The following is a 70,357-nucleotide window of genomic DNA, read 5'->3' on the forward strand; positions in this document are numbered from 1 at the left end:
GTGACAGGGTTTAAGAGGACTGACTTCAATTTTTAAATAAATTCTACTGTGGGTAAAATGCTATCAAACAGCATTACATGCTATACAGAAATGTTTCATGAAAGGAAGAGTCAATCAATGCAGGAAACTTCACTGTTGTCTTATGTTAAGAAATTGCCACAGCCACCCCAACCTTCAGCAACCACCATCCTGATCAGTTAGCAGCCATCAACAACGAGGCAAGGCCCTCCACTAGCAAAAATATTATGACTCACTGAAGGTTCAGATGATTGCTAGCATTTTTTAGTAATAAAGTATTTTTAAATTAAGGCATGATCATTGTTTTTTTCAGACATAATGCTATTGCACCCTTAATAGACTATAGTATAGTGTAAATATAACTTTTACATGTACTGGGAAACCAAAAAATTTATAATTGCAATTTTTTGCTTTATTGTGGTGATCTGAAATTGAACGAAGGTCACTTTGGTAAAGTTCTCCTGGGCATTTTTCTACTAAAGGTTTGGCCAACTTTCTCAAAACATAATAAACAGACATCACTGCACTTTGGCCCTCCAGAAAGTCAACGAGCAAAATGTCTTGGCATCCCAAAACACTGTTGCCATAACCTTTGCTCTTGACTGGTCCACTTTTGCCTTAATGGGACCACTTTGGCCCCTTGGTAGCCATTGCTTTGATTGTGCTTGGTCTTCAGTATTGTACTGGTGAAGCCATGGTTTATCTCCTGTTACAATTCTTTGAAGAAATGCTTCAGGATCTTAACCCCACTTGTTTAAAATTTCCATTGAAACCTCTGCTCTTGTCTGCAGCTGATCTGGGCATGATGGTTTTGACACTCATCAAGTGGAAAGTTTGCTCAACTTGAAATTTCAGTCAGAATTGGGTAAGCTGAACCAGTTGAGATGTCTATGATGTTGGCTATTGTTTGTGCTGTTGTCAGTCCTCTTCAGTTAGGGCATGAACAGAATGAATTTTTTCCTCATAAATTGATGTGGATGGTCTGTCACTGCTTTGTATTCAAATTAATCTTGTCCCTTCTGAAAACAGGTTACATGCATTTTTTAACTGCTGATTCCTTTGAGGGCACTGTCCTTACAAGTGTCTTGTAAAGTATCAATGATTTCACCATTCTTGCAGCCAAACATCAGCATAAATTTGATGTTTGTTTTTGCTTCATTTTTTTTTCCTTCTTGCTTTCAAGTCATGTTGCTCTGACAGGGACTCTATTCAAATTGATGTCTTATCCTTCTTAATGCCTCAAACTTGAACGTGTTCAGACATGTTATAAAAAGTTAGTACAGGTTTATTTTGGTGCAAAAACGCTTAAAATTCATGCATAGCTTTTTCATAATACATATTTCCCATTAACTTTTGGATACCTCTCATATACATATATATATGTGCATTAGACTATTTATTGCAATATTGTGTTTATCGAAAAATATTAGAAACAATCTAAGTAGTCATTGAGAAAACTACAGAACAATGCAGTATTATGCTGCTGTGCCAAAAAAGGGGGAAAATCTCTGAAAACTGATATGAACTGATTTCCAGGGTACACTGTTAAATGAAAAAAGCAAAATGAAAAGAATATAATATACTATCCTTCACGTAAGAAAGAAGGGAGATGTAGGAAAGCATGCATGTATCAGCTCTCTTGTGCGGAAGAAACAAAGGAAGTAGAAACCAGAAATTAATGAGATTATTTACCTACAGAGGATGGGTGGGAATGGGGTGGAAAGAATGAGGAGAGAATGAGAAGAGACAAGGGGAAACTGATATATCTGGGTGTAGCTTTTAATATAGTTAGGCTCTTAGAACAATGCTTTTCCATACTAGCCCAACAAATTAATATTTAAAATAAACTGGGATGGGGGAGCCCAAAATAGAATGGTCATTTTGTGTTAATCACTCATTGTAGACACTTAGGAGGGAGGCCGTTGGCCTTCAACCAGAGATAACCTTCAGTGTTTATGCCAGCCCTGTGGGATGGTGGGATGGGCTTCTCCCCATAGGATCAGATCCTTCAGTTCAGACACCACTTCTTTTCCATTCTCTCTCTCTCCCCCACCCCCCCCGCCCCAACACACACACATTCTTTGCATGAACCAATGGGCAAAGTGTTGTAATTCCAGAAGTTCACTAGAGATTATCTCATCTTTCCCTCTTCTTTTTTAAAAATAAGGAACCAAAGGTCCAAGGACTTTCTTGAAAGTGACTTTCTTGCAGTTTTATAGCTGGTTAGGAGCTGAGCAAATGGCAATGAATTAACAAACCCTTTATGACCAGAACCCTCCTCCTCTTCTCTATGGACACGGAAGGGAGAGAGTTGAGGACATTCCCAAGCACCCTTTTGTGACATCAAGAGTCCCCTCTCACTACCCACATTTCCCATCTAGGCCTGTTCATGGAGGCAGAAGGCGGTTAAGGGGTAGATTTTCTTTCTTTGCATCGAGGCCATTTGTTAATCACTTGCAGAAGGATTGTTACAAACAAAAAATGGAAGCTTTATACTTTTTCCAGTCTATGGAAAAAGACTTACCTAGCCCAGACACTACATCTGAGGAGTTGAGATTCACCAACATTTGGGAAGTTTTTGTCCTAGTGTTTTCTGTACATTTTAGTAGATAAAGGGATGTTCCAATAAGGAGAAGGTATGTGTTTTGGAAAGTACTTTTCTATTCCTAACAACAAACGCCTCAGAATCTGAATTTTGTGATGTCACAAGGTGGCAAAATTTTGCCACAAATAGTCTCAGACCTCAGGAAAAATCACATGACGTTGACATCATAAATGTATTGAGTCCAGCGGAGGCTGGGAAGAAGAGCAGATGTTCGGAGTTCCCAGGCTCTTGCTGCAGTGCTCCCTGCTCCTGGGCGTACGTAGGAGTCTTTTCTACCACAGCCCAATTACCATGTCCCTAAGTCACCTCAACCCACAGATGGGAAGAGCAGTCAGCCCTGCAGATATTTCAATGACATAGGAGATTTGATTAAGTTTATTTTATTGCACACTCAAAGTATTTAATCAGTTGCTAAAGCTGACAGCTACAAGCCAACACATTTCTTCTCGTCTTTTTTTTTTAAACGTCTATCCAGGAGCCTGCATCTCCATTGCTGCTTTTGTAGTTGGCCTTGCAATGCTGTCTACAGCCCAATGCACAGATGCAGATGTCAAAAGGAAAAAGCACACAGCCTCTGGGGGACCACGCCCAGGGAGCCACTTTGTGCCGCAGGCTTTCTGGAAGGACATGTTCTCACTCAGGTTGTTTCATCTGAGATGTGTTAGGAAAAGTCCAAGGAATGAGCTGAAAATCAGGTAAATCAAGACAAACATTTTACCTAGAGTGGCGATTTGTAATAAAAATGTCGTAACTTGCTGTCTTAGAGGAAGATTCAGCTGCTGAAATTCAACAAAACGATCACCGGAAGCTGTTATTTACGGCATTCCTTAGTGGTTAGGTGAGTGAATTCTGGTCTTGAAGAGCTGGGTTCAAATTTTGAACTTACCTTACTGTGTGATCAACCTCAGACAAGTTATTTAACCTCTTTGTAGTCTATCTGTAAAAGGGAAATGTGGTGGTGTGCAAAGTGCCTAGAATATCTTATGTGTATAATATACACTAGCTATTATAAAGTCATAATTTTTATAGTACTCATCTTTGTCTCTGTAATGTCTCCTTTCCAAATCATTTTATTTATTTATTTTTATTTTTGAGACGGAGTCTTGCTGTTGCCCAGGCTGGAGTGCAGTGGCGCAATCTCAACAGACTGCAATCTCTGTCTCCCAGATTCTCGCGATTTTCCTGCCTCAGCCTCCCAAGTAGTTGGGATTACAAGCTCGGGCAGTCCTCTGCCTCCCTGACCAGGGCTCTCATCTCTGAATGTCTCCTTGCCTCCCACGTGTATGCTTCTCTGCAGGTGAGGTAAAGGGAAGGAGCTTGGTGGGCTGACATCAGATGTGGAGACCATGATCCGTTCCTGTCCTCCCCTTGGCAGGCCTGGAGGAAAGCAGAATGGGAGAAACAAGATTTGTCTCTCTCCACTCGGAGCCTCCTTTTATTCTGTGTTGGGAAAAAGCTGAGTGTTGGGAGGGAAACTGAGGCAGGACTTGCATAATATCCTCTGGAATGTGTCTAGACTTGCTGGCTCCTTGCTTCTAGCCTTCTTGGGCTCCTATTCCCATTATCTCAAGTAGCAGAACATGTTCCATATAAATGCTAAACTGTCACAGCTGTAGATCACGAGCTTAATACAGCATGTCCTTTTGACCTCCACATTCTCACCACCAGTTTCTTAGTTGGATTACCAATAAATACCGTGGGCTTCTAGAGCTCGGGGTCTTTGCAGCCTCCGCGATAGCCCTCTGGTGTCTCACCTTTCTCTCTCAAACTGTCTTTTTCTCAATCCTTTGACTCGGCTGGACTTTGTCACCCCCATGACCTGGTGTTGGATCTGATCACCCCAACATTCCTGGCCGCCCAATGTGGGGTGACAAAGACCCTGGTGAAGGTAACGCTAGAGCAGAGGATACATCGTCAAAGGACACCAGAGGACATCTAAAAGAAGCTTGGCGGGAAAGCTGAGCACTCAGAAGAACCAGAGTAACATGGGACAAAGTGAAAGCAGACATTCTGCTTATACTAAATTTCTTAAAGCATTTATTTTGAAGAGGGGCAATGAAAATTAGTACTCAAAATTTGTTATCACTCACTCTAGCCCATGGTTCCTGGAAGAAGGGTCTATGGAGTTGGATGAATGGGAGAGAACTGGCAGATTTTTTAAAAAGCATATAAACATAGAGCAAAAATTCCAGTTTGGTTTGGTCTATGTAGGTGCTAATAAAAGCTCTTGAGCAGTTTCAAACAGAAGAAGATTCAGATGAGGAAGAGGAGGACGAGTGTAAGAAACTTCAGATTCTGAATGTGAGGAACAGGAAACGTAGGAAATCAAAGGGAAACTGGAGAAAGTATATTTTACCAGCCCATGGGCTCTACCTGCTGAACTTGAAACTAGGCCTCATAAAACTTAGAAACTAGGCCTCACATAGAAAAAAGTTAACACCAGGTGGCTCTGGATAGGGTCCCACCCTGCCTCGATAGGGTCCCACCCTGATAGGATCCCACCCTGCCAATTCCGGGAAACAACCCCATGGGGTCCCACCCCGCCAATTCCAGGGGTCCCACCCTGCCTCGAAGTTCCCGGAATCAGCAACTCCAAGAAAAAAACCTCATAAGGTCCTGCTCTAACCAATTAGAACAAAACACCTTGCTCAGGCCATAGCTAGACCCAATTACCACGCGCCTAAAGCTTTGTTTGAATTTCGCGCCTTAAGCTGTGTTTGAACTTGTGTTTGCCTATATAAACAACCTGAAACAAGCACTCTGGGTCCCAGGGCCAACTTAGAGCTTGGGACCCTAGCGCGCTAGTAATAAATAACTCTCTGCTGTGAATCTTGTGTCGGTGGTCCTTCGCGGCGACCCCTGCCCAGGAGGGAATCAACAGTTCGGTTCCAACATTTGGTGCGTTGGCCGGGAAGTGGGGTCGTCCGAGGACCCCCGACCCATCCGGCGGAGACCCATCTGGCCCGGGCCACGGACTGCTGACTGAACGGACCTACCAGGTACTTTCGTTTTGTTCTGTCTGTCTTGCCGGCTAACTCTGAACTCTGGGGAGTACTCCTTCTGAATTAAGTGGGGAAGGGGGACAGACGTGTCCCGCACCTTCCCACTTGCACCCTGGGGGACGCCCTGGCGGTAGTCTGGGAGAAGGCTAACGACTCAGTTAGCCTCTTCAAATCTGTAGGCAGGCCGCCCCTGCCGTCTGAATATTTTGTGATCTTGTGGCGCCACTCTCTGGCCGCGCGGCTTCTCCTTACTTGTCTGGTCTTTGTTTTTGTTTCTTTTGTTTTGTCCTTGTTATCCGTGGACGAAATGGGACAGACGTTGACGACTCCTTTGTCTCTAACCCTGACTCACTTCCCTGACGTCCGGGCTCGAGCCCACCACCTCTCTGTAGAAGTCCGTAAGGGACGATGGAAAACATTCTGCTCGTCCGAATGGCCAACCCTCCATGGGGAATGGCCCCGGGACGGAACATTTAACCTCTCAATTATCTTGCAGGTTAAAGCAAAAGTGATGGATCCTGGGCCACTCGGACACCCGGACCAGGTGGCCTACATAATTATTTGGGAGGATCTGGTCCGAAATCCTCCCTCTTGGGTGAAACCCTTCCTCCATCCCCCTTCCCCATCCCAATCTACCCTCCTTGCCTTAGAAGCCCCAAAGAATCGGAATCCAGACCCGCCTAAGCCAGTCCTCCCAGATGAACCCCAGAGGGATCTCCTCCTTCTTGACCCCCTGCCTCCTCCACCTCAGAACCCCCTTCTGGGACCTCCACCTTACGCTTCACCCTTGCCCCCTGTCTTGTCCCCAGCTCTTTCCTCTACCACCTCGGCCCCTACCCTTTCTCCAACTTCTCCCTCGGCCCCTCCCTCCACCCCGTCTCCTTCTCCAGCCCCGCCCAAACTCACTCCTCGGACGCCGCCGCCGACACCTCCTCGTCTCCGCTTGCGGCGGACTGAGGACCCAGAGGGCCCTTCTACTTGGCAATCCTCCCTTTTTCCCCTCCGTACTGTCAATCGCACGGTCCAGTACTGGCCCTTCTCTGCCTCTGACCTCTACAACTGGAAAACCCATAACCCTTCCTTTTCCCAAGACCCCCAGGCCCTAACCTCGTTAATAGAATCCATTCTCCTCACTCACCAGCCCACTTGGGATGATTGCCAGCAACTTTTGCAGGTCCTCCTAACCACTGAAGAAAGGCAGCGAGTCCTCCTGGAGGCCCGGAAAAATGTGCCAGGACCAGGAGGCCTCCCAACCCAACTTCCCAATGAAATAGACGAGGGATTTCCCCTCACCCGCCCAGACTGGGACTATGAAACGGCACCAGGTAGGGAGAGTCTCCGAATCTATCGCCAGGCTCTGTTGGCGGGTCTCAAAGGGGCAGGAAAGCGCCCCACAAATTTGGCCAAGGTAAGGACCATAACTCAGGAAAGGGATGAAAGCCCGGCAGCTTTCATGGAAAGGCTTCTGGAAGGATTCCGAATGTATACTCCATTCGATCCAGAGGCCCTAGAACATAAGGCTACCGTAGCTATGGCATTCATAGACCAAGCTGCATTAGATATAAAAGGAAAACTCCAAAGGCTAGATGGAATCCAAACCTATGGATTACAGGAATTGGTTAGGGAGGCAGAAAAAGTATATAATAAGAGAGAAACCCCTGAGGAAAGGGAAGCCAGGTTAGCAAAGGAACAGATGGAGCGAGAGGATCGTAGGGACCGAGTGAGAAATAAGCATTTAACAAAAATCCTGGCGGCAGTTGTAAAAGAGAAAGGACCAGGGAGAGAGGGAGAAAAGCGAAGGCGGCCAAAAGTGGAAAAAGACCAGTGTGCCTACTGCAAAGAACGGGGACATTGGATTAAAGATTGCCCCAAGCGTCCTAAAGACCAAAAGAAACCTGCCGCTGTCCTCACCCTAGGTGAAGATAGCGAATAGGGGTGTCAAGGCTCTGGAGCCCCCCCCGAGCCCCGGCTAACTCTCTCTGTAGGGGGGCAACCCACCACCTTCTTGGTGGACACAGGCGCCCAACATTCAGTTTTGACAAGGGCAGACGGGCCCCTGTCTTCCCGCACATCCTGGGTCCAGGGGGCAACAGGGGGAAAATTGCACAAGTGGACTAACCACCGGACAGTTAATCTTGGACAAGGAATGGTGACACATTCCTTCTTGGTGGTACCTGAATGCCCCTACCCCCTCCTAGGGCGAGATCTTCTGACCAAGCTCGGAGCCCAAATCCATTTCTCCGAGACAGGGGCCCAGGTATTAAATCGGGACGGTCAGCCCATCCAAATCTTAACTGTGTCTTTGCAAGATGAGCATCGGCTTTTCGACGCTCCGGTTATCACTAGCCTCCCTGATATTTGGTTGCAAGATTTTCCCCAAGCTTGGGCGGAAACGGGAGGACTCGGGCTAGCTAAGTATCAAGCCCCAATCATAATTGATCTAAAGTCCACGGCGGTGCCCGTGTCTATCAAGCAATATCCCATGAGCCGAGAGGCTCATATAGGAATTCGGCAGCACATCAACAAATTTCTAGAACTCGGAGTGTTGCGACCTTGTCACTCGCCCTGGAACACTCCTCTTTTGCCAGTAAAAAAGCCTGGTACTCAGGATTACAGGCCTGTCCAAGACTTGAGAGAAATCAACAAAAGAACCATAGACATCCATCCCACGGTCCCTAATCCTTACAACTTACTCAGCACCTTAAAACCAGGCTATGACTGGTATACAGTATTAGATTTAAAAGATGCTTTCTTCTGTTTACCTCTGGCCCCCCAAAGCCAAGAACTCTTTGCCTTTGAGTGGAAGGATCCTGAGAAAGGAATTTCAGGCCAATTGACCTGGACCCGGCTTCCCCAAGGATTCAAGAACTCTCCCACTCTCTTCGATGAGGCTCTTCATCGAGACCTGACTGACTTCCGGACCCAAAATCCAGACGTGACTCTACTCCAGTATGTGGATGACCTCCTCTTGGCTGCTCCTACAAAGGAAATCTGTATACAAGGTACCAGGCATCTACTCCAGGCACTGGGTGAAAAAGGATACCGGGCATCCGCCAAGAAGGCACAGCTCTGTCAGACCAAGGTAACATATCTGGGGTATATCCTGAGTGAAGGGAAAAGGTGGCTCACCCCTGGGCGCATAGAGACAGTGGCTCGCCTTCCACCACCACGAAATCCCAGGGAGGTACGTGAATTCTTGGGAACTGCTGGGTTCTGTCGCTTGTGGATACCCGGTTTTGCTGAACTGGCCGCCCCCCTTTATGCACTCACCAAGGAGAGCACCCCTTTCACCTGGCAGACAGAGCATCAATTGGCTTTTGAGGCACTAAAACAAGCACTCTTGTCTGCCCCGGCCCTTGGGTTACCGGACACCTCAAAGCCCTTTACCCTCTTCCTGGACGAGAGGCAAGGAATTGCCAAAGGGGTCTTGACCCAAAAATTAGGGCCTTGGAAAAGACCGGTAGCATACCTGTCTAAGAAGCTAGACCCTGTAGCGGCTGGCTGGCCCCCGTGTCTCCGTATCATGGCAGCCACCGCTATGCTGGTCAAGGACTCTGCTAAGTTAACCCTTGGGCAGCGACTGACTATTATTACCCCACATGCTCTAGAGGCCATAGTGCGGCAGCCCCCGGACCGGTGGATAACCAACGCACGCCTAACCCACTACCAGGCCCTCCTACTGGACACGGACCGCGTCCAGTTTGGCCCTCCGGTCACCCTAAACCCTGCTACGCTGCTGCCGGTACCGGAAGACCAACCAAGCCCACACGATTGTCGGCAAGTACTGGCTGAGACCCATGGAACACGGGAAGACCTTAAAGACCAAGAACTCCCAGACGCGGATCACACCTGGTACACAGACGGCAGCAGTTACCTTGACTCAGGTACCCGGAGGGCGGGAGCGGCGGTAGTAGATGGCCACAACACCATTTGGGCACAATCACTACCTCCTGGCACGTCTGCACAGAAGGCTGAGTTAATAGCACTAACCAAGGCCCTAGAGCTGTCCAAGGGAAAGAAAGCTAACATTTATACTGATAGCCGGTATGCCTTTGCAACGGCTCATACTCATGGAAGTATCTATGAAAGAAGAGGTCTCCTAACCTCAGAAGGAAAGGAAATCAAGAACAAAGCTGAAATAATTGCCTTATTGAAAGCCCTTTTTCTTCCTCAAGAAGTGGCTATAATTCACTGCCCCGGGCATCAGAAAGGACAGGATCCAGTCGCAGTAGGAAACAGACAGGCTGACCAAGTAGCCAGGCAAGCCGCCATGGCGGAAGTACTGACCCTAGCCACAGAACCTGACGAAACCAGCCACATAACTATTGAACATACTTATACCCCAGAAGACCAGGAAGAAGCAAAGGCCATAGGGGCTATAGAAAACAAAGACACTAAAAACTGGGAAAAAGGAGGGAAAATAGTCCTTCCCCAAAAGGAGGCCCTGGCAATGATCCAGCAGATGCATGCCTGGACACACTTGAGTAATCGAAAGCTAAGATTACTGATTGAAAAAACTGACTTTCTAATCCCAAAGGCAAGTACCCTCGTAGAACGAGTGACATCTGCCTGTAAGGTCTGTCAGCAGGTAAACGCTGGGGCTACCCGAGTGTCAGAAGGAAAACGAACTCGTGGTAACCGCCCAGGAGTCTATTGGGAAATAGACTTCACTGAAGTAAAACCTCACTATGCTGGATATAAGTACTTACTAGTGTTTGTAGATACCTTTTCAGGATGGGTAGAAGCCTACCCCACCCGGCAAGAAACGGCACACATAGTAGCCAAGAAAATTTTGGAAGAAATCTTTCCTAGATTCGGACTTCCCAAGGTAATTGGGTCAGATAACGGGCCGGCCTTCATTTCTCAGGTAAGTCAGGGGCTCGCCAGGATATTGGGGATTAATTGGAAATTACATTGTGCCTATAGACCCCAGAGCTCAGGGCAGGTAGAAAGAATGAATAGAACAATAAAAGAGACCCTTACTAAATTGACCTTAGAGACTGGTTTAAAAGATTGGAGACGCCTCCTATCCTTAGCTCTGTTAAGGGCCCGGAATACACCTAACCGTTTTGGGCTCACTCCATATGAAATCCTCTACGGAGGACCCCCCCCTTTGTCAACCTTGCTTAATTCCTTCTCCCCCTCCGATCCTAAGACTGACCTGCAGGCCCGGCTAAAAGGACTCCAAGCAGTACAGGCCCAAATCTGGGCCCCCTTGGCAGAACTGTACCAACCAGGACATCCACAGACCAGTCACCCCTTCCAGGTGGGAGACTCTGTCTACGTTAGACGGCATCGCACTCAAGGACTAGAGCCTCGGTGGAAAGGACCCTACATTGTTCTCCTGACCACACCCACAGCCATAAAGGTGGACGGAATCTCCACTTGGATCCACGCATCCCACGCCAAGGCTGCTCCAGGGACGCCCGGACCAACACCACCTGAGACATGGAAACTCCGACGCTCCGAAGACCCGCTCAAGATAAGACTCTCTCGTATCTAGCCCCTTGCTTGTTACTAGCCCTCCTTCCCTGCGTCGCTGGCAGTAATAACCCCCACCGGCCATATAACCTGACCTGGCAGGTGATTGATTTTAGTACTCATGAAGTCTTAGATAAAACCTCAAAAATTGCTCCTATGGGGACTTGGTTCCCTGACCTCTATTTCAACCTAGACAAAATAGCAAAGATAGATGACATGGAAGGGGGAGAATGGAGAAAACAGGCTAGAAGGGTGTCCGTAAGCCGGAACGGGTTCTATGCCTGTCCCGGATTCAGGACAGGAGAAATGAAAAAAACTTGTGGAGAAATAGATGCCCTGTTTTGCGCTAGTTGGTCCTGTATAACTACTAATGATGGAGAATGGAAATGGGCCACGAAACCCTGGTACATAACCATGTCCTTTGTCCAGCGCTGCACCAGAACCCGATATTCAAAAACTTGCAATCTGGTCCGCATCAAGTTTGAAGATGCAGCAAAATCTGATAACCGTTGGATATCCGGGTTAATATGGGGCCTATATTTATACCAAAAGCCACTGTATGGAATCCCTATCCAAATCAAATTAATAGTCAACCCTATCACAGCCCCTGTCGCAGTAGGACCAAACCAAGTTTTATCAGAAACAAGGAAGCCCCTGGTTCCTGCACCAAGAGAGCCCCAACCAAGAGCTCCTAAAAGCACTTCCCCGCCTCTACTCTCCACCTCCTCTAAATACACACCTTCAGCCCAAACCGTCACCCGCGGGCCCCTTAACCTGGGAATAGGTGACAGGCTCCTAAATCTCATAAAGGGCTCCTACTTCGCTTTAAACCAGACAAAGCCAGAATTTACATCCTCTTGCTGGCTATGTCTGGCAACAGGCCCCCCTTACTATGAAGGCATTGCCTCCACTAATAATTTCACTAACTCCGCCAATCCTACTGGATGCGCATGGGAACAACAAAGAAAACTAACCCTGGCTGAAGTTTCTGGGTCAGGAACCTGCATAGGCCAGGTGCCCCCTAGTCATCAGCATCTTTGTAATGTAACCTTGACAGTACCCAGCTCCAATCACTATCTGGTCCCCTCCGAGACGGACTGGTGGGCTTGCAACACTGGGCTCACCCCCTGTATATCCACAGCCGTTTTTAACAGTGGCACCCACTATTGCGTGTTGGTACAAGTTGTTCCCCGAGTATACTATCACTCTGGAGACTCCTTTGATCTCCGATATGAGCAAAAAACTCATACTAGACCAAAGAGAGAACCTATCTCCCTCACCCTCGCCGTAATGTTAGGAATTGGGGTAGCGGCTGGAGTTGGGACCGGGACAGCAGCCCTAGTGCATGGTAACCATCATCTGCAACAACTTAGAGTAGCCATAGATGAAGACCTTAGAGCCATAGAACAATCTATCACAAAACTTGAAGAGTCCTTGACTTCTCTGTCTGAAGTTGTATTACAAAACCGACGAGGACTAGAAATTGTCTTTCTGAAAGAGGGTGGGCTCTGTGCAGCCCTGAAAGAGCAATGTTGTTTTTATGCAGATCATTCAGGAGTAGTTAAAGATTCTATGGCAAAACTGAGAGAAAGATTAGACAAGAGAAAAAAAGAGAGAGAATCTCAGCAAAATTGGTTTGAAAATTGGTACAACCAATCCCCTTGGCTTAGCACCCTAATCTCCACCATCTTAGGACCCCTCATCCTGCTTATGCTCATCCTGACTTTCGGGCCATGCATACTCAACCGCTTACTCACCCTTATTAAAAATAGATTAAACATAGTACATGCTATGGTTCTGACCCAACAATACCAGACCCTCAGGACTGAAGAAGAGGCTCAAGATTGAGCCTCTGACACAAAAAGAGGAGGGAATGAAACTAGGCCTCATAAAACTTAGAAACTAGGCCTCACATAGAAAAAAGTTAACACCAGGTGGCTCTGGATAGGGTCCCACCCTGCCTCGATAGGGTCCCACCCTGATAGGATCCCACCCTGCCAATTCCGGGAAACAACCCCATGGGGTCCCACCCCGCCAATTCCAGGGGTCCCACCCTGCCTCGAAGTTCCCGGAATCAGCAACTCCAAGAAAAAAACCTCATAAGGTCCTGCTCTAACCAATTAGAACAAAACACCTTGCTCAGGCCATAGCTAGACCCAATTACCACGCGCCTAAAGCTTTGTTTGAATTTCGCGCCTTAAGCTGTGTTTGAACTTGTGTTTGCCTATATAAACAACCTGAAACAAGCACTCTGGGTCCCAGGGCCAACTTAGAGCTTGGGACCCTAGCGCGCTAGTAATAAATAACTCTCTGCTGTGAATCTTGTGTCGGTGGTCCTTCGCGGCGACCCCTGCCCAGGAGGGAATCAACAGTTCGGTTCCAACAAACTAAGTGAAAGGTCACCTCCTCTTTCACCTCTTAATGGGCAAGATTAATTAGCTACAAAACTTCTCCTGTAGTTGCAACGTTAAAACCTGGAGCAATTGGTGGTGCTGTACAAAATTCTATTCAAAAGGCTAGAGCTGAGGGAGACCTTGAAGCAGGGCAATTTCCCCTAACTACAATCCAGCAGGGAGGACGGCAAACGCCCCTCTGCTGTTTCCAAAATCCATCTACAAAGGATAAAGACATACAAGTAGTTAAAAAGTGTACCCTATTCCTTTAAAAGCCAGGGTAAATTTAAAAACCTATAATTGATAATTGAAGGTCTTCTGACCCTATAATACTCCAATGCTACCTTTTTGTCAGTATAAGCAAGGGCGTAGCCCGAAAGCACTGAGACCACTGACAACCACTAGCCTTCCTATCAAAAATCCTTAACCCAGTAACCCGTGGATGGCCCACATACATTCCATTAGCAGCAACTGCTTTGCTGGCAGAAGAAAGTAGAAAAACAACTTTTAGAGGAAACCTCATTGTAAGCACACCTCACCAGTTCAGCGCTATCCTAAGTAAAACAAAAAGCAAAAAGGTAGCTTCCTAACTCAAAAATCTAAAAGTATAGGGCTATTCTGTAAGGAAAAGGTGATTTAACATTAACCACTAAAAATTCCCTTAACCAAGCAGGTTTCCTAACAAGGAATTTAAATCTTAATTACCATACAAAGGTCCGACCAGATCTAGGAGGAACTCCCTTCAGGACAGGACCATAGATGGTTCCTCCCAGCGATTGAGGGGAAAAAAAAAGCCCACGATAGGTACTCAGTAATTTATAGGGAAACTCTTGTAGAAGCAGTTACGAAAACTGCCTAATAATTGGTCTGCTCAAACGTGGGAGCTCTTTGCTCTCAGTCAAGCCTTAAAGTACTCACAGAATCAAAAATCTGTATCTCAATCCTGACTCAAAAGGTTACCTACACCCTCTCTGAATTTGCCAAGAACTTTTGTTTTTGGGAGTGCATCTTGATGGGGCGGCGGGGTTGTTATGAAATACTCAGGAACCCAGCCCAGCTCTAGAACTCACCCCTGAGCGCAAAGGCAATGTTGGTCATGCTGGTAAAGGACCACTAGAATCCAGCAGCCCGGACCCCTTTCTTTGTAGTCAAGAAAGGCGGAAAAAGGTGCAGGACTGTGACATTGGTAAGCGTAACGAATCCGATAGGCAGAGGTCCATGGGCGGTTACTTACCCTGAAAAGGAATAAGCATTAGGACCATAGAGGACGCTCTAGGACTAACGCTCATCGTTAAATTACTAGGGGTGCTGGCATCCCTATTTTTTTTTTTGAGATGGGAAACGTTCCCCTCAGGGCAAAAACACCCCTAAGATGTATTCTGGAGAATTCGGCCCAGTCAGAGTATATGTACCTTTTTCCTTCTCAGACTTGAAACAAATTAAAATAGACCTAGGTAAATTCTCAGATAACCCTGATGGCTATATTGATGTTTCACGAGGGTTAGGACAATCCTTTGATCTGACATGGAGAGATATATCAGATGCTAACCCCAAATGAGAGAAGTGCCGCCATAACTGCAGCCCGAGAGCTTGGCGATCTCTGGTATCTCAGTCAGGTCAATGACAGGATGACAACAGAGGAAAGAGAACGATTCCCCGCAGGCCAGCAGGCAGTTCCCAGTGTAGACCCTCATTGGGACGCAGAATCAGAACATGGAGATTGGTGCTGCAGACATTTGCTAACTTGTGTGCTAGAAGGACAAAGGAAAACCAGGAAGAAGCCTATGAATTATTCAGTGATGTCCACTATAACACAGGGAAAGGAAGAAAATCCTACTGCCTTTCTGGAGAGACAAAGGGAGGCATTGAGGAAGCACACCTCTGTCACCTGACTCTATTGAAGGTCAACTAATCCTAAAGGATAGGTCTGTCACTCAGTCAGCTGCAGACATTAGAAAAAACTTCAAAAGCCTGCCTTAGGCCCGGAGCAAAACTTAAAAACGCTATTGAACTTCGCAACCTTGGTTTTTTTATACTAGAGATCAGGAAGAGCAGGTGGAACGGGACAAACAGGATTAAAAAAAAAAGCCACCGCTTTAGTCATGGCCCTCAGGCAAGCGGACTTTGGATGCTCTGGAAAAGGGAAAGGCTGGGAAAATCAAATGCCTAATAGGGCTTACTTCTAGTGCGTTCTACAAGGACACTTTCAAAAGATTGTCCAAATAGAAATTAGCCACCCGCTCGTCCATGCCCCTTATGTCAAGGGAATCACTGGAAGGCCCACTGCCCTGGGGGACAAAGGTCCTCTGAGTCAGAAGCCACTAACCAGATGATCCAGCAGCAGAATTGAGGGAGCCTGGGGCAAGCGCCAGCCCATGCCAGCACCCTCACAGAGCCCCGAGTATGCTTGACCATTGAGGGCCAGGAGGTTAACTGTCTCCTGGACACTGGCACAGCCTTCTCAGTCTTACTGTCCTGACCTGGACAACTGTCCTCCAGATCTGTCGCTCTCTGAGGGGTCCTAGGACAGGTGGTCACTAGATACTTCTCCCAGCCACTAAGTTGTGACTGGGGAACTTGACTCTTCTCACATGCCTTTCTAATTATGCCCGAAAGCCCCACTCCTTTGTTAGGCACAGACATCCTAGCAAAAGCAGGGGCCATTGTACACTAGAATTAGAAGGAAAAAAGGTAAATATATATACAGACTCTAAGTATACTTACCTAGTCGTCCATGCCCACACAGCAATACGGAGAGAAGGGGAATTCCTAACTTCTGAGGGAACATGAATCAAACATCAGGAAGCCAATAGGCCCCCCAAATTCTCCTTACCTCTGAATCTACTTCCTCCGATCCCTGCCTAAAGATAATTTTATGGGGAAGACGATTTACTTGTGTCTGTCCAGCTGACAATCAGATGCCTATGTGGGTGCCCACCAAACATCTAAAGATCTATCAGCCATAGCATCTAGTGGACACCCCCTGTACAGCGAGAACTGAAGGTTTGAAAAGCCTCGATTTGATTTCTCTATGCCTTCTGTTAATCAGAAAAGGCCTGTTTCTCATTATCGGTGGCCTGCCGGCTACAGCCACAAAAGTTTTTGCTTCTGTTTCAGTAGATTTACTAACGAGGGGGTGAGGTATGCTTCTGATTTTGCAGATGAACGAACCGTGTGGATGCCCTCAAGATGTGTACGGCCATGGAACGGGAGACTGGAGGGACCCATGGATTTCCCAGTACAAGCCATGAGCCAGTTGAATTTGAATGCGAAGATGGAACGAGGACCGACCGAGTTACGATGCTTAAAGGACTAATGCTTTCTGACTCAGCTACTCTCTACCCTGAATACAAGAGACCCTAATAGTTAAGGCAGGAGTATCATCACCCCTATTCAGCATGAAGAAGTTACAGAAGATGGACCTTCATCCTTCTGCTACCTCTAGGATTAAGGGTCCTCTTGTAAAAGGGAAAGGGGAGATATGTTGGAAGCGTTCAAACCAGAGTGACTCTAGTAATAATGACAGCTAGCAATAATGATACCTTCTCTTTTACAATAAAGAGAAGGGGGAGCATGTTGGGAAAAAGCAGTGTTTTGGGAGGGAAACCGAGGCAGGACTTGCATGATGTCCGTTGGAATGTGTCTAGCTTTCCTAGGCTCCTAGTCCCCTATTCCCATTATCTCAAGTAGCAGAACATGTTCCATATAAAAGGTAACCCATCACAGCTGTAAATCAGGTGCTTAATGCAACGTGTCCTTTTGCCCGCCACATTCTCACCACCTGTTTCTTTATTGGATTACCAATAAATACTGTGGGTTCCTAGCGCCTCGGGGGTCTTCGCAGCCTCCACGGTAGTGATGGTCCCCATCGTCCCACATTTCTCTCTCAAACTTTTTCTCAGTCCTTTGACTCCACCGGACTTTGTCACCCCCACGACCTTGTGTTGGGTCTGATCACCCCAACAATTTTGTGCCTGGGCTGCCTTGTGTTCAGGAGAGTCATTGGCTCTTGAAAAAACTGTGGCCAGGAAGCAGGAAAAGCTAGGAAGTAAGGTTTTTTGTTTTTGTTTTTGTTTTTTTTTTTTTTTTTTGAGACGGAGTCTCGCTGTGTCGCCCAGGCTGGAGTGCAGTGGCCGGATCTCAGCTCACTGCAAGCTCTGCCTCCCGGGTTTTTACGCCATTCTCCTGCCTCAGCCTCCCGAGTAGCTGGGACTATAGGCGCCCGCCACCACAACCATCTAATTTTTGTATTTTTGGTGGAGGTGGGGTTTCACCATATTGGCCAGGCTGGTCTCAAACTCCTGACCTTGTGATCCACCCATCTTTGCCTCCCAAAGTGCTGGGATTACAGGAATGAGCCATCGTCCCCGGCCTATACTTGAAAATCTTGAAAGCAGTTATGTCAGACGTGCTAACCAGAGCACCCCATCCTGAATAGCGGCTGGGTAAAATGAGGTTGAGACCTACTGAGCTGCATTCCCAGACAGTTAAGGCATTCTAAGACACAGGATAAGACAGGAGGTCAGCACAAGATACAGCTCATAAAGACCTTGCTGATGAAAGAGGTTGCAGTAAAGAAACCAGCCAAACCCCACCAAAACCAAGATAACGAGAGAGACCTCTAGTCGAGTTCTCACTGCTACACGCCCACTAGCGCCATGGCAGTTAACAAATGCCATGGCAACATCAAGAAGTTACCCTACATGGTCTAAAAAGGGGAGGCATGAATAATCTGCCCCTTGTTTAGCATATCATCAAGAAATAACCATAAAAATAGGCAACCAGCAGCCCTGGTAATAGACAGCCTTGCTCTGCCTGTGGAGTAGCTATTTTGTTCCTCCACTTTTTTTTTTTTTGAGACAGAGTCTCACTCTGTCTCCCGGTTGGAGTGCAGTGGCGCGATCTGGGTTCACTGCAAGCTCTGCCTCCCGGGTTCAAGCAATTCTCTGCCTCAGCCTTCCGATGTTCCTCTACTTTCTTAATAAACTTGCTTTCACTTGCCCTGAATATTTTCTTGCTTAAGATCCAAGAACTCTCTTTTGGGGTATGGATCCGGACCCCTTTCCTGTAACAGATACACTCTATGACTTATTCAGTAGAAGCATAGAGTTTTCTATAGATCTTACAATCTACTTTCTGACCTTTTAAAATTAAGGACATAAGGATAAGACTTGACATGTTAGTATGAATAGGCCACATAGAAGTATCTTCTGCCTAAAGGATAAGGATGCTGAGCATTAAGACTTTTATCACAAGAAGGCGCGACTTGCTTTCCTAAGGTTCCTGTGGTATTTGTTTTCATCTAAATGAGTTTAGATAAAATTTCTACTGAGGCAGTAGGATGGACAATAAACCTTTCTGAGGATCCACCTTTTAGTTGAAAGATTTTAGGGAGGAAGTAGAGTGGCCAAAGTAGTTAAACAAAATAGACATTCTCATTACCATCTTACCAAGCCTAGAAGCAAACAGAGCAAAACTTATCACTTAATGACTTCTGGAGCCCATATTAGGCAGCCCTGATTTTTAATCTCTTAGCATGGTGGAAAATGAGAGAAAAAAATGCCACTTCCCCCTCTGTTAGTGTTTGTTCATCCAGCACGAGCCGGAGAACAGTGAACGCTTGTTCAACGGTCTGTTTACGCAAAACTAGAAAAATGGGTTGCATTAGCTATTCCTTTTATAAGATTTCACTCTTTCAAACTCCTAGCTGACCAGGGAACTGAGTAAAGAAACAGCTCTCACAAGGGCAAAGGAGTGAGGCAGCCTCCTGCTACTTCTCCTGAGACGGTCTGAAATACAGTTCCTCGCTTTAATCCTGAGGCAGGCGTTTGTGTCTCCGGATGAGGAGACCCAGCTGGGAGGGCTGGCGACGCCCCCAGAGCCCCCTCGTGGGTGGCGGGGTGCTCGTCGGAGCACGGCCACCTGCCCCCAGAAGCCCTCCGCTCCCCGATTCCCGGCGAGGAAAGGCGCATTCGGGGCCGCGGACCCGCCCAGCAGGGCCCCTCGCGGGGTCCGGAGGACGCCGGGTCTGCAGGGTTCACTGGTCGTGCCCCGGTCAGGTCTACCTTCATGGCTGTGCGCCAGCTGTGGGCAGGGGGCCCATACCCACGCTGTGTCCCCGCGCGTTGCCACCCCGCACCTCGCGGACAGTGGGAAGGGACAGCCCCACCATCACCTGCCACTACGCAGACTTGAAGGACCACGTCCAGGCCAGAAGGACACGCTGGTGAGCATGCGCGCATTGCTACGGCGGCCGCCCTGGCAGCGCTGACGAGCCGGAAGTGTGCAGGACCGGACTTCCGGCTGCTCTGTGGGATTCGGGTTCGGGGTTTCCTGGTGGGCGTCAGCGGCCGGCAACAGAGTGCCGGGCGCTACGGCCCTGGAACGGGGCCATGGAGAAGCTGCGGCGGGTCCTGAGCGGCCAGGACGACGAGGAGCAGGGCCTGACCACGCAGGTAGAAAACCCGCGCCCTCGTCCAGTCCCGGGGCTGCCCGCCGGCCCCGGCCGCAGTGAGGACCGGCCGAGCGGGTAGGGTGGGTGCAAGGCCGGGGGTCTGGGCTTCCTCTGCTCGGCCGGTTGATTTAGGAGGGCTCCGTCTGCTTCCTGGGGAGAATTTGAGAACCTTCCTGTTTTCCATGGGGTCTACATAAACCCCCTTTGAGACCCACCCTCCAACTCTTCCATCTGGTCTCTGACTCTCAAGAACCCACCAACGCCTGCCCTCGCTCTCCCAAATAATCCATCGCTCCCACACCCTATTTGGTTTTCTGAGCCTAGTGCGGGGTTTGGCCTCGGGCTATGCAGCGTAAGTAGCTATGCAGGGCATTTATCCTGCGAGCTGCAGTGAGCCGAGACCCTAAAGCTTGTTGCATCTGTTTGTCTCTGGAGGTAAAGGAGGTACTATGTGTGTGTGTGTGTAGGAGGTTGGTCTTTTGGAAATAGGGAGACTGGAGGAAAAATAAACAGGACATTGATAAGTGAAATTATATTGAATTAAACATTTTCTGTTAAGGCAGTGAGTCCTGGTAAGAATTTTTTTTCCTTTCTTAATAAAAGCCCTTGTGTCTGCGCCTTACCAGCGAGAAGGTAAGAAGGTTCAAAGTAGCAGTGGAGCAGGAACTGCGGTATAGGTATTTTTGTTATTGCTTGAGATTATATTGCGTATTATTGTGCGCTGTCACAGAAGTTGGACATTTAAAATTGTATTTCATAAGGCTCTTCTGTTTGTCTCTTCCTGACTTCCTTGTCATTATACTTACTCAGCACTTCTTGTGGGCAGAGTTCTGGGCTACAGTTTTGGGTTCAGAGAGTGTAAGACAAGTATCTGTTCTCATTGCGCTCTGTAACTCTGTACATTACCACAGCCACATGTGGCCAATTAATTTTTTTTTTTTTTTTTTTTTTTTTGAGATAGAGTCTTGCTTTGTCGCCCAGGCTGGAGTGCATCTCGACTCACTGCAACCTCTATCTCCCAGATTCAAGCAATTCTCCTCCCTCAGCCTCCTGAGTAGCTGGGATTACAGGCACCTGCCGCCACACCCTGCTAATTATTTTGTATTTTTAGTAGAGATGGGGCTTTCACCATGTTGGTCCGGCTGGTCTCGAACTCCTGACCTCAAGTGATCCGCCCACCTTGACCTCCCAAAGTGTTGGAATGACAGGCTTGAGCCACAGTGCCTGGAGCAATTAAATTTAAATTAATTAAAATTAAATAAAATTTAACATTCAGTTCCTTAGTCACAGCAACCACATTTCACATGTTCTGTAGACACATGTGGTTAAAGGCTAGTGTACTGAACAGTGAAGATATAGAACATTTGCATTGCAGAAAATTCTATTGGACAGTGCTACTCTAAACTTTGGAGATGCGAAGGTAATATCACTTATCTTGAGCCCACTGTCTAGAGGGGAGAAAAGATACGTGGAGAAGTAATCAAAGATTAGAGTGACTGGCTGTATAGACAAGTGCTGCGAGTTCAGAGGAGGTGATCATTCATTAACAAATATTCAAGTTCCTGCATATGTTTGACATTGTTCAAGATGCACGTGTTAATAACAAGTGACCAGTGCAAATACCTCCTTCACATGGAACTTAAATTTTAATTGGAGGAAACAATGAATAAACAAGTAAGTGTATAATGTGTCAGACAGCCATAGAAAAAGTCAGAGCAGATTGAGGAGGTTGAGGTTGCCGTATTAGATAAGGCCTTCGTGCCAGGGAGCCATGTGTGCACAGCTCAGAAGAGCTGCTGGGATGTCTGAGCGTCCTGTGAATAAGGGCCTCCAAGGCAGAGGGCCCTGCAGATACAGAGTCCCGAGTGGAGTGTGGTCAGCATGTTCAGGGCCAGTAAGGAGGCCAGAGGGGCTCTAGCAGCGGGGCAGAGAAGAGGGACAATTGTAGGAGAGAAGGTGAGGCAGGAAGGGGGATTTTCAATTGTGGGGGTTCTCATAGGCCATGGAAAGGATTTTAGCTTTACTCTTGAGTGTGATAGGAAGCCTTTGGGTTTTGAGTAGAGTGGTGGTGTGACCGACTTGGATTTTAAAGGATCACTCTGGCTGCTCTGTGGAGAACAAACTGTAGAGGCAAGGTTAGAAGCCCAGAGACTGGGCTGGAGACAAGTACAGTTGTCCTGGCAAGAGATGACTGTGGCTCAAATCAGTGATACAAGTGGTTTAAAAAGCGAAAAAGCCTGTTTAAAAAACAAAAGAGTGATCAGATTCTGTAAATGGTCTGAGTGTGCAGCCAGCAGGCCTCACTGTTGACGGATTGGATGTGTGAGTGAGAGGAGGCAAGGATGCCTCATGCGTTCGACCTAAGCATCTTGAGAAGTGGAGTTGCCATTAAATGAATGTGGGAGGAGCAGGTTCAGGGAGGAAAATCATTTCAGTGTGGATGTGAGGTCTGAGATCCAGGTAGCATCCAAGTGGAGATGTCAGGAAAGCAGTTGGACATAAGACTGTAGAGTTTGTGGGAGGAAATAGGAGAGAGATGAGATCGTCAAGTAGAAAACAGATGGGATCCAAGGTTTGACCTCTGGTTTTCTCTGGTGTGTAGAGGTTTAGAGGATGAGTAGCAGCCAGCAAAGACAGCTGAGAGGATCGGCAAGAGGAGGAGGAGGAGAACCCAGAGAGAAGGATGCCCCAGAAAGTGAGGGAAGAGAGTGCTTTAGGAAGGGGAGGGGACCCAGTATTGTTAATGGGTTTCAGAAGTTAAGAGCAGGTTACCTGTGGAGGTTATCAGTTGTCACTTCCACGAGAGCAGTCTTGGTGGCTGGATGGGGACAGAGGCCTGATTGAAGTCAGGGGAGAATAGAAAGAAGATGGAATCAGTATGGGCATCTCAGTGATTTTTCCTGTGGAGCAAAGAAGTGGGTGGTAGTTGAAGTATGCAGTGAGGTTGGGGAACATGTCATTTTCCCAAGGAAAATACTGGATGTTTCTGTGCTTTGGGAATGGTCCGGGAAAGGGGAAAATGATGGTGCAGGCAAGAGGGGATTGTTGCTAGGGGGCTATTGAGGAGTGACTTGGAAAGCAAGTGTCTCTAGGGAGGAGGAAGGGGCAGGAGGTGGCAGTGAGGAGGGAAGACACCTGGCTCACTGCTGTCCAAGTGGTGCAGAATTCGCAGGGGAGAGCCCTGGCCCTGGAGACTAAATTTCAAACCTAGCAGGAAGGTGAGAGGATCCTCAGAGAAGAGGGTGAGGACATAGGGAGGTTTGCTGTTAGTTTTTGGAGATGGGTAGGAGACGAGATGGGATTAAAGGTGCACAGACCTGAATGGGGTGAGGGATGACCTGAGAGTGTTGCCCTTCTTGTGCAGCAAGATGTAACCAGGATAGTGGGCACGTTGGAATTGGGTCTTGACAGGGATGGTTCTCGGCCAGTTGAGGAGTTGGGCGAGGCAGTGAAGGTCATAGGGGAGCATGCTGACATCCAGGCTGTGTCGCCCTCCTGTGGAGGTGCTTTGAGCCCAGGGGAGAGGCACGGTAGCCAGAGTTCTGGGACACCTCTTTTGAGATGTCTGGGAAGAAGTCAAGGAGGGAGAGATGTTGAGCCAGATCTTAGAGTTGATCATATTCCTCCCTTGATCACATCCTTCGGTGACTTCCTGCAGCACCTGAATAAAATCCAGATCCCTCCCTTGGCCTCTCAGCCCTTCACTGCTTGTTGGCCTGCCTCCCTACCCTCTCCCCAGTGCTTGCATTGCCCGGCCCTCTTTCTCCTCCTCAGTTGGAGCATTTTCTTCTGCCCGGGAGACTTGGCATTGCATTTCTTTTTTCTGGAATGCCCCTTCCTGGCTCTTTTCAGAGTTGGATTGGTCACTTCCTGATGTCTTTATTTGGTCACCTCTTTAGAGAGGCCCTTCCTGACCCAGTTACGCTGCCCCTATTTATGTCCTTAGTAGAACCTGCCTTATTAGTTTATTGCCCATTTTCCGCCATCTGAATGTAAGTGCACTACGTTCTGTCTTATTCCCTTCTGTGTATGTAGAACCTACCAAGTACCTGACGTCTAATAGCTGTTCATAACTACTTGTTGAACAAACAGAGGAGTGAGTTGTTTGGATTTGGGTAACTACCAAGGAGAGGTGAGGGCATTGGCATAAGGTACTTGTTGGGAGTTAGATGACAAGAATGGCAGGAACATTCTACAGAGTTCTCTTGTGAGAGCCCCTACTAACCCCTGCTGACACTTTGTGAGATGTCTTAGTCCATTCAGCCTGCTGTAACAAAATACCTTAGACTTGGTGATTTGTAAGCAACAGAAATTTATTTCTTACGGGTTTGGAGGCCGGAAGTCAGAGATCAAGGTGTGCTCATGGGTTCTTGGTGAGCCCCTCCCCGCTTCCTGGTGTCACACTGTTGCCTTTGTTTACATCTTGACATGGCAGAGAACAGACAGCTTTAGTCTCTTTCTCGTCTTATTAGGGCATGGATCCCATTGATGAGGACTCCACCCCCATGACCTGATCATCTCCTGAAGGGCCATCTTCCAGTACCATCACCATGGGGCTGAGGATTTCAGCAGACACTCAGACTATAGCACTCGGGTTGAGACAAGTCCATTTGCTTGTTGACTGAGTATTTCATATTTACAAATGGCATTAATTTATCATGTTTCACTTCAAACATCACCGCGTGGAGGATGATAATAAGAGAAAATTGCCTAATATACAATTTAAGCTCTCTCTGCCTCTCCCACTTAGAAGATTGTAAATATACCTACCTTATCTACTTCCCTCACTGTTCCCGTAGTGGGTGTGGGTGAGGTGGGTAGTGGGAGAGTGTAGAGAAACACAAGGAGGAAACTGTCTTTCCAGGTAGAGGGAGCTCAGGTGGCAGAGGAGACCCCCAGCAGGAGCAGCCAGTGAGGCGGGAGGACAGTCAGGAGAGCCTGTGGGATGTGGGAGTTGAAGAGAACATTGCAAGCAGGAAGGAGTGCCAAAGTGTCCTGTGCTGTTGAGTTGGAAAGGATACTGATGTCTCGAAAATGTCCCTTGGAATTAAGGACAGGGAAGTGACTTGTGTCTGCAGGGTTTCAGCCAGGTGAGGCATGTGAAGCTAGAATGGTCAAGGTGAACTTCCCAACCACTGCCAGGCGTGTGCCAGCCGGGGGTCCTGTCCACTCCCACGACATCAGAGATTCCTGGGAAAGAAGGCACTGGGCTAGGAAGGGAACTACATGAAAAAGTGTGGGGGCCGAAAGGCCTGGGACCTTGACTGCACCTCCCCAGGGGCTGCACTGCCCCAAGTCTGCACTGTGTTCCGAGTATGGCGTGCAGAGGGAGCTTTCCCTGGGAGGTCTGCCAGGTAAAGCCTGTGTAATTGCCTGTGGCCAGCCCCAGAATCACTCACAGTGCTGTGGTCTGAATGTCTGTGTCCCCCTTAATCCCCAGTGTGATGGTATGAAGAGGAGGGGCCTTTGGGGTGTGATTAGGAATGGGTTTCATGCCCTAATAGAGGTCCCAGGCCACATGCAGTGGCTCATGACTATAATCCCAGCACTTTGGAAGCCTGAGGCAGGAGGATTGCTTGGGCCAAGGAGTTCAAGACCAGTCTGGGCATCATGGCGAGACCCCATCTCTACAAAAAATTTAAAAATTAGTTGAGCGTGATGGTGTGTGCCTGTGGTCCCAGCTACATGGGAGGCTGCGGTGGGAGGATTGCTTGAGCCTGGGAAGTTGAGGAAATAAAGGACGCATTGCCCTTTCCGCTGTGTGAGGACTCAGAAGGTGTCATCTGTGAACCAGAGATGCCTCACCAGACGCCGAATCTGCTTGATCATGGACTTCCAGTCTCTAGAACTGTGAGAAATAAGTGTCTGTTTATAAGCTCCCCAGTCCACAGTGTTTTTTTTTTAAGAGAATTAAATAGTTTTATTAGCTACATACAATTATGGATGATATACAAGCTTCATTCCCATCTATAATGTTATCTAGTACCATTATTCAGTTTAGATATATTGCATGGGATGTGCCAACAATCTTTTTTTTTTCTGAGACCAAGTCTCGCTCTGTTGCCCAGGCTGGAGCACAGTGGTGTGATCTCAGCTCACTGCAAGCTCTGCCCCCCAGGTTTACGCCATTCTCCTGCCTCAGCCTCCCGAGTAGCTGGGACCACAGTCGCCCGCCACTGCGCCCGGCTAATTTTTTTGTTTTTTGTTTTTGGAGAGACGGGGTTTCACCGTGTTAGCCAGGATGGTCTCGATCTCATGACCTCATGATGCACATGCCTCGGCCTCCCAAAGTGCTGGGATTACAGGCGTGAGCCACTGCGCCCGGCCAACAATCGTTTTTATAACTGATAATTCTGTGATTTTGCTTGGGTGATCCCCTTTAGTGGTGAACTTCAGGTCACAGCAGTAACTGTCAGTTCAGCTACACCGAGCTTACTGAAGACAATGGCTTCCCCACCCAAGCAGACTGTGAAGAATTTCCAGGTAGAACCTGGCATCACCCTGAAGGAATTCTGACTTCACACTCTTGGGGCAAATTTAGCAAGATGGCTTCAGAGGAGACTAACTTTACACAGCACGTTTTAAAAAAGACACATTGATTCAGCATGAGTGCAAACAAAAAAATTTACATTAAAACCCTTTGTTGGAATGCTTGGTACTTTCCACAGAACAGAAACTAAAATAACCTGTTAAAAAATTAGTCACAAATACAGTCCTGGAGTTTTTTGCTCATACACTTGAGTGTTGTCTAAAACGTATCTTCTTTGTAGCAGCTGGGCTCTGCCACCACTGTGCTTGGCTGAGTTCACAAATCTCTTGTAATCTGTAGCTTCCCTGTCGCTTCTCTGGCTCTCCTCTCCTACTAAGCTTTGTTTCCTGGCAGTGATTAAAATCTTCTGCCAGTGCCATGGCTACTGCTGCTACTGGAACCACCATAGCCACCTTGGTTTTTTGAACCTGTTTATGCCTAGTATTCCATTATTGGAACGCTAAGCATGTGGGAGATATTTATATTCTCCTGTTCAAGGTCATCGCCAAGGTCTGATTTTTCAAATTCAGAAAAATACAACCTCAGGCCTAAATGGGTTAAAATCTTCTGCCAGTGTATGGCTACTGCTGCTACTGGTACCACTGTAGCCACCTCGGTTTTGTAAAGTATTGTAAAGTTTGGCAAAGTATTGTTCTCCACCACCATAGGGGTCAGAACTTCTGCCTCCAAAGTTTCCTCCCTTTATAGGTCCAAAATTTGAAGACGGTAATTGCCAAATCATTGGAGCTTCTGCCACCTCCAGAATTGATTCCATCATTACGAAATCCATTACAGCCATCCCTGCTGTCACTGCATCCACCGCCACGGCTGTGGACAGCTGCCACCAAAGCCATCACGACCACTGAAGTTTCCTCCATGACCGAAGTTGTCATTCCCGCCAAAACCACCTCCACAACCGCCACCAAAGTTTCCAGAGGCCCTTCGACCTCTTTGGCTGGATGACGCACTAGCCGTCTCTTGCTTTCACAGGACTTCCCTCACTTCACAGTTGTGGCCATACACAGTGTGGTATTTCTGGGTGACAGTCTTGTGCACAGTCCTGGTTGTCAAAGGCTACGAAGGCATAGCCCCTTTTCTTGGCACTCCCTCTGTCAGTCATGATTTCAGTCACTCCAGTTTTTCCACACTGTTCAGGATCTCTTAGGCGATATTCTTCAGTGTGTTCTTTAATGCCACCAACAAATACCTTTTTCACAGTTAGCTGGGGACCTGGTCTTTGAGAATCTTCTCTTGAGACAGCTCTTTGGTTCCACAGCTCTTCGTCCACCTCATGTGGCCTTGCATTCATGGCGCATCCACCTCCTTCACAGTGGCATACAGGACAAAGCCAAAGCCCCCAGAGCGCTAGGTGCTTGGATCTCATGACCACACAGTCTATGAGCGTCCCCCATTGCTCAGATTAGCTTCTCAGGTTCTCATCAGTTGTGTCAAAGCTCAGCCCTCCAATGACGAGCTTCCGCAGCTGTTTGGGCTCTTTGGGAGACTGACCTAGACTGGAGTGCAGTGGTGTGATCTTGGCTCACTGCAACCTCTGACTCTCGGGCTCAGGTGATCCTCCCACCTCGGTCTCCCAAGTAGCTGGCACCACAGGTGTGTGCCCCCATACCTGGCTAATTTTTGTATTTTTTGCAGAGATGGGAGTCTTGCCATGTTGCCCAGGCTGGTCTTGAACTGGGTTCAAGCGATCCACCTGCCTCAGCCTCCCAAAGTGCCAGGATTACAGGCATGAGCCACAGTGCCTGGCCTATGGTATTTTTGTTGTAGCAGCCAGCACATAGATTTTTAACCAGGAGCTAGATCCCTTACCCAGCACTTAGAACAGGCACATAGCGGCACTCAGTAAGTATTGAGCCAGTCAGTGGATGGATGGATGGATGGATGGATGGACGGACGGACGGACGGACGGACGGACGGACGGACGGATGGATGTGTGAGTGTACAGAGGCTGGAAGGTGAAGTCAAGTACGCTTTCTGTTTAAGATGGAAAGGGTTTCAGCATATTTAAAAGTTGATGGACGCAGTTTCAGAGAGTGAGAACACATTCACTAGAGGAAAAAGCCCACTAGCATAAATTCCTGAGCAGGTCAGGGGTTGGCTGTAAAGCAGGGTGGACAGGTGGATCTCAGCTCTGTGGGAACCAGGAAAGGATGAGAGCATGGGTGTTCTTACTGGGTGGGTTTGGTGGTTTGGTAGCAGGAAGGTGAGGGAGTTCCCACTGATGACTTTGGGTTTCTGTGTGTGAAGTAGGGGAAGTTGTCTGCTAAGAATGGAAGCGTGGGGCAGGAAGTGGAGGTTCGAAGTGGGTTAGAGGAAAATGCACGTTGAGATAAAGCAAGAAGCCTTAGATTGCCAGGTAGCAGTGTGCAGGCCGTGGGGTGCTGATGAGGACCGACTCAGGACCCCCCTGCCCTGTGCCTGACTTCACCCAGCAGAGCTCAGCTCAGCACCTCCTGGAGCAGGAGGAGGGAAAGCTGCACTCCGGTGGGATGTTACCAGGTGGAGGCAGCAGAAAGGGAATTGGAATGTCCTGTCGAAGCCACTGAAAAAAGGAGAAGGGCGGGATGAGGTGTTCAGGAGGCCAAGGAGTCAGCACAGTGGGAGCCAAGGAACCAGCCTGCTGCGGTCGGAGAGCGGCAACCGGAATTTTGGCGATGGTGTAATTTCGGGTAGAAAGACTGCCCTGGGCTGGGTCAGGGACTGGAGGGGAAATGCCAGTGGAGATTAGGGAATGAGAAACAGAAAGGCCAGGCTGCCCATGTGGACGTGGAAACCATGCCAGATGCTGCAAGGATCAGGGTCGGCCCCCTGATCAAGAGTCCTGAATGAGGAGGAGGAAAAGGTGGCTCTCAAAAGTGTGGACCGCAGCATCCGGTATGGGGAGCAGGCGACTGGGGAAGCGGGCAGTTCTGCCTGGAATGGGCCTGAGGGTCTGCGGATGCCTGTTTCTTTTTCTCACTTGTCTGCGCAAGTTTGTCTTTTTATACCCACTGGTATTTTGAAAAAGGAGTGGGAGGAATACTGGGTTCAGTGTCATCATTAGTGGAAAGCCACAAGTGTTTTCTGTGTTTAGATGGCAGAAGCCCAGGGGCAAGGCTCAGGTCCTTCCGGCTGTGCTGTTTCCTGGCGCTGCATGGGTTAGAGCTGTTCCTCCGCTTCTCCGTCACCGGAAGGGGTGGGTTTCGGCTGTGCTGTGGGAGCCACTCATTCAGCCTTCGTGTTGTTGCTGCTAGGACTACATTTTCCTCTGTTATGTTTCTCACCTGCTTTTTAAAAAAATTAATGAAGTTCTAGTTGCAAGCAGTGCTGTGTTTACTGTGGCAGGAATAGGGAGAGCAGTCCCTGCTGAAGGGCCTGTATTCTCTTGGCTTCCCCTTGCTGTGGTAACAGGTAAGTAAAATGATTGATGGTGGTTTTGGGAGAGAAAGAGGTGGCAATTTTATTTCTTTTCTAAGACTAAGAGATTAACAAAGTTGCTGGTTTTGGTGGGATTGCTCCTGATTGGTGGTAAAATTAAGCGGCACATGAATGCTTATGGTAAGCAGGCTGGGTGCTGTGGCTCATGCCTATAATCCCAGCACTTTGGGAGACTGAGGTGGGTGATCACATGAGGTCAGGAGTTTGAGACCAGCCTGGCCAATATAGTGAAACCCCATTTCTACTAAAAATGCAAAGAATTAGGCATGGTGGCGTGGACCTGTAGTCCCAGCTAATTGGGAGGCTGAGGTAGGAGAATCACTTGACTGTGGGAGGCAGAGGTTGCTTTGAGCTGAGATCACGCCTAAGCAACAGAGACTCCGTCTCAAAAAAAATGCTTGTGATAAGCAGATGTGAGGGTTCCTTCTGTCTCCTAGTTGGAAGATGCACTGCTAGGTTTTCTTTCATGTTGAAGCATTTCGCAGTTTTCCCAGTTAGCAGTTAGGAAATCTGTATTTGTTTCTGTATCCTGGACAATTTGCAAGACTTGAGACAAATCATTTGCTTATGGATTGAATATTCCATGTTTACAAATGGAAATAATTTGTCATGCTGTTTCATTTTAAAGTTCAGTACATGGAAGATGGCAATAAAAGGAAAAAAATACCTACTTTTATACAAATAACCATGCTGTTGCATTGCTGAGAGAAAAACTGGCTATTGAAAACCAGCGTTGAACTTGTGAACAATGGGGTGATTTGAACTTGTAAAAGAAGGAAAAATGGATGCTTTTTCCTCTCACTAAATCCTCACATCATTGTGGACTCACACTAACCTTTAGAAATCACTAGTTTATTCTTTCCATTTTCAATTGACAAATAAAGATTGTATACATTTATTGTGTACAGCGCGATGTTTTGACATGTATACTTTGTGGGGTGGTTAAATCAAGCTAATGAACATGTCTCCTTTTTTTTTTTTTTTTTTTTTAACAGATCATTTACTATGTAGTTCAGTCTTTTCAGTTTATTCTGGCCTGCGTAGTTAAAATATACTTACTGTGTATTCGTATTCTTCCTGATCAGTAAGAATGAAATTTAGATGTTTTTATAGGCAAGTTGACTCTTTGTTTAAAATCAAGTGTTTAGTTTTGCCCTAAACAGATGACATTGCTGGAAACAAGAATGTCTGTGAATTAAAACAAAACGTAAAAAACATTTAAAATGTGTTAAAGAGTGATATATGTTTCATTACAGAATACTTAGTTATTTTTATCTGCTTTTCATGCTACATAAGGATTCACAGATTAATCTCTTGAGGTAAGGAATGTAACCAAAATGTGTTTTGAGCTGTTGCATATGGAACTTTCTCGTATTTTTCATTATTCTTGAAAATATAAGCATGTAGTCTTATATTTAAGTGGATGTGGTAGTATAAATTAGAAATTTAAATTTTGGAATATAAATCCTTACTGTGTGTTTCTAGTTTCTTGCACAGCTGTTGTCGATGTACTTTTTTTAGCCTTATTGGGAAAGTATGTTTTAATAGTATAATTAGTAATCTGAGTGTGTTTATTGCACCTACTGTTGCTGGGTTATCATACTGTAGAAAGTAGACACAGTAATTTCTACTCTTTTCCCCACATAATTTGGCTAGAATTTGCGTGCTATGTAGGAATGCTGTTGCTCTAGAATAAATGGTCATTTCACAGTACGTTTTTACAGTGGTGGAGGAGGGGCCCAAAGCTTTCATGGCTTGGATTGAAAGAGCTTAGAATGGGCACCGTCTGGTGTGTGCTGTGATGGTCTCTGCTGGGGCTGCTCAGGCTGCCTCCTGTAGGTGGCCAGCGTCCTCTACCTTCTATGGGGTGCAGTCACCCCACTCCACCCCCGGCCTGCAGCCAATGACCGGCCGAAGGGAGGTGGCGTCTAGAAGGCCAGCCTCTGCCTCACAGCAGGACTTGGCAGTGCAGTACGTTGACACTGCGGGCCCACCCTGCACTCTGGGTGAAACCATGTCCTTGCTTGGTTCCTTCCGCTTCTCTATTCCACTTCCCTCACTTCTTAAAGGCTTCCGAGAGCAGTTCCTGCCTAAGTATCTCCTCAGACTCTGCATCTGGGAGCCTAAGGAATTCATCCTACAGAGGCTGAGAGAACCAGTCATGAACCTGTGAACTCTTTCCCAGCCCCAACAGTTTCAGTGTTTTGCCTGGCCTGCGTATCTGCCCCCCGTATTTTTTTTAATCTTTGTATATTTTATAATATATCTCATATGTCATTTTATCCATATCGGTGTATATTGGCTGTCCCTAACAGATAAGGACTTTTGTGAAACATATTATCAGACTTAGCAAAATTAATGGTTATTCCTCAGCATCATCTGCTACCCAGACCTTGGTCATATTACTCGTAACAACCGTGGAATCTTAGTATTCTTAAATGACACTGTGACTTGCAAAATAAATGATTTAGACTGTGTGTTAAAACTTTGCTTTAATTTAGGATAAAGAATCAGATTGGTGGTGAATTAAGATTATATTCTAAATTTTCCCATTTTTTATTAAGGTCCTGGATGCCTCATCCCTTAGTTTCAACACCAGATTGAAATGGTTTGCCATCTGCTTCGTATGTGGCATTTTCTTTTCTATTCTTGTGAGTTAAGGCTTTATATTGTTTAATAATTTTTATTTTGTATTAGACTAATAATTCCATTTAGTACCAAAAATGAATGTCCTTTACTAAATCCGTGTTAAACTATTTTGGTGGAACGTATTTATTGAACTGAAATAAAGGGGTAGAGATCAATGAAAATATGTAGAAATTAATATTTTGGGGAGTTTTGTGGATAGTTGAAGTAATTTAAGAAAAATTTATCAGCGTGTTAAAAGATCTGGAAAATCAGTAATCTAGATGTTTATTACCTTTTCATACTTGACATTTAGCATGAATATTTAACTTAAATAGACTGAGATTTACTGATAAGCACAAAGAAAGTGTTGTTATGGCTCATTTATATATGCTAATGCAAATAGAAAGAAGATTCAAGTTAGTGTATAACATTGAAAATTAACTGTTTTTTCTGTGTAATCAGACTAGACTGTCTACAAGCAGATTTGTATTTAAACATTTGTATTTACATAATATTGGTATTGTATTACTGCAGTAGCACATTTATATTTTAACCATTAAAATCATAAAATTATTTTTAAATAACTGTAATATCTTAACTTAGGGAACTGGATTGCTGTGGCTTCCGGGCGGCATAAAGCTTTTTGCAGTGTTTTATACCCTCGGCAATCTTGCTGCGTTAGCCAGGTACGTTTGGCTTCTCAAAATATCTGGTTTGCTCTTGCTACCAAATTTACCTTTCTAATAAGCACTTTCCCAGTAGGATGTTTATGTAGCTCTGTACATATTGTAAATTCAGCCACAAGATTTACATGTATTAAGTAAATATGTATTGACTGCTGCTACATACCGTCTCCCATAACAGACGGTATTAGTGCTAGGAATAGCCAGCCTTTGTGGGGCACTTACTGTGTGGGACTGTTCTGAGTGTTTTATATGTATTACGGCGAGCTTGTGAGGTAGGCAGTATTATCATCCCCGTTTATAGCCAGAGATAATAGCACAGAGCAGGGGGGTCAGTGCTGCCCATGGCAGTGAACCTAAATGATGGCTGAGGTGGGAATCCTGCAGACAGTGGGCTCCGGAGCCCAGGCTTGGAGCTGCTGCACTCTAGGCCTTGCTCTTGTGGAGCTTACATTTTAATGAAGATGTTCACATCATAAGCCAGAGAAAGATGGGATGGCATTGGTGCTGTGCAGAGAATTAAAATAGGGTGTGGCAGTAGTGACTGAGGGCTACTTTAGATTGGGAGTATGAGAATCCCTCTTGGAGAACCTTTGACTCATCCTTGGGTTGTTATTTGTCTTAGTCCCTTTTGTGCTGCAGTAACAGAATACTGTAGACTGGGTGACTTAGGAAGAAGATAAATTTTTCTCACAGTTGGAGGCCTGAAGTCCAAGGTTAAGGCACTGGCAGGCTTAGTTTCCTGCTGATGGATGCATCCCCCAAGGGGAAGATCCTGGTGTCCTCCCAGGGCAGAAAAGAGCAACCCCTGGGCAGCCTCTCCTCCAAGTGCCTCTGATCCCTTTCAGAGGAGTTTTCACAGCCTAATCCGGCCTTCACACTACCACGCTGAGGACACCTACATTTGGAAGAGGACACCTTCACACCATGGTGTGACACCTAGACCATAGCATGTCTAGTGGAATAGTTGTGAAGTTTCTTTATAAAGTTAAGGAAAAAATAAAACAGATTTAGTGAGAGATGTTAACTAAATAAACCAACAGGGTTTCTTTTTTAAAAAAGCAGTTTATTTTTGCATAGCCAGATCAATTAGTAGACCTGTACCTCAGTTAAACTTTATTTGTTTCAAACAGTACATGCTTTTTAATGGGACCTGTGAAGCAACTGAAGAAAATGTTTGAAACAACAAGATTGCTTGCAACAATTATTATGCTCGTAAGTAAATAGTGCATTTTTAAAACTTTTATTGAAGTATTTGCACTGTTATTTTATGAATAATTGTCTGTTCTTAGGTATGTATACTTCTTGTGCTGGATGTAATAATTATATCTGGCCGGGCACGGTGGCTCACACCTGTAACCCCAGCACTTTAGGAGGCCGGATCACCTGAGGACAGGAGGTCAAGACCAACCTGACCAATATGATGAAACCCCGTCTCTACTAAAAATACAAAAATTAGCCCGGTGGCATGTGCCTGTAATCCCAGCTACTTGGGAGGCTGAGATAGGAGAATTGCTTGAACGTGGGAGGCGGAGGTTGCAGTGAGCCAAGATCGCGCCATTGCACTCCAGCCTGGCCAACAAGAGTGAAGCTCTGTCTAAAAAAGAAAAAAATAAAAAATTATGTCCTGTGTGTTATAGAGTTCAGATGGTACAGTATTATCTAAGACTACTGGCTGGGTAAAGCCTGCTTCTGTTGTGTATATGGAATGGTGTAGCTGTGTATTTAAATGAACCCTAGAGCCGAGTGTGCTTTCATTTTTAAGCCCTGCCGATGGTTTCATAAGGGATTGTTAGTTTGTACCCTTTGGAGGGTGGGCGTAGACACCCTCCATAACAACCTCCATAGACACCATACTTCTGTGTCCTTAGAATATTCTTAGGGAGATTTAGCATCATTTGTCATCTGACTTTTGTCCCTTCCCTGTGTGCCGACTTGACACATTCTAACAATATGGCTCCCGTAACAGTATCTTTAAATGTGCCTTCCATTACATTGTGGGTTCTGTCCACAGCTCTCAGGTCATCGCTCTTGTTTTCTTGAGCCCAGGTGGTCGGTAGATTAGAGTTTACGCTTTGGCTAGAAAGGTTGTTTCCATTCTCACACATGCCGGGTGTTGAGCTGTTCATCGTTTCGTGTATTGTGGGCAGGAGGGGGACCCAAATCTCTTCTCCATCCTGCCTCTGTCGCCTAACTCACCTGGTCTGTGTCTCTTGTGGATTTCTTTTGCCTTCAAGCATTTATGATATTTAAAGGATTTAAATATCACCAATATAACTATTAACATGAGCTTTCCAAACACAGCTAACCTATGTTAATTTACAAGGAAATGTTTGTTAACTCTAATCTGCCTGGCAGTCTTCTCCCATCTCCTCACTAGAGGAATCATTTTTAGCTTTATTTATTATGTCTATATTCAACTTCTTATTTTCTTACTTTTATAATCTCCAGTTATTTTGAATTTACTATAATAGCATATGTAACAACATATATATAAACATTTAACTTTAGCTTACGAAGAAATTATATTTCACTGTTAGAATATAAGTAGTTTATATTCCACGAAGATTTTAGTTAGATTAGTTTTGTTTAAGAAATCCTGGCACTTATCCCTCAGCCTTTTCAGTAACATACTGTACCTTACAAAAATACACATCAAATTGAGAGAATGTGGGAGCGTTTGAACATATAAGACATTTCCCAAGGTGGAGCACTTCGATTGGTTTGATTTGCTGCCCACATAAGATCATGCCTAGTAATGGTGGTGAAGAGGCTCTGTCACGTAGAGCCTTGCACGTGCCAGCTTCTAGCTCAAGCCCATCATGGATGCACTCTACCTTATTCATTACAACAGCCCTTTAAAGCATGTAGGTAGGAACTCTCCTCATTTTAAAGAGAAGAAAACAGGTTTAGACAAGTCCACTGACTTCACCAAGGACCCTCAGATAGCAGGCGTTAGAGCTGGGATCTCTTTAGGTCTTTCCAACACCACACCGCCCACCTCTCACGTTCACTCCTGTGCCTACTTGCTTTCACAGGGATGAGGAATGATCATCTTTCAGTTTACTTAACAGAGTAAATTATCAGGTGCTTCCAATTTGCCAAGGAATATTGCAGTTGTAGACTTTAAAGTAATACTTACAGAAAATGTAAATAAAACTAGTCAGCTGTATTCTTACTTTTGTTCTATAGTATATTACCTATGCAAATGAATGTAGAATAGTTTATGCATTTCTATTTGGCTTTTGAAAGGATCTCAAATTTATAATCTACTCTTTCTTCCCTTGTAGTTGTGTTTCATATTTACCCTGTGTGCTGCTCTTTGGGTAAGTTATGCCAGCCCTACTGGCTTTCAGTTAACTGTGTGCCCCCTCCCCAGCTGAAGTGTCATCACACCGTGATGACACATCTTAAAATAGCTCATCTGGTTTTTTTAAAACTCTCTAAAGATTAGGTATTCCTAAAATTTGACATGTTATCGTCCAGCTAGTGGCTAAAAGTGCCATAGATTCTACTGTCTACAGCGTAGAGGTAGTCAGTAAACCCACATGTGCACACTTGCTCACCCATCCAGCTAGTGGCTAAATGTGCCATAGATGCTGCTGTCTACAGCATAGAGGTCGTTAATAAACACACACGTGTGCCCAAGAGCTCACCTGCTTGTGGGCCCGGTTGGCTCCTCTGACAGTGCCCTGTGTGGTGAGGGGCCCTCGCTCAGGGGCTGTGCTCTCTCCCTCATGATGCTGCAGGGGTGCACTGTGACTCTGCAGTGGTGAGGCCAAGTGCGCTGCAAGTAGCAAGGTGTAAAACCAATGGAGAAGGCCAGAAAACACAGATAGTAACAACAGAGAGACAGAGGAACTGAAATCCTCCTCCTACCCTGTGGAGAAGGTTAACAGCTCTTCACTAGCCTTTAAAGAAGTCACAATGTTACAATTCCGTTTGCTTTTTGACTTCCTGATTCTACATCATATTTTTCTATTGTACTCAACCTATTTCCCAAAAGGGTTTGAAGCAGTTCTTGAACTATCAACAAGAAAAGTCCCATTTTAAAGAAGAAAGGGTAGATAGTTTAGACATATTCTATCAGAAATATTCCAGGTTTTTTTTTTATTTTGGTGATGTAAGGACAGAACTTTAGTTATATGAGATTGATTTACATGTCATTTCTTAATGATAAAATAATATTCTTGCACATCTCTATAGAACATTGATTTTTGGTTTTGGAATTGCCTGTTTACTTATAAACAGTAGATTGAAGATAAATAAATAAAAAAGCACTGATGGACAAGGAATTCTCAAAATAGATCTTTTAAAACAACCATGGAAACTGATTATATTATTCCAGAAGATCACAATAAAATACAATTTTCCTTCAAAATGTCACTCAGGGAGCAAATAGGCATGAGTAAAATAAGTAAATTTCACATAGGGCATACAGATCTCAGGGGGATTTTAAGTGTTGATTCTATAAGTTAACATTGACTTTAAAGACCTAACCACCTTTAAAAGTTTAATGTTTTCAGCCTATGCACGATTGTTTCAGTAACATTTATTTAAAGTCACATATTTTGCAATATTTAAATTAATGGATATAGTTTTAGAAAGGAAATTATTTTATGGATTCTAAAGTTTCAGATCAACTGTATCTTAAATTTATCACACTAAAATTTAATAAAGAAGATAAATGGAGCCATCTACATTTTTGAAAGAGAAGAATTAAGTTTGATTGAGAAAGTTGTTTTAAAACTTTGAAACTCATAATTCCTCTGTTTTTGCTGCTGTTAGTGGCATAAGAAGGGACTGGCCGTGTTATTCTGCATATTGCAGTTCTTGTCAATGACCTGGTAAGTCTTTCCTTATCCTAGTAAAATGTTAAAATTGCCTGAGATGTGACAAGCATTTCGTCTGGTGTTTCGGAGCCAGACAGGCCCTGCAGGCTCAGAGGAGGGGAGGTCTGGGATGAGTCCTGTTGGAGTTGACAGCGTGGCTCAGTGGTACTGGTAGGGAGAAGTATGGGGTGCTGTGCTCGTGTAGTTACGTAGTGATATGTTCTGCTTTTTTTTAATGTGAGAAAGAAGTAAGAAAAGTAGGTGATGCCATGTGAAAACATAAAAGTGAGACCAAATCACAGGGGGAGACCAAGGGAAGATGAGTTTCCCTGCATTATCCACTCTATTGCTGGATAAATACAAGCTGGAATTTATCTTAATGTTGACTCCGTGGCCCTGTGATATCTGGAGATGTCTTCTGAATTGGCAGTGATTAAATACTTCTGAAGTTACTGGTTGAGCATCCCAAATCCAAAATGCTTCGGGATCCAAACTTCTTTCTTTTTTTTTTTGAGACAGTCTCACTCTGTCACCCAGGCTGGAGTACAGTGGCATTATCTTGGCTCACTGCAACCTCTGCCTCCCGGGTTCAAGTGATTCTTGTGCCTCAGCCTCTCAGGTAGCTGGGATTACAAGTGTGAGAGGCACCATGCCCAGCCCAAAATCCGAAACTTCTTGAACGCTAACATGATGCTCAGATTTGGTTGATAACCAGTAAATGTAATGCAGATATTCCAAAAATCCAGAAAAATCCAGTATCCAACACATTTCTAGTTCCAAGCATTTCAGATCAGAGATGCTTTACCTGCACTGCCTTTCCCACTCCACTTTTGTGAATATTCAGTCATGCTCTGGTTCCTGCTCAGACTCTCCTCCTCTTAGCCTTTTTGTGTCTCGTACTGTAAGAGTTCATCAGCATAAAGGCCATAAATATCTGGGCGGTTGATTAAACGTGCCCTACATACAGCTCCTGCGCTCTTCCGTGTTAGTCAAGAGTGCTTTTCCTTTTCCTTTTCCTTCAGAGCAGCTCTTGCTTGCTTCCTAATGTTTGCTTCCTGGTTTTGCCATTTTACATTCCTCTTACTCGATGTTACCCAGTTTGAGATCACCTTTCTTTTGGCCCTCTTTCCACTGACAGGTAAAACATGGATGAATGTTAAATGCAAATCTCTTTATATCTCAAATTAACCATATAATGTTCCTTACTCTTTTTCATTGATATGTGAAGAAACCTAAATTTAATCTCTTGGTTATTTTCTCTAGGATTTTGCCTTTTATTGCCTAATTTGTACCTAATAATTGATTTATCCCTAAAGGAGACTATAAATATCAGTTTTGGTACAGTTTCTATTTTATTATAAGAAGCTCAGACTTCAGCATGCACCAGAATCACCTAGAGAGTTTGTTTAAAGTGCAGGTTGCTTGTTAAAGCAAGCTTGTGATTTAGGAGGTTTAGGGTAGGGCCTAATAATTTACATTTTTAACAAGTTCCCAGATGATACTCTCACTGCTGGTCAGGGTCACACTTTGAGAACCACTGTACAGTCTCATGGTGCTGTATTTATTATAAAGTTAGACATGGCCTTTTGGCATAAAGAAAAACCATTCAGATGAAGATTCAACATGCTTGAATATTTCTTGCAGGTATAGCCTGTCGTACATCCCATATGCAAGGTGAGCTTGTTTGAATTCTGTCTTGTTTCTGGTTCTTATCTTCACGCAAATATATGAATTTAAGTAATGTTTACATAAAAATACTATTTAAACACTTTTTTTGGTTGATCTTAATTTCCTGAAAGGAAATAAACTTTTTTTTTTTTTTGAGATGGAGTCTCGCTCTGTCGCCAGGCTGGAGTGCAGTGGTGCGATTTCGGCTCACTGAAATCTCTGACTCTCAGGTTCAAGATTCCCCCGCCTCAGCCTCCTAAGTAGCTGGGACTACAGGCGCATACTACCATGCCCGGCTAATTTTTTTTGTATTTTAGTAGAGACGGGGTTTCACCATGTGGTCCAGGATGGTCTCAGTCTCCTGACTTTGTCTTGGCCTCCCAAAGTGCTGGAATTACAACCGTGGAGCCACCGCACCCGGCAATAGACATGTTTTCAATGAGATGAAGAGAAGCTTGCCATGCTAATGTCTGTGTGGAAACATTTTGGTGACATGGAGCAGCTGTGTGGGGAGTATCCTCCCGCCCTGCTGCCTGGCATGCAGTAGGGAATGTAGATGAGATTCTGGACCCTCCCGTGGCTTTAGGAGTTCAGAAAATAGGACACAGAGACTCCAGGAAAACAAATTCTACTTAAAAAAAGGAAGTTACGGCTGGGTGCGGTGGCTTACGCCTGTAATCCTAGCAGTTTGGGAGGATCACTTAAGGTCAGGAGTTCAAGACCAGCCTGGCCAACATGGCAAAACCTCATTTCTATTAAAAAATACAGAATTAGCTGGGCATGGTGTGCGCACCTGTAATCCCAGCTACTCGGGAGGCTGAGGTGGGAGAATCACTTGAACCCAGGAGGGAGAGGTTGCAGTGAGCCAAGTTCGTGCCCCTGCACTCCAGCCTGGATGAGAGCCAGACTCCATCTCAATAAAAAAGGAAGTTACTGGGAAAATGAGGGCTTGCACATAAATGCTTATTTTTAGTCAGCAAAAACAGTTGTATGTCAAGAGGTAACTGGCATTTTAAAATATTTTTCCAGAGAAATGTATTTATTTAGCCGTGGAGGAGAAAACAAAACGAGTTCCAATTTTAAATCTGATCGATTTAGAAAAAGATTCTGGTGAGGCACAGCTTTGCCTGTTTGTGAAATTCAGAGATATGTTCTATATTTAAAAACAGCAAAATTGTCTGATTAATATGAACAATGAAGGAAATTGGTAGAAATTTTATTTTTATTCCATTTCAAATATATGATTCATTCTGATAGATACTTATAAGGAGAAAAAGCAAAACAAAGTCAGCCACAGGTGAGAAAACTGCTTAACCAAGAGTGTGCACGGGTAATTTACCATGCCTCGGAGCTTTAGAGCAAGGAGACCTCCAGTACTTCTTGGTGCCAAGGAAAGGACCTGTAGACATGATGTCCTGTACAAGAGGCTCTGAAGAGATGGCAGGACTTCAAGAAAATGACCAGCCTCTCCAGACACTTAGGATCCTGCACTTGAGAGCAATAAGCAATGTACAGATTTTGCCTATAAGAATTTTATTAGTGGATATTTTTAATGGCCTGGGTGAAAGCTTTTTTAATGAAAGTATCAAGTAATAACAGTTTTGGAAAAAAATATGAAAGGTCACACTTTAATCTTTTTTTAATTCTGAGGATTCAGTTATAAACATTATACTTTTAAAACTCAGGTCATTAAAACTCAGTTCATTAGTCTTTTTTTTTTTTTTTTTTTTTTGAGATGGAGTCTCATTTTGTCACCCAGGCTGGAGTGCAATGGCGTGATCTCCGCTCACTGCAACCTCCGCCTCCCGGGTTCAAGAGATTCTCCTGGCTCAGCCTCCTGAGTAGCTGGGATTACAGGCACATGCTACCATGCCCAGCTAATTTTTGTATTTTTTAGTAGAGATGGGGTTTCACCACATTGGCCAGGCTGGCCTCGAACTCCTGACCTCAAGTGATCTACCCGCCTTACAGGCATGAGCCACCTTGCCTGGCCTAGTTCTTTTAAAAAATTAAATCTTTGTGCTGGGTGTGGTGGCTCATGCCTGTAATCCCAGCATTTTGGGAGGCTGAGATGGGTGGATGGCTTGAGCCCAGGAGTTTGAGACCAGCCTGGGCATCAGAGCAAGATCCTGTCTCTACCAAAAAAAAAAAAAATTAGCATGGTGGCGTGCCCTACAGTCCCAGTTCCTTGGGAGGCTGAGGTGGGAGGATCTGCTCACGCCACTGCACTTAGCCTGGAAGACAGAGCAAGAACCTTTCTCAAAAAGAAAAAAGTTAGATCTTTTGTTGGGTTATTTTTGGTATTTAAACTTATTTCTTTGTGTTGAGATCAGTGTATGTGCCAGTAAAAATTTCTTAAGATAAATACCATGTCAAAAGTTAGCAAAATGTTTTCACGTCTCAGCTCTTAATCTTAAATGATACTGAACAAAGTTTTCATTAATCAGAAAGTGTGCTGGAGCATCCACTGAGTTCTGTTAAAAACGGTGACTTAGCAGGAACATTTTCTGCAACTTTGCTCTTGAGGAATATTATATTCTGTTTTTTTCCCTCTTTTTTTCCACCAGGGATGCAGTTATTAAATGCTGTTCTTCTCTCCTAAGTTGAAAATCAGAAACTCGTGGAAAAGAGCACTCGAATGTTGATACTCTGTGTTTGGTGAAGTTTGCTTTTCCCCATAGAATACTCCAGAAACAACTGAAGTGACAGTTGAAGACCGTTTTGTACTAAGTCTCATTTTGTATACTGGTAAAAACTACATGCTTGATTAAACCGTTAAATGCTTGTAACTTTAAATTCATGATGTGTCATTAATACGCTTTTCCAAAGGAGATTTTTAATCACTGCCAGTCGTAAATTATTTTTAGCCAATCTTTAAGTCTTTTCAAAACAGCTTTGAAATGTGAATATTTAAGGGTAGACCTGTGCTGCAAGATAATTCAGCTTTTTTGGCTTTTAAAAAATGTCTGCATTTTTAAGACTTTTTTTTTTTTTTTACTTTAAATGTGAAACTTCTTATTTTAAGCTAAAAATTGCTTACTATATGTAATAAAAATAATATATAAATCTTTACAATTTTGAAATAAACCCATCCTTGGAAAAATAACATTTTCTGAATCAAATTTATAATATTTTAAGTGACTCAATTCAATATTTAGGCACTCTACAGTCTTTCTGTAGAAAAATGAGTAAGATACAGTCTCCCCTAAATAATACTGCTAAGTATAGATTGTGAGAGAGAATGGGACTGACAGCAGAGCCCATTCCAGGAAGTGCAGGGGGAGGAGGTGAGGCGGCATTGGCTGTGAAGGTGTCAGGAGAAGTCAGGCCACCGGACAGTAATGGCAGCAGGAAGCTACCTTCACCCCAGGCTGGAGGAGAAGCAGAGAGGGAGGAGAACTAGCCCAGCGCCCTCCTCCTTCCCGCAGGTCTCCCACTGGCTGTCCTGGTCTCCTCAGTTGCCAGGGAGAGGCAGATAGGCGGGTGCCAGCATGATGTGGTGGTGCCAGCAGGAGGGAAGGCAGCCCTATGTCTGTCCAGGGTAGGGACAGTTAATAAAGAGCGTACAGCAAGGTAATGGGAGCGTCACTTTCTGCACAGTCAGCTTAGAGGAGAACTGGGGGGGTGTCCTTGAGGGGCAGCAGGCAGATGGGCAGAAGGGAGCCTGTGTGCCTCAGGTTGGTGGTGGCTGGACCTTGTAGTTGTTGTTCAGGTCGTTAGGTGTGGCTGAAGTCCAGGAGTAGTGTTGCGAGGAGGGAGCCGAAGCTGGCAGGGAGCCAGGGTCAGGCCTTAGGACCCTGGAAGTCAGGCATATGCTTGGAAAAGAAGGTGCAGGAAAAGAGAGTTCTGGTGAGGGGGCGGACACTGTGCTTGGTGCTCAAGAAAAATGCAACAGATGTCCTTGTCCTCAAAGACTTTATGATTACGGTGACAGACGTGTTCCCAGTTGTTACAGTGAGGTGTGGGGACTGGCTTCAGAGACGTCCACAAGGCCCGGCGGGCGTGTGGAGGACAGCTCACCCAGCTGCAGGGAGGGTGACGAGCAGCGGGGCAGAAGAAGAGGGTGGTGTGGAGGGGCACAGCGTGGCCTGCGTGGAGCGCCACAGAGGACGCAGGGCTCCAGAAAACATGACGGAGCTGGAGTTTGAGAGTAGCGGCAGCCTGGAGAAGAATCTTATTTTAGACAGTAGGTGACAATGGGAGTAAAGACAAGACATGTCAGTTTGCAGAAAAGACTAGGAAGATCTGAGGTCATGTGCTGAGCTCTGTCTGGGGCCTGGTTAGTCCGTGGGCTGGCCCACAGCCCTGCGGCGTGGCCAAGTCTCCACGCCATACAGAGGCGCAGCTGCCGTGGTGACTCAGCCTGCATGGCAGGGGCAAGTGTGGCCAGCTTGTGGGCTGCGGAGGCTGTGCCCCCATTGTGCTCTGCCGCCTCCCTAGAGTCATTTTTCTGCATCCGTGTTTGTCAGCCACAGAAATGTTCCTCTAGGAAACATTCACCCGGCATTGGGAATCTTCCTGAGAATTGTCTGTTGAGCTTCATTTCTGCCCAGGTAGACTTAAGCATGGAAACGGCTCTTTGCTTCCCATTTGCTCTGTGTTGGCGGCAGATCTGACCTGATCAAAGTATGGGGTCTTCTAGGAGTCTGTGTGAGATAAGTCAGGGGTGAGCTTGAAAAGTGTCACATCCGGGCAGCCTGAGAGCTTACAGCAGGGACTGGTGGCACAGGCGGTAAGCTCGCGCCTATCTCTAGAGGAATCCCCGTCTTCCAGAACTGAGGGATAAACTGGAGGCCACACTTAGAGTAACCGTTTGGAGCAATGTGGGTTCAGAAACTACCTCCGATTGATGCAGGGGTCGGGGGGTGAGGGGTAGTTCCAGGACAGGATATGGAGTAGCTTTGGGTCCACCATGGGGTGTGAGGCGTGGCCTCAGGATAGAGAAGGGCGTCATTCAGTCTGCCCAGGTGCTAGAGAGAGACAGCTGAGACAAGGGTGTTGCCTTGCTCAGAGCTCTCAGGCTTCCTGGATGGATAGGATGGATGCCCTCCGTCTCAGTCCAGACACCAGCAGCAGGGCAGGCATGCCTTGGGCTCCAGAAGGCCTGGGTCGGTGCTAGAAAGGACTAAAATTGGTGAGCACAGGCTCTGCTGGGGTGATCAGACCCAACACCAGGTCATGGGGGTGACAAAGTCCAGTGGAGTCAAAGGACTGAGAAAAAGTTTGAGAGAGAAAGGTGGGACACCAGGGGGGCCATTGCCATCGTGGAGGTTGTGAAGGCCCTGAGCTCTCGGACCCCACAGTATTTACTGGTAATCCAACAAAGAAACAGGTAGTGAGAACGTGGAGGTCAAAAGGGCAGGCACATGATCTACAGCTGTGACAGTTTAGCATTTATATGGAACATGTTCTGCTACTTGAGATAATGGGAATAGGGGCCTAGGAAGGCTAGAAGCAAGGAGCCAGGAAGTCTAGACACATTCCAGAGGATATTATGCAAGCCCTGCCTCAGTTTCCGCCAACACTCAGCTGTTTCCCAACATGCCCCCCTTCTCTTTTTTGTAAAAGAGAAGGCATCATTACTATCATTATTAATAGCTATCATTAGCAAGGTGATTGCAGGCTGTGCAGCCCTTGACCCAGCTTCTCTTAGCCTTTATTCAAACTGGAGTCACTATGGTTTGTACGCTTCCAACATATCACCCCTTTCCCTTTTACAAGAGGACCCTTAATCCTAGGGGTTGCAGAAGGATGAAGGTCCATCTTCCATAACTTCTTCATGCTGAATAAGGGTGATGATACTCCTGCCTAACTATTAGGGTCTCTCATACTCAGGGTAGAGAGGAGCTGAGTCAGAAAGCATTGGTCCATTAAGCATCGTGACTCTGGTCGCTCCTCGTTCCATCTTCGTATTCAGATTCAACTGGTTCATGGCTCGTACTGGGGAAACCTGGTGCATGGTTGGGATCCATGGGTCCCTCCAGTCTCCCGTTCCATGGCCGTACACATCTTGAGGGCATCCACACGGTTCGTTCATCTCCTGCAAAATCACAAGCATACCCTCACCCCCACATTAGTAAATCTACTGAAACAGAAGCAAAAACTTTTGTGGCTGTAGCCGGCAGGCCACCGATAATGAGAAACAGGCCTTTTCTGATTAACAGAAGGCATAGAGAAATCAAATTGAGGCTTTTCAAACCTTCAATTCGCACTGTACGGGGGGGTCCACTAGATGCTAAGGCTCATGATAGGTCTTCAGATGTTTGGTGGGCACCTACATAGGCACCTGATTGTCACCTGGAAAGACGCAAGCAAATCGTCTTCCCCATAAAATTATCTTTAGGCAGGGATCGGAAGAAGTAGATTCAGAGGTAAGGAGAATTTGGGGGGCCTAATGGCTTCCTGATGTTTGATAGCTGTTCCTTCGGAAGTTAGGAATTCTCTTTCTCTCCATATTGCTGTGTGGGCGTGGAGGACTAGGTAAGCATACTTAGAGTCTGTGTATATATTTACCTTTTTTCCTTCTAATTCTAGTGTACAATGGCCCCTGCTTTTGCTAGGATGTCTGTGCCTAACAAAGGAGTGGGGCTTTCGGGCATAATTAGAAAGGCATGTGAGAAGAGTCAAGTTCCCCAGTCACAACTTAGTGGCTGGGAGAAGTATCTAGTGACCGCCTGTCCTAGGACCCCTCGGAGAGCGACAGATCTGGAGGACAGTTGTCCAGGACAGGACAGTAAGACTGAGAAGGCTGTGCCAGTGTCCAGGAGACAGTTAACCTCCTGGCCCTCAATGGTCAAGCATACTCGGGGCTCTGTGAGGGTGATGGCATGGGCTGGCGCTTGCCCCAGGCTCCCTCAATTCTGCTGCTGGATCATCTGGTTAGTGGCTTCTGACTCAGAGGAACTTCATCCCCCAGGGCAGTGGGCCTTCCAGTGATTCCCTTGACATAAGGGGCATGGACGAGGGGACAGCTAATTTCTATTCAGACAATCTTTTGAAAGTGTCCTTGTAGACGGCACTGGAAGCAAGCCCTATTAGGCATTTGATTTTCCCAGCCTTTCCCTCTTCCAGAGCCTCCAAAGTCCTCTTGCCTGAGGGCCATGACTAAAGCGGTGGGGTGGCCTTTTTTTTTTTTTTTTTTTTAATCCTGTTTGTCCCGTTCCACCTGCTCCTCCTGATCTCTAGTATAAAAAAACCGAGGTTGCCAAGTTCAATAGCGTTTTTAAGTTTTGCTCCGGGCCTAAGGCAGACTTGGAAAGTTTTTTCTAATGCCTGCAGCTGACTGAGTGACAGACCTATCCTTTAGGATTAGTTGGCCTTCAGTAGAGTCAGGTGACAGAGAGGTGTGCTTCCTCAATGCCTCACTTTGTCTCTCCAGAAAGGCAGTAGGATTTTCTTCCTTTCCCTGTGTTATAGTGGACATCACTGAATAATTCATAGGCTTCTTCCTGGTTTTTTTTAGTCCTTCTAGCACACAAGTTAGCAAATGTCTGCAGCACCAATCTCCATGTTCTGATTCTGCGTCCCAGTGAGGGTCTACACTGGGCACTCCCTGCTGGCCTGCGGGGAATCGTTCTCTTTCCTCTGTTGTCATCCTATCATTGACCTGACTGAGATACCAGAGATCGCCAAGCTCTCGGGCTGCAGTTATGGCGGCACTTCTCTCATTTGGGGTTAGCATCTGATCTAGTAGTAACGTTATATCTCTCCATGTCAGATCAAAGGATTGTCCTAACCCTCGTGAAACATCAATATAGCCATCAGGGTTATCTGAGAATTTACCTAGGTCTATTTTAATTTGTTTCAAGTCTGAGAAGGAAAAAGGGACATATACCCTGACTGGGCCGAATTCTCCGGAATACATCTTAGGGGCGTTTTTTGTCTTGGGAGGAACATTTCCCATCTGAAAAAAAATAGGGTTACCAGCACCCCTAGTCATTTTCCGATGAGCTTTAGTCCTAGAGTGTCCTCTATGGTCCTAATGCTTATTCCTTTCCAGGGTGCGTAACTGCCCTCGGACCTCTGCCTAACGGATTCGTTACGCTCACCGATGTCGCAGTCCTACTCCCCTTTTCCCACCTTTCTTGACTACAAAGAAAGGGGTCCGGGCTGCTGGATTCTAGTGGTCCTTTACCAGCGTGACCAACATTGTCTTTGTGCTCAGGGGTGAGTTCTAGAGCTGGGCTGGGTTCCTGAGTATTTCATAACAACCCCGCCGCCCCATCAAGATGCACTCCCAAAAACAAAAGTTCTTGTGCAAATTCAGAGAGGGTGTAGGTAACCTTTTGAGTCAGGATTGAGATCCAGATTTTTGATTCTGTGAGTACTTTAAGGCTTGGCTGAGTGCAAAGAGCTCCCACGTTTGAGCAGACCAATTATTAGGCAATTTTCCTAACTCTGCTTAAATTACTGAATACCCATCGTGGGCTTCCGGCCCCCCCCCCCCCACTCAATCACCTGGGAGGAACCATCTATGGTCCTGTCCTGAAGGGAGTTCCTTCTAGGTCTGGTCGGACTTTTGTATGGTAATTAAGATTTAAATTCCCAAGGAAACCTGCTTGGTTAAGGGAATTTTTAGTGGTTAATGTTAAATCACCTTTTTCTTACACCTATACTTTTAGAATCATCTATACTTTTATAATGCTGAGTTAGTAAGCTCCTTTTTTGCTTGTTTTTACTTAGGATAGTGCTGAACTGGTGAGGTGTGCTTACAATGAGGTTTCCTCTAAAAGTTATTTTTCTACTTTCTTCTAGCAAAGCAGTTGATGGAATGCATTTGGGCCATCCACGGGTTACTGGGTTAAGGATTTTTGATAGGAAGGCTGCTGGTTGTCAGTGGTCTCAATGCAGCACTTCTCACAGCGCGTTCCCGGGACGCCTGGGGGCCCGGAGGCCTGTTAGGGTCTGTTTTCATAGTGATACTGAGCCAGCGTCACTCTTTTTCCCTCTCCTGCTATCCCCAGTGCACAGTGGCGTTACTGAGGTCCCGTGGTGCGTGATGACACAGGACAGAACACAGTGGATACAAGATCCCATGGCTTCTACTGAGCCCACCACTCATCTCTCATTTGATCGTTTTAGAAAATAGTTTTTAAAAATATATTAAAAATATGTTAACATAATGGGTTTATTGCTAACATGTATGTATTTAAAGCTATTTAAATTTTTAATAAGGTTAACATAATGGGTAAAATCCACAAAACAGAAGCTCTTTGGGGTTCTCGGCCATCTGGTCTCGAGACCAAAGAAATTGCAATCCCCTGTCCCCGGCATGGAGGGAAGAGTGTGCTCTGGCGCCCCCTGCCTAGACAGGCTGCTCTTGGCCACATGCTAGTTGTGTGGCTACTTGGGTAAGCCTTGGTTTGTCATCTGTAAAATGCAAGTATTGCTAGTACTGCTCTCATAGGGCTTTCATGAGCTTTCAATGATATAACTAATCCAGATAAAGTGGATTATTTAGTGCGGAAGAGACATTGCCTATTATCTTAATAATGGGGAAAAAGAAATACTTTAAAATTGTTAGCATCCAACACATTTCCTAAGTGTTAATTCCCAAAGCCTTTCACAGTAACAGACCAGCGTTAGAAGAAATTTAGACATTTTTAAGTTATTCAAGTTTTCCAAGTAATAAAATTGGTTTTAAACTGGAATAAGCTTTTCCTGTGTTAAAATTCAGGTTTAGTTTTAGTTCTAGATGTTTGACTGCTTACTGTTCTATCATGTAAAAATGATTTGAATGAAAGTATAGAAAGAAGTAGACCATAGGGAATAATGAGAAACAATGTACTGAAATAGCTCCCATTTTGAAACTTTTCTGAATGTACATTTAAATATTATATGCCTTAGTAAAAAAGAAAAAATTAAGTTAATGAACAAAATGAAACTTTTTTTCGAATAATTGCTAATTTCCTGGTGTTGTGATGTGATTACTGGCTCTAATTTTATTCACTGGTAACGACGCAGGAGTAACCAGTTGAGCAGTCAACATGCATTGTGTGGGAGCACGGAATCCTTGGGATCATTTCTCTAGGGTCTAGGCAGTAGGGATGATCAGATCTGAGGCCCTTTACACAGCAGGGTCACTGAGCTGCAGCCTTGATAATTCTTCAGTTCACACAGTTCAAATCTGGGGAACAGTTGCCTCTATGATTTTAGTTGGGCCTGAATGTAATCTTCCTGGTGTTTTATTTTAGTGACTGAAATATTCTCTGTGCACATATTATTCACTGGGAATGTCTTAAAGGATTGTTGTAATGGAAATTCTTTACTCTGATACACACTTGACTCTGACAGAATAGTGGGGCAGGTGGATAATCACCATTCCGATATGTGGGCAATATTGTGTTATTGTTATATTTGAAATCTGAAAATCAAATTTAAAACATAGATGATGTAAAACATAAGTCAAAAATATGGACAGTTCTAAATACATATGACCCTTGAGCAATGTGGTGGTTAGGGGTGCCAGCCTCCCATAGGGTCAGAAATCCTTGTATAAATTTTGACTCTGCAAAGTGTAACTACTAATAGCCTACTGTTGACCAGAAGTCTTATCAATATCATAGTTCATTAACATATTTTCTACATTATATGTATTATATATATATTATACAGTATTCTTACAGTAAAGTAAGCTGAAGAAAATGTTAAGACAATCATAAGAGAAAATATATTTACTATTCTTAAGTATAGAAGTGGATCATCATGAAGATCTTCATCCTCATCACCATTACCTTGAGTAGGCTGAGGAAGAGGAAGGGGAGGGGTTGGTCTTGCTGTCTCAGGAGTGGCAGAGGCAGAGGAAAATCCTCCTATAAGTGGACCCTCACAGTTCAAACCCATGGGATTCAAGGGTCAACTGTATTTGGTTTTGCTTAGTTGACCTTTTAAATCAACCAACTTATTTGAGACAGTACATTTAGATAAGATGTAATCATGCAAGATAAGATGTAATCATGCATTTTAGAGATCAGCTCTTGTTCAGGTGAACCCCAAAATATAGTTCTGAGACAGATTAGCTGATCTCAGTATTCTAGTACCCAAGCTTTACTATTTAATATTATATATGAATAGTTATAATTATTGTGTTCTGGGCAAGCTATGAGAAATCCCTTGTAAACTATAAGCTAAATTTTACTATTTTATTTTTTTTTTTGAGATGGAGTCTTGCTCTGTCGCCCAGGCTGGAGTGCAATGGCATAATCTCGGCTCACTGCAACCTCCACCTCCCGGGTTCGAATGATTCTCCTGCCTCAGCCTCCCAAGTAGCTGATATTACAAGTGCATGCCACCACTCCCAGCTAATTTTTGTATCTTTAGTAGAGACGGAGTTTCACCATGTTGGTCAGGCTGGTCTTGAACTCATGACCTCAGGTGATTCACCCGCCTTGGCCTCCCAAAGTGCTGGGATTACAGGCGTGAGCTACTGCAACCAGCTACTATATTTCTTTAATCGCTTTTCAGTTACACCTGCTGTTCTGAAGTTAAACGTAGCCATCTCTTTGGCGTGGCTTTCCTTGCTGGGAACTGCTGCCAGCTGCTTGTGTCAACCGAAGGGTATTTGTAACGGATTCTTTAACAGCCACAGCACCAGTGAGGGCCAGCGACAGAGGCTGCTTTCACACGTTCTATTCCAGGCCCAAGCCAATCTTTCTAACTTCTAATTTATAAGGAGCTGAAGGTTTCAAGTAGCAGAAGTAGCTGGGCAGGGGACAAGCGATGCTGTCATTTGGGTGCTTTTATCAGAGTATGAAGAGGGGAGAGTCCGTCGGCAATGCTAACTCCTCCGTCACTCCTGGGGCTGCAGCCTGCCATGAGAACCCGAGCTCAGAACCCCTCATAGGGGCATGCTTTGCTCTGGGGGTTCTGGGGAGACAGGGAAGAGGCACTGCCCCTCCTACCTGGCCTGGTGACAAGGTAGCGGACACTCAGAATGTACTTTTCTGCCTCTTAAGGGTCACACAGACTTACAGCTTTCCACGTCTCCAAGCTTCTGGGCTGGGATGAGTCGTCTCGGAGGACTTGGAGAATCCCAGTTCCTCGTCCGGTCAGACATGTGCATTAATCTGACAAACTATCACTTTTCTTGGCTTAAAAAGGCCCAAATCGCTACTAGTTTGTGGGTGAGGGGTCACTTAATCCAGTCATCCTGATCTAACAAGACTTTTTCCCTCTCAGCTTTAGTGTAAAAGTTGCAATCTGGTCTTGGATTCACACTCCTGGGGTGGAGTCTTATCTCCTCCGTCCCGTTAGAGCCGTGTGATGGCAGGTGCGTAGTTACCTTGCTTCTGTAGGCCCAGTGTCCCAGCAGAATGGAGATAGCAGTGGAAGTTGGAAGCATTATGAGGCCACTAACCCACTCTCACCCCCAAACTGTCATTCCTTCTGAAGCATCCTAAGAGTAAGGAGACAGGAAGCAGAGAACACCCCACCAGCCCACAAATTTCGCACATTGCCACCAGCACCGTCACCGCTTTTGAACTGCCAGGTTCCAAACTCAGAAGTCTGAGTGTCCAAGTGTTCGCTGATTTTTCTCCATAGCCTGCCTCTCCAGCTGTGACCCCCATAAATGATATTTGATACCTCCCCTCGCCCTACCCCCGTCCTCTCCTTCCTCACACTCCCTTCCAATCCTCCACTTTCCAGGCACAGAACTGTGGACCTCCTGCTGCCACTGACGTGCCTCTTCCCACACCCATCCAGAGATTCTAAAACCTGGAATAAAACACATTGTGGGGGAGCTTTCAGTATCTTAGGACCTCACCTGTCAAGCCAATTAACAGCCTGAGCCCACGGGCAGAGACAGGCTGGCAGGGATGGAGGGAAGGTGCTTGTGAACTGGGAGGTTTGTTTCAAAGCTGTATTGGGGTGGTTTGGGAGGTGCTGGTAGAGATGATGGAGCCCAAACCTGTCACCCCAACCCAAGCTCTGGTGAGAAGCATTTCCCACCACCTACCAGGTTTCCTTGACTCTCCCCTGTATCCACAGTGCAGTTCTCTGAGGCCACCAACAGTCAACAGGGGGAGGCGTTGCTGCTGCCTGGGAGACTGAGGCACTGGGGGGGAGGGCGATGCTGTCCTGCTGTGACTATTGGCACAGGGCACATTTGTGTTTACCCACATTTGAATGTGCTTTGGAGCTCACCTGGGGCCATAACCATCACACACCTGGTTTCCATCAGAAAAGCGTATCTCATGGAAAGTACTTTGTGGAGATCTAAGCAGTTGATGATTATCCTGAAGTAATGCAGCGACTGCACACATGAAACGTTGACTTTTTGATCCATCACTTTGCAATTGTTCAATTATTTATTAAACAAATATTTGAATATCATAGGATGTCTTCATGTGTCTACAACCAGAATGTAAATTGACAGTGAAGATTTATCTCATTAATTCTGAATCTCTGCTACAGTGATAAATATATTGTTTTGCTCACAGGAATCATTAAAGGGACTTAATATCTAATACTTGCTATGTAATCAGCATTATATAGCTGAAACTGAACTATTTTGCCTGTTCATAGATACTTAGATATAATTAAATTCAAATAGAATTTGAAAGTGACTCCTCAAGGGGTGGCCATGAACACTATGTAAGATTCACCGAAGGTCTTTTCTCCCCTCTCAGCTCCAGCCCGCTTTTCTCTGTGAAGCAGGATGTGTGGGGCAGCAGAGCTGTATTTACTCGCGGTGCCTTTCCTGCTGTCTCGAAGGCACGGGGAAGGCTACGAGGGATTTTCTCTCAAATGTGCAGGGCCTCCACCTATGACTCCGGAAGGCTGCCGGCTCCCCCAGGGGGCTGCTTCTGGCTTTCGATGGACTAAATTAACCTCGGGCCACCGGAGCGCCAGCTGGGGGAGCCCCGGGATGCCTGGCGCGCGCTCCGCCCTCTGCTGTCCTGGCACTTTGCTCCCATTCAACAGTCGGTAGTGACACCAGCTGGGCACAGCCCGGGGCCTGGCAGGGCCGCGTCCTTAGCGAGCGCGCTGGGCTCCTCCTCCTGCGGGCCCGGCCCGCGTCTCAGCCGTGGGGACCCCGGGGCGCCGCGACTCGCCCACAGTCGGACGGCGGGAGGCGGTTCCCGCAGGGTCCAGTTTCGGAAGCACCGAGTCAGAGGGGAGCCCCTGGCCCCAGGAGGAGGGGAGGGTGGGAGCTCCTCTCTTGGAGTCCCCGGGTTTGGTCGCCGGGATGTGAGGAAGCCGGAGAGGCCGCGGCGGGACGCAGGTGGGTGTGGCGCAGCAGACCGAACTGCGGGGACCCGCTCCGCGCACAGTGGCTGAACACCCGCCTCTTCTTCTAGGGGCTGAGGATCCCGCGTCTCCGCAGCACCATGCCCTTCCCTCCCGTGCCGCCGCAGACCGCCCCCGCACCGGGGGCCCAAGCCGCGCGCCACTTACCCCGGAGGCCCTGCGCCGCGGGGGACAAGAAGAGGCCCCCACAGAGGCCCGAGGGGCTCCTCTCCAGCTCCTGGCCCTCCGCCACGCTCAAGAGGCCGCCGGCCCGGCGCGGCCCCGGCCGGGACAGGACGCAGCTGCCGGCCCCTCCGGGCGTCTCCCCCCAGGCCTCGCCCTGCCGCGCGCTGAACCCAGCCACGTGCGCCCAGCCCCGGCCAGCCGGCTCCGGCCACAGCCCATCGAGGACCACCTACGCGGCGACCTCGGCAGGGACGGGGACCACCGCCGCAGGGACCTCCTTGGGGACGGGGGCCGGTCCTGACACCGCTGCGCGCTTCTCCCTGAACCTCACCCCCGAGGCCGTCCTGGTCATCCAGAGGCGTCATCTGGAGAAGCAGCTGCTGGCGCGGCCTCGCAGGCCCTTCCCCTCACCCTCGGCTGAACCCAGGCGCCTACTCACTCCCTGTCCCCGGGCCAGGGCCGCGGGCCTGCGGAGGGGCGGCCCCGCCAGCGACCCTGACGCGTCCCCAGCAGCTGGCCTGGGCCGCCGCGACCCTCCGCCCCGCGCCCAGCTGCTGTCCGGCGGCCTGCAGGTTCCCCAGCTGAGCCCGCGGTCCGGGTCCTTGCGCCCGATGCTCAAGGTGTCGCTGCTCAACGAGCGGCACAGGTACGACGACGTGGAGTACGAGGAGGAGCCGGAGGTGGTGGACGAGGGCCTGGTGCGCAAGTGCACGGAGTGGCTGCGCGGCGTGGAGTCGGCGGCTGCAGCGCGGGGCCGGGCCGGGGCCCTGGACTCACGGCGGCACCTGAGCACGCTGTGAGCCCAGCGGTCCTGCGGGGACAGGCCAGACCTGATCCCACATCACCTCCTGCACGCGCCACTCCGCCTGGGGACCCTCGGGGGAGACCGCAGTCTCCTCTGGCCGCCAGCGCCCACTTCCGGGACACCCGTGAGCAAGCTGGCCCGCGTGGGGTGCAGCCAGACTCGCCCGACGGCCACGGCCCCCTCCTGCCCTCACCAGCAGGCAGCCCGGGCCTTTCTCGGTCACACTGGTGGTATCTATCCCAGTAGCTCACCTCTGCCCCACTCTGGCCTCCTTTTGGCGTCCCCGAGTGTCCATGCAGTTCGTGGGGAATTAAGCAACTAAGAAAATGCCTCTCGGCGCCCCCAGCCCCAGGGTTCGTCTAGGTCCCAGAGACCCTCTGCCTGGAGGTGGGCCTTCCCCAGGGCTACATCTGCACCCCCTGCGGTGTCACCCTCAGCCGTTGCCGGGCACCCTGGACAGTGCGGTGGGCGATGGCCCAGGGTAGGTGGCCGCGACGGTGGCCTCCTGCAGAGCTGGGACCCGGTGCTACATTTGTGATTTTGTTTTCTCCCAAGTCAGAAAAATGTTGAGGGTGTTAGAAATCCCTGAAACTCAGTTAACCGAATTTCCAGTCGCCAAAGGGGAAGGGTAGGCATCACCAGGCGCTGGTGAACCCTGGTCAATGAGCGCTTCCATGGAAACCGCTTGGCTGATTACATTTTTTCTGTGTATTATTTGAATAGAGAGTAAAGCTCCTCTGCTGTTTCGTAACCATACCCTTTCCCCCGCTAACTGGAGGCTGATTTCTACATATTTCTTCCATGTATCTGAGAATGTCTAACTCGAAGGATGAGAAGGAAATAAAGTTATAATCAGATAAGGCTGGTTATAGAAGAGTAATGTATTACCTCAAGTTTTGACTTACTTTGCAAAAGCCAATAACTGGTTTAATGTTTATCTTGATAGACTTTAAATGTATCAAGTCCTAATTGTATTTTAAATTGAAGCCTTACATTTTTAAAAACAGATTTTGTATTTTTCTCGGGAGGTCTTTGCTCTAATCTCTCTCTCTCTCTCTCTTTCTCTCTCTCTCTCTCTCTCCCCCCCTCCCCCCCTTTCTCATTCTAGGCACACATTTAGTTAGATGTGAGGCATTTAATTCATTGGGAGCTAGGTCAGCTGCCAGATAAGTTGCAAAAACAAAAACAAAAAAACCCTACCCATTGAATGACTTCTTTGAATTTGGAGATAAGTTTTCTTTTACTTGAAATGAATATATTAATACTAGGGGGCAAAACTAGCAATGCTTGCTGAAGTGATGATGCTGCTGTTGTTCCACCCCCACCCAGATGGTCTCTGAGTGCTCCATCCTGGGCAGGGCACACGGTCTGGAGCTGAGAGGGTAGGGCAAGAGTGCATTGACTCCAAGCCGAAGGCAGGAGTGGCTGGACTTGGTCTCATCTTGCACTTAGTGCAAATACCAATAATTAAAATGCCTAGACTTCTGCCCTTGGTCACAGTAACAACAACGTTTTGAAGGCTTTTCCCTGGTGGCATCCTAGAGGGACCGACTTTCTGCAGCCTCTGTCTTCCAAGCTGAGCTTCTGCTGCAGTGTGCCTGTCACTGCACCTGTGTCTCCCTGATGTCCCTGTCAGCTGCTTCATTTTCATTTCCTTTCTTTTCCCGCTCTTTCTCCAGGCTCCGTCCCAGCATCTCCTGTTCTTAACTGGCCACAATACAACACTAAGCACATTTTTCGTAATTTGCATTTATTAAATCGAGTTTGTAGGCCTTGTTCTCTACTTTAAAAGCAGATCAGTGGAATATTTATGTTTCTCTGGTCAATGAGCCTCAATAAAAAACCAACAGAAAAAAAGGTTTGACACGTGACACATGAGATCTTTTCATTGCTGTTAAGGACATTTTGAGAAAGTTTTCTAAGTTGCTATGCTCCAATTTCTTAATGCTTAAATAAAAGAGAAATTCAGTGACTTGTGCTTCTTTTTGAGGAGGACACTGAAAACTGGTCAGGAAGAGACCACTGAGGGATTTACAATTCACATGACATGGTTTCTTCAGAGTGGCGTGCAACCTAAGGTTCTGTGATTTCCAGGAGTTGACAAAGGTTTGATGGTTTTAATCACTACTAGAATTTTTAAGCATCACTACCAGGATTTTTAAGATAGTCAAATACTGTAAGGTTATTTGGCGCCGGGCGCGGTGGCTCAAGCCTGTAATCCCAGCACTTTGGGAGGCCGAGACGGGCGGATCACGAGGTCAGGAGATCGAGACCATCCTGGCTAACACGGTGAAGCCCCGTCTCTACTAAAAAAAATACAAAAAACTAGCCAGGCGCGGTGGCGGGCGCCTGTAGTCCCAGCTACTCCGGAGGCTGAGGCAGGAGAATGGCGTGAACCCGGAGGCGGAGCTTGCAGTGAGCTGAGATCCGGCCACTGCACTCCAGCCTGGGCGACAGAGCAAGACTCCGCCTCAAAAAAAAAAAAAAAAAAAAAGGTTATTTGGCAATGACACTTGACCTTTTATGGGGTCACAAATCTCCATGAAAGCTAGATTCCAGAAGGACTCCTAAAACCACGTACCACATAGCAACAAAACATTGCATATAATTTGCATATATTTTAGGAAGCTCATGGGTCCCAGGTTAAGGACTCCTCCTATATACACTCACTAAAATATTTTTTTCTTTTGCCTAAAGTAATTTCAAACTGGTAGGTCATACCAATCGGAAATTAAAGGGTCAATTTGAATAATGGCTAGACTATTAGATTACTATTATATTATCATCAAATTCTCCCATAACTGTGCTGGCTCATAGCAGGGACTGAGGGGGGGACTTCCACCCCAGGAGAGAAAATTGGGTGCCACTATGTAAGTAAAAGTATTGCCAGTTGCAAAGGCTGCGCATGTTTGTGACTTAATTCCATCTATTTAGAGAATCGCTGGCACTTTAAGATAGGTTTTTATGTTGATCTGCCTTATTTCTAGAAAAGCGGATGCCAAGTTTTCAGAACCATTAATTTTGGGGTTTCCCTAGAAATGGCGCAATTCAGATTAGGGTGGGTGATCCATGGGATCTTTGCTTTTCAGCATGGTAATTTCAACCAACCATTGTATATCATTCAAAGAAAGTCTGAAAATAACAGTCTCTCTAGTAAGCAAGGACACTTTTGCATCAACAGAAATGCACATGCAGCCCTTTGTGACCTGCGGGAAACCTGGATTGATGTGGTTCCCCAGCATGGCCTATGTCCAGATGCTGTCTGGGTAAGGACACAGCTGTAGTGGTGGCCCCATGGCCCGGCTTGGAGACGGAGCACCCCTCAGCATTGTGCGGGAGAACCGCACCATGGTTCAAGGTGGGTTTTGGTGCCCTGGAGGCTGGAGCTCCCACACTGATGCTGTCATATATCCATGTGTTTCATTAAACTTCCATGTCTGTTTCATCTTCCGTCTGTGGGGATAATTGAACATAGGTGACCCTGGTGAGGATTATGAGGCAATATGCAAAGCGTTCCCCCAGCTCAAGGTTAACTGTAATTTTTACTATTTCAAAAAAGTCTTTACTCAAAAAACATCCTTCTCTGGCACTCATGTGCACATTGGAAACCCTCCCTGGTTACAGCATTCTGAGATTTTTATCTTTAACCATTTAATGCACACCTACACTTTTATTTTCCTGAGGAATTAAAACATTACAATGTCTATTGTGTTTTGCCTTCTTATCTCACACTTAATTATTATGTTACGAGCACAAAATTTAGCTCTGAGCTACCTAGTAGCAGAGACAAAGTTTAAAGTAATGAGTCATATAATCTCAATATCTAATAATAAGAAACACTTTTTGGAGAAAATTGTTATGTGTGTATTTGAATTATATATAACATAATGGGTAGTATCCTTAAATGCAGCTTCTCGAAGGTGCCTAAATGTCCTTGTTGTTTTTTAATTTTTTCAGACGAAGTCTCACTCTGTCGTCCAGGCTGGAGTGCAGTGGCAGGATCCCGGCTCACTGCAAGCTCCGCCTCCTGGGTTTATACCATTCTCCTGCCTCAGCCCACACAGGCGCCTGCCACCAGGCCCGGCTAAATTTTTGTATTTTTAGTAGAGACGGGGTTTCACCGTGTTAGCCAGGATGGTCTCGATCTCCTGACCTCGTGATTCACCCACCTAGGACTCCCAAAGTGCTGGGATTACAGGCGTGAGCCACTGCGCCCAGCAGAAGATGCCTAAATGTTCTTTACATCACTGTTAGCTCTTGATGAAAGCCAGTGGAGCCATCATCAGCAACATCCTTCCTGGAACTGGACCATCCCACCTTATGGAGGTGGCGTAGATGGAAACCTGCAAAATACAGTAGAGAATCTTCAGGAAGCAGTTTTAGATCTGCTCAAATATTTAGCAAGTACTGCCCTAGAACCTCAGACAATTCTACATCAGTCCTTAAATGTTTGGGCTCATGACCTCTTTCTAGTCTCAAAAATTACTGAAGGGAAAAAAAGCATTGAGGGAAGCCAAAGAACCTTCTTCAGTGCAGGTTTCTCTATCAGGACTTCCTGCTTCAGAACTTAAAGCGGAGACTCCAGAACACTCAAACTGCTGGTTTCATCCACACCATGTCAGCTCCTAGTGCCTGCTGTAAGAGCTGGCTTAGCTGCATCTGAAATGGACAGGAAGTGTTTTAAGAAACATATTTTCCAGACTTCAGACCTAAGGATACTAGTTCAGTAGATCTGGGAAAGGGCTGATGTGCCACCAGGTTGGGAGTCATTGCTATATGGCAAGAAATACAAGACCAGGCTCAGGAAATACTTCAGGCAGATTTTATTGAAGGTGGATTTAACCAACTATGTCCTCTCAGAATAGACACTGCAATGCTACCCTGTCAATATCAGAGTCTCCTTTTCTAGGTAGTTATGTCTCCCTTCCTGGCCATGTGTTTTCACGGCAGGGGGGGTAGGATGCAATGACCAAAAATAACTAAAGTGACCCCATGTCATCAGCTTAGGCACCGTCCACCTCATAGACTTGGGAGTGCTGGCCACTCCACTTCTGGGGGGCATTGCCCCAGATCTCATTCATCCCAAGTCCTCTCCCTTGATGACTGATGTCCTAGGTCTTCTCTCATCTACCTGTGTCAGCATAATTATGAATGCCTCCCAGATACAAGCTTCCACAACACACACATGCCACTCCTGATGCCGTCGTGTCACCAGAGTGGGAGGGCAGACTCTGAGAACTGCAGATGCATGGCCGTGTCCTGAAAAGCCAACCCCAGACAATGCACAGAGCTCAACACCTGATTTTATGAGGAAATTATAACAAGTATCTATTGAATATTTCACTTTGAGCAGCGTAGTATGCCAGCAGGCCCAGAGCAGTTCAGTTATTCATTCAAAAATATTTACCCTGCCTCTACAGGATGAAGGGTATCTGAGATACAAAACTAACTGGAACTGTTCCCTACGTAATCGAATCGAATGGGTCGGCCTGTTCAAAGGTGTATCCAGGTCTGCCAAGAGCAATGACTTTGGTTTGAGGACAGTCAATATTGAGTGGTTCTTTTTTTTTTTTTTTTTTTTGAGACAGAGTCTTGCTCTGTGCCCTGGGCTGGAGTGCAGTGGCACGATCTCCACTCACTGCAAGCCCCGCCTCCCAGGTTCATGCCATTCTCCTGCCTCAGCCTCCCGAGTAGCTGGGACTACAGGCACCCGCCACCTCGCCCGGCTAATTTTTGTATTTTTAGTAGAGACGGGGTTTCACTGTGTTAGCCAGGATGGTCTCGATCTCCTGACCTCGTGATCCGCCCGTCTTGGCCTCCCAAAGTGCTGGGATTACAGGCATGAGCCACCACGCCCAGCCTGTTGAGTGGTTCTTTAGGACAGCCATTGATCTGTATTTGTTTACTTGGGCCAACTTAACAGAATACCAACACTGGGTGGCTTAAAAAACAGATATTTATTTTCTTATAGTTCTGAAGGCTGGATGTTCAAGATCAAGGTGCCGGCAAGGCTGGTCCCTGGTGAGGCCTCTTTCCTGGCTTACAGACGGCCGTCTCCGGCACTGTGTCCTCACAGAGCCTTGGTATTTCTTCCTTCTCCTACAGGGACACCAGTTCTGTTGGATCACAGTCCACACGTATGTGCCCGTTTAACCTTTACCTCCTTAAAGGCACTCTGCAAATACAGTCACAGTGCATTTAGAGCTTTGATATATTAATATTAATTTGGAGGTGTTGGGGACAAGATTCAACCCAGAACGTGGTCTATGGTTTCAGTTGCTTTTTAAGGCCACTTATGGAATATGATAGCAAGATAAGATCCTCAGCTTCTTCCCACCTCTTAGGTGCACACACAGCACACACACACAAATACACGCATGTACACAAACATACACGTGCACAAACACACTCATGCACACATACGCAAGCATGCACACAAACACATAACTTTTGGAAGCATAAAAATAGAAGAATTTTTATTGAAATTTGAAAAATTAATTAGTTCAACCTTTTTATTTCTACCTACAAGAATGTGGAGATGAAAGAATTTGCCCAACTAGTCAGAAAAGTTCAAGCCAGGCCTGAAGTCTGTAACCTAAGATTGCAAAGAGTTTATTTGCTCTCTACAATCTCTTATTTTTGCCTTTGTATCTGCTCTGAAATTTTGTTTGTTTTTGTTTTTGAGACAGAGTCCCACTTTGTCACCCGGGCGGGGGTGCAATGGCGCGATCTTGGCTCACCGCAACCTCTGCCTCCTGAGTTCAAGAGATTCTCCTGTGTCAGCCCCCCAAGTAGCTGGGATTACAAGTGCCCACAACCACGTCTGGCTAATTTTTGTATTTTTAGTAGAAACAGGGTTTCACCATGTTGGCCAGGCTGGACTCCTGACCTCAGGTAATCCACCCGCCTCAGCCACCTAAAGTACGGGGATTATAGGCTTGAGCCACCTCGTCCGGCCTGCTCAAAATTTTTGACTGAACCTGCGGTGCCAGGCAGATAATCTAAGGCACAGTCCCTTAATGAACCTGTGCAGGGCGCAGTCCCGGCGGGCCCGTTCTCTGCTGCCTGCTGGCCCACAGCCCTGTGGCTCCAGCCATCTGTCTGCATTCTTGTGTGATGCACGTGTACAGAGAAACACTCTGTCTTGCTTTCTCTTCTTAAAAAATTTTCTTTTCTTTTTCCCACCTTCTCTCTTTTTCCTTCTTCTGATCACTTCTTGGCAATTTTCTTTTGCTCTTAATTTTCTCTTCTTTTTGCTAAAGCCATGACCATATGCTGTCTCTAGCTGACTCAGCAGTTATCTTCCTTTTCCTTCTAGGTGGAGGCCACCGAATTAAGAGGCCACAGACTGTACATTTCCATATCACTAAGAGAGAAAATCTCAAACGTTCTCATCGCAACAATGTCAAACTTCTGAGGTGACGGATAAATTAATCAGCTTGTATTAATCATTATGCATCATATTCAAAATTCATAACATCTACATAAGTCCTGGAGGTGGCTTCTCACATATCCTCCAACAGGCAGAACGTCAAGATGCTGGTGCTGACTGCTTGGCACACATGGGCAAGCTTGAGCCTCACAGCAACCTTCTTTCTCTTTACAGGTGTAGAAAATGAGTCTCTGGCTGGGCACGTTGGCTCACACCTGTAATTCCAGCACTTTGGGAGGCCAAGGCGGGCAGATCGCCTGAGGTCAGGAGTTTGAGACCAGCCTGGCCAACATGGTGAAACCCCGTCTCTACTAAAAATACAAAAATTATCCGGGTATAGTGGCAGGCACCTGTAATCCCAGCTACTTGGGAGGCTGAGTCAGGGGAATCACTTGAACAGAGGTGGAGGTTACAGTGAGCCGAGATAGTGCCACTGCACTCCAGCCTGGGTGACAAGAGTAAGACTTCGTCTCAAAAAAAAAGAAAATGAGTCTCTAAGGGTAAAGCAACTGGCACATTCACCTCACACCTATTTACTTTAGTTTTACAGCTGAGCTCATGCCCAGGTTGGCCTGAGTTCAAGTTCTTAACCAGTATGCAAAGGGCCTGTCCCAGTGCTGTGGGGCCAAGTGGGAGACCAGGTAGGACTTACACCAGTGCCACATCCAGGAGCCTCCCAGGAAGTGGATTTAGGACCCTTGAGGGTTCCATGGACCATAGATTTAAAACCTCTGATGAAAAATGACCATGGCAGGAATCAGCAAAATAGGACAATAGGGAAGATAAACAAGGTCCAAAGTTGGTTCTTTGAAAAAAATTAGATTAAGCAACCCTTAGCAAGATTGATCAAGGAAAAAAAAATTATCAAGACCAGGAATGAAAGAAGGGATATAACTACAGATCCTACAGATGTGAAAAGGATCCACAGACACGCCATGAACAGAAAGAGGCCCAGGCTGCAGCCCCTCCATCCCACTGCCCACAGCATCATGCAGAGGGAGAACTCAACCTCATTTCCCACTGTTATTTTAGAAAGATTTTTTCTGTGGTCAATACCTTCTTTGCCATAATTAAAAACAGCCAATATACACATGACTGAGGCTAAAATTCTGTGATTTATGATGTTCTTTGTAGGAGTGGAGGCAAGGAGGATTTTGCTTTTATTTCCTTCATCAAAATAATAGATACGTAGAACTCCCCCAGCACACATCATCTCAAATGTTTTGGAAAAAATCCTTTCCCTTTTGCAAACAAGAGCCTAATTTGCATGGCCACAGCATTCATGGAGAGGGGGATGCCTGGTCCCTGGAGCGTGAGAGCCCCAGTGCCCCACCAACACCCACTGCCCTTTCTGAGCAAGCACTGGACTTTAGCTCACCTCTCCGCCCCTGTAGATCTGTGCCAGAGATCGGCTCCCCACAGCCTTTCCCACCTTCTAGTAACATCGATAAGAAGACTCACCTTGATTTTCGAGGTCTCACATTCATCACTGACTGGACGCAACTGCTTGGTCAATCTTGTAGATAAAGGCGGGGAAACTCTTTGGGAGGGGTCCCCCATCACTCAGGTAGGAGTGGCAACAACTAACTCACAGCCAGTTTAAGGCAGACATAGCTCCCTTCTGGGCAGTGCCTGCCTCAGGGCCTGGGGTCAGCAGAGAGAGCTGGACTGGGCGTGCTCCTCGCTGTACCTCACCCCACAGGGATGTGCTTCTGTTGAAGCAGGGAGGGAAACATCCCTGCAAATGTACTCTGGACAACCTCCTGACATGTACCTGCCACTGTAACTTCACGGTCGAGAGGCCACATTCGAGTTAAGACTGTCCAGGGATTAGAGAAAGCGGCCTGTTTCCTTACTATATCTCACAGTGGAGGGGTCGGCGTGGGGTTCCTGGGTTAGTATCACGAAAGCAGGAAATCTTTACTCCAGGAAGTTGTTTAAAAAACACTTATACGAGCCAGGCACAGTGGCTCATGCCTGTAATCCCAGCACTTTGGGAGGCCGAGGCGGGCTGATCACCTGAGGTTGGGAGTTTGAGACCAGCCTGGCCAATATGGTAAAACCCTGTCCTACTAAAAATACAAAACTAGCCGGGCGGGGTGGCAGTGCACGCCTGTAATCCCAGCTACTCAGGATGCTGAGGCAGGAGAATCACTTGAACACAGGAGGCAGAGGTTGCAGTGACCCGAGATTGTGCCATTGCACTCCAACCTGGGCAACAAAAGCAAAACTCCATCTCAAAACAAGCAAAGAAACAAATAAAAAACAAACAAAAACACGTATACGAAACCAGCTATCTGGGAAAACGAGAAGGAGGACAGGCGCTGAGGGGCACCTGACGGCTCCGACGGGGGCCATACATCCCCTGCGCTGGCTCCGGCCCCAGGTCCACCCCCTTCTTGGGGAGGGACCGCCATGGGGCCATTTCATCTCTGTGCCCACTTCTTCTCTGTGCCTGCTTCCCCAGACAGAGCACAGCAGGTGCCGAGGCCTGTGCCTGGCACTCAGTAAGATGGTCTTGGCCATCCTCTGTCACTGTCACATCTCGTCCCTTGGTGCAGTCCTGCAAGGGTGAGCATGGCTTGACTGTAGCCCAGCACCGCGGAGACAATGGAGCCACAGAGTTCCGAGACACTCGCTGCCCATTGTGGCTCTCCTCATCTGCAGTGTCGTCATGCTCAGCACACAGGAGACAGAGACTTGAAACAAAGGGCCTCGTTCATCCACTTAAAGGACAATGAGCGCCCGCTTCTGTGTCATCCCAGGGTCTGCGGAGAGACATCGAGAGGAGTGGAAGTGTCCATTAAAGAAAACTGAAGAATAGATGAGCTCACATAGTTTCATATTTGTTACAAATCATGATGCTCTCAGGCCAACTGGATTCAGGGGTCAGCCAGGGCTATAGTCAAAGCCGCACTAAAGAGATGACTTTATCTCCCTACTCTCAACAGCAGGCATATACTTTGTGGAGATAAAAAGTTATCTCCTTTTCTAGGGATACGTATCTGGGCTTGCAGCCCAGCAACTTCCAGAAGAAACTCACACATCCACAATAAAATATTTACCAGAATTTTAGAAAAATGCGTTCTCAATATTTTTAATGTAGCGCCTCGTGCCAGCTGCACGGGAGAATATTGTGATCACACCAGTGATATTTTGCTGTGTGTAGTTTCTAGGTTATACTTACCTTTGTTTGAAAATAGATCTGGTTAGGATGATAAATGAGGAGCTGGGAAATGAAGGGACAGAGCGAGTTCTAATTACGCGAAGATCGCTGACTAAGAAATGGTCCTGTGCTTTCTGAACCCAGGAGAGCCTGTTTCCAGTGGTATTGGAGGCCTGGGAATATGCTGGCTGGAATCGCCTGATGTCTCGATTTTCTGTAACCTCCCCAAGCACTGAACCCCATGTGTACGTACTTAGTGATGTTGGCTGAAGATTTTACTTTTGCTGTAAAACACAGTCAGTACCATTAGGGTGAGCATGGCAAGGCAACTGGAGATGGCTCATTTGCTCCATAGTAAGCTACTGGAATTTTTTAACGAGGAGAATGGAGGGCATGAAGTGTTCGAAGAGGTGGGAGAGGGGTGGGCAGGGCACCCAGAACGAGGGAAGACTTGGACATGGAAGGAGCAGGGTCAGCTGACACCCACTGGTGTCACCTCTGCCCTGCCAGCCCTGGAGGAAGAGGAAGGAGAGACTGGTGAGCAGGAGGGAAGAGAAGGAAACCCACTTACCCTGGGCTTTGCAAAGTGCCAGAGGGCCCTCTGCTCACTTCCCTCTCTCTCAAGCCAGCCCCTCCTCCAGGGCCAAGCAAATTCTCCAAAGCTCAAAATGGTTCTGATCTTTCTCTATGAGAAACTCCTTCAGAGTCAGTTTTTAATGAAACAGACTCCAATCAGTACCATTTGTCTTTTTTGGACCACATTCATGGGATGCATAAACAGAAGCATCCTGTGTGGTTTGGTGGGGCTGTGCTGGGCTTGCTGGCATGAACATCCCTGGGTACTTAGATTGCTTCATGTTGATTGGGTTGATCAAAACATCCTGAGTCACTCTTTCATTCTACAGACCAGTGTTTCATATTCTTAACTGTTCTGCATGGATTTCTTTAACTGTAATAGCACCAATAACATCCCCAGATGGGATTGCAGAGACTGAAAGACTTGTTCCTTCAGCTGGGACTAAAGAGCCTGCTATTGTTTCCAGAGCATTGCTAGCCTACTCTGGTATGTACAGCTTGTTAGTGTTGTTGATTTGTTCAGGAAATTGAGAGAGAAAAAATTTCAAGTACTTGGTATTGTGGACAAATTATAAATCCCCCTCTCAGGACACTTGGCAGCTGGGTAATGCACCAGGGATGGTAGACTGGTGCACATCTAGGTGGCTTTCATGTAGCTTAAAGGGGATTCATCCTGCAGACTGGTTCTTTAATATGGTTAGACTACAAACTATACATTTCCAACAGACTATGTTGACATGGCATGTGTTTGTTTACCAGTAGTGTTGGAAGGACACAGAGCTGTCTCACATTTAGCTGACTTTAAGCTGTTCCTCCCACCCCAATACACACATACACACACACACACACACACACACACACACACACACACACACACTTCTGCTACTGCAGACCTGATAGAAGAGCATGGAAAATTCCGCCTTGTGCAACTGACCTTCTTCAGGCATCACAGAAAAGAACAATTTTCACTTAAAGCTTTCTCTGATTTTTTAAATTATAAAATTATACATACTCATTGTGCCCAAAGATAGAAATATATAAAGACAAAGTTAAAAGTCCCGATGCTCCAAAGTTCTCCTTACTGTAAGAATTAAAGAAAGAGGAAAGAAACATGAAAAGTGGCTTGACAGTCAAAGACAGGTTTATTTTAGAGAATAAACCTGAGAGGGGCTTCTGGCCAAGTGAGGTCAGAGGCACTTTCTCTTATAGACTATGGGTTTTTAAGGATTCAGGGAGGGAAAATTTATTAGAGGCTTGGACTGCTTCTGTGTCTTTTTGTTGTGCTTATCCGGGAGGGAGAGTTGTGTGTCTGTTCCCATATGTCTTTCTGTGGCTGCAGGCATACACCTCCCCCGACCCCACCCCCGAGTTCTGCTTTTAGCTTCCCTATCTTAGTGCACGTGAAGAGAAAAGAATGTTCTTATTCAGGCCCACTGTTTTACTGGGGCCCACTCTGTGAGGGTGAAATTTGGGAGTTACCCAAGAGACTTTCCCCCACCTGCCTCTGTGCCTGAGCTGTCTTATCTGTATTTTACTGTCTGCTCTTTCCGACTGCTTGTTGTTAGAAGAGAAGTGGTTTCCTTGAAATGCATGAGGCTAGAAAGGGAGCTAGAACTTAAAGTGGCAGTGTTTGTCCAAGATGACAGTGCTCCAGCTCTGTCATTTACTAAGACAGCCAAGTCAACCTGAAGTGGATTCTTCTGACATTTTTCTTTCAGCCTTCGATTTACTATTTTCCTCAATTGTTATGATTCTGTTCTATGCATTTGCAATTTAAAAAATCTGAGGAATAATACAATTATGTTTTTTAAAAAAACTTTTAGTTTTGGCTGGACACAAAGACTCATGCCTATAATCCCAGCACTTTGGGAGGCCAAGCTGGGAGGACTGCTTGAGTCCAGGAGTTTGAGACCAGCCTAGGCAACATAGCAAATCCCTATCTCTACAAAAAAAACTTAATTAGCTGGGTGTGCTGTACACCTGCAGTCCCAGCTACTTGGGGTGCTGAGGTGGGAGGATTGCTTGAATTCAGGAAGTTGAGGCTGTAGTGAGCCTGATCACACCACTGCACTCCAGCCCCAGAGACAGAACAAGACCCTGTCTCAAATACATACATACACACACACACACACACACACACACACACACACATACACACACACACACATATACATACATATATATGTATGTGTATATATATGGTATTAGAAAAAAGACTTGCCTATTTGGCCACAAAAAGACTTTAGTAGTGCCTCAAAGGGGTCTGCCTGCCTGTCACCGGCACCGTGACTCAGGCAATTGTGGCTGTTGGCTGTCAAGCTCCCACCCCGGAAGGACTTGTCCGCTGTTCCTGAGGACAGACTGTCAGGACAGCAGGCTGTCACAGCAACCACTTGGGGTTTGGTTTTCCCAGCAATTGCAGGCGTGTGTCTTCTTCCATTCCCTCTTGCAGTGAGGAAAACTCTGCCTCCCACGTTGCCCCTGCCAGCCCCGCTGCACCAGGAAACACCGTTGGGTCAGGGATACCTACCTGAGCTACACATTCACAGTAGCCACTGAGTCCGAATTTCTTAGAAACATTCTGGTTCACTAAGATTCTTCTCCCACCTCAATTTTAATTTCATTTTGGAAAAAAACCAGTCATCTCACAGATTTAGCAGTGTGGGGTGGGTGGGCATTTTCCCCTTTTTGTCTTCTCCTCGCTTCCTCTACCAGTTGTAAGGACTTCTTGGGTGTCCTCTGCTGGTGGCCTCTTTCAGCTCATCTTAAATAAATAAGGGCACAATAAATCCAAAGTGAGAAAAGTCATCGCCCTGATTCAGAATTGATGCTTCTTGGTCAAATAATGTCTTAAAAATAACAAAAGCCACAACAAAAAATGAACCTCCGGCAAGGTCCATACCTGTGCTGCTCTCCAGCCGCTATCTGCCATGAAGAAGAATGCACAAGAAGAAACCATTAGATAAATATAAACGCCTCTCACACAGCTTCCGCAAGGCTCCTCAGATACCTCACAAAACCCATTTTATTTATATATCAAATAATTTGACTGATTCTAGGATATTATTCATTTGGTTTTTCTATTCTCAAAAAATTTAATATCTTACAAAAACTTATAATCAAGTACAAATTTTATTTTACAATTTGCAATAAATAAAAATACTAGATCACTGATGTCCTTTAAAAAAGATTTCATGGCCGGGCATGGTGACTCCTGCCTGTAATCCTGGCACTTTGGGAGGCCAAAGTGGGTGGGGTGGATCACTTGAGGTCAGGAGTTCGAGATCAGCCTGGCCAACCTGGTGAAACATGTCTCTACTAAAAAGACAAAACTTATCCAGGTGTGGTGACCCACGCCTGTAGTCCCAGCTACACTGGAGGCTGAGGCAGGAGAATTGCTTGAACCCGGGAGGAGGAGGTTGCAGTGAGCCAAGATTGCACCACTGCACTCCAGCCTGGGCAACAGAGCAAGACTCCATCTAAAAAACAAAACAAAAAACTCATGACTATTCAATAGTGAAATTGAAAAAATAAAAGACCACTTAGGAGAAAGTGAAATGGGCAAACTACCTGTGATCATTGTAATCTCAGCAGACATGATTAATTTTCAATTGCCTTCCCTTGTATGGGTTTCTTTAAGCTAACAAAGAAATAAGATTTAAACAAAAGTACTTCATGCATTATGTGCTTGGAATTAGAGATCAATTCAGATTTGAACATGGATGTGGTTCAGAATGTAACTGGTGTGTAACTCTTAGAATGAGACAGCTTGGCTTAACTCTTTGCTAAATGTTCCATTGATTTGAGAGAGTAGAGGAATCAGTTATTGACTGTTTTCCTTCAATTAAGATTTGAAATCCTTGTTTGGCCCTTTTTGCTCTTGTGAACTCATTGACTCACACATTTACCTATATTTAACTCATGCTTTAAAATGCTGCCGGTCTTGGAAATTGCAAAGAAAAGGTGGTAGTGGAGTGGGACTGTCGAGGCCAGGGCTCCCCTGCACACGGCCAAGGCCGGGGCCCACGAGACAGCTGTGCCCTCCTCTTTCAGCCGGTGTCCTCTCCAGCTACTTCTGCAGCAGCTGATGCTATCCCTGTTTGTGCTTTTGTTTTAGAGAATTAACCGCCTCTGTGCCTGGACCTTGGCTTCTGCCTGTGGAAGGCATTGCTGGACGTTAAAGCTCAAATATCACCTCTTGGTGGGAACCGTTCCTTGCCCAGAGAAACCACCCT

General features: G+C 46.3%; 4 protein-coding genes across 5 annotated transcripts; 3 read left to right on the forward strand and 1 right to left on the reverse strand.

The window, feature by feature from the left end:
* Positions 1-408: 408 nt before the first annotated feature.
* LOC114677424 (uncharacterized) lies at positions 409-19,915 on the reverse strand. Of its 2 annotated transcripts, none has more exons than XM_077999207.1 (3): positions 19,242-19,915; positions 14,570-14,734; positions 409-3,307 (listed from the first exon to the last, which is right to left on the reverse strand). In XM_077999207.1, exons 1-3 carry the CDS (start codon positions 19,739-19,741, stop codon positions 3,271-3,273), a joined length of 702 nt encoding a protein of 233 aa, XP_077855333.1. In that variant the 5' UTR covers positions 19,742-19,915; the 3' UTR covers positions 409-3,270. The 2 variants fall into 2 exon arrangements, with proteins under 2 accessions (XP_077855333.1, XP_028702769.2); XM_028846936.2 differs by having other exon boundaries at positions 409-4,000.
* On the forward strand, positions 4,484-13,426 carry LOC144340767 (uncharacterized). Its single transcript, XM_078001375.1, has 6 exons — positions 4,484-4,511; positions 4,869-4,924; positions 5,491-5,622; positions 6,800-7,033; positions 8,516-8,627; positions 9,234-13,426. The coding sequence occupies exons 1-6, from the start codon at positions 4,484-4,486 to the stop codon at positions 11,126-11,128; spliced, it is 2,457 nt and encodes an 818-aa protein (XP_077857501.1). The 3' UTR covers positions 11,129-13,426.
* SFT2D1 (SFT2 domain containing 1) lies at positions 19,785-42,834 on the forward strand. The gene is made up of 8 exons (XM_015137667.3): positions 19,785-19,954; positions 32,482-32,568; positions 33,149-33,231; positions 34,362-34,443; positions 36,519-36,554; positions 38,017-38,075; positions 39,705-39,734; positions 42,296-42,834. Exons 1-8 carry the CDS (start codon positions 19,892-19,894, stop codon positions 42,333-42,335), a joined length of 480 nt encoding a protein of 159 aa, XP_014993153.1. The 5' UTR covers positions 19,785-19,891; the 3' UTR covers positions 42,336-42,834.
* Positions 42,835-53,649: 10,815 nt separating this feature from the next.
* On the forward strand, positions 53,650-56,920 carry PRR18 (proline rich 18). Its single transcript, XM_028846984.2, has 2 exons — positions 53,650-53,952; positions 54,029-56,920. Exon 2 carries the CDS (start codon positions 54,059-54,061, stop codon positions 54,941-54,943), a length of 885 nt encoding a protein of 294 aa, XP_028702817.1. The 5' UTR covers positions 53,650-53,952; positions 54,029-54,058; the 3' UTR covers positions 54,944-56,920.
* Positions 56,921-70,357: the final 13,437 nt, after the last annotated feature.

The sequence above is a fragment of the Macaca mulatta genome, chromosome 4 (genome assembly GCF_049350105.2).
Source record: "Macaca mulatta isolate MMU2019108-1 chromosome 4, T2T-MMU8v2.0, whole genome shotgun sequence".
Taxonomy (NCBI): domain Eukaryota; kingdom Metazoa; phylum Chordata; class Mammalia; order Primates; family Cercopithecidae; genus Macaca; species Macaca mulatta.

Coding starts and splice junctions, on each gene's coding strand:
- LOC144340767 (XM_078001375.1), top strand. CDS start 4,484: ATGTGGGGTGACAAAGACCCTGGTGAAG. Junction 4,512..4,868: donor TGACAAAGACCCTGGTGAAG/GTAACGCTAGAG, acceptor AGTTTCAAACAG/AAGAAGATTCAGATGAGGAA. Junction 5,623..6,799: donor TGACTGAACGGACCTACCAG/GTACTTTCGTTT, acceptor CAACTTTTGCAG/GTCCTCCTAACCACTGAAGA.
- LOC114677424 (XM_028846936.2), bottom strand. CDS start 19,741: ATGCGCGCATGCTCACCAGCGTGTCCTTCTGGCCTGGACGTGGTCCTT. Junction 14,735..19,241: donor TGCCTCACTCCTTTGCCCTT/GTGAGAGCTGTT, acceptor ATTCCTTTTCAG/GGTAAGTAACCGCCCATGGA. Junction 4,001..14,569: donor CATTGCCTTTGCGCTCAGGG/GTGAGTTCTAGA, acceptor GCTTTCCTCCAG/GCCTGCCAAGGGGAGGACAG.
- PRR18 (XM_028846984.2), top strand. CDS start 54,059: ATGCCCTTCCCTCCCGTGCCGCCGCAGACCGCCCCCGCACCGGGGGCC.
- SFT2D1 (XM_015137667.3), top strand. CDS start 19,892: ATGGAGAAGCTGCGGCGGGTCCTGAGCGGCCAGGACGACGAGGAGCAG. Junction 19,955..32,481: donor AGCAGGGCCTGACCACGCAG/GTAGAAAACCCG, acceptor TTTTTTATTAAG/GTCCTGGATGCCTCATCCCT. Junction 39,735..42,295: donor TCGTACATCCCATATGCAAG/GTGAGCTTGTTT, acceptor TTTTTCCACCAG/GGATGCAGTTATTAAATGCT.